General features: G+C 39.8%; 2 protein-coding genes across 2 annotated transcripts in view; both read left to right on the top strand.

The window, feature by feature from the left end:
* The first annotated feature begins 23,796 nt into the window (after positions 1-23,796).
* On the top strand, positions 23,797-49,148 carry SALL4 (spalt like transcription factor 4). The gene is made up of 4 exons (XM_015814369.1): positions 23,797-23,869; positions 42,761-45,250; positions 47,777-48,078; positions 48,714-49,148. Exons 1-4 carry the CDS (start codon positions 23,797-23,799, stop codon positions 49,146-49,148), a joined length of 3,300 nt encoding a protein of 1,099 aa, XP_015669855.1.
* A 9,917-nt stretch (positions 49,149-59,065) lies between these two features.
* Positions 59,066-72,089, top strand: part of ATP9A (ATPase phospholipid transporting 9A (putative)) — an 83,658-nt gene continuing 70,634 nt past the window's right edge. The window contains exon 1 of the mRNA XM_015814367.1: positions 59,066-59,157. Within this exon, the coding sequence (XP_015669853.1) occupies positions 59,090-59,157 (68 nt within the window). The 5' untranslated portion in view covers positions 59,066-59,089. The remainder of the gene's footprint in view (positions 59,158-72,089) is intronic.

Here is a 72,089-nt window from a genome sequence, read left to right as displayed (position 1 = left end):
TGTATTTTTTTTGTCAGCTCTTTGCAAAAACAAATCATAAAACTGAACAGTCACTTCTAGGGAAAGCTACACAATAGCACAATACCGCCATTCCTTCTGTTTCTATTATATTTCGTGAGCTGTGAGCTGTGAAGCTAAAAAGATAATATGTTGCCATTTTTCAAGCCAGATACTACTTTTCACAAAAGTTTTTAGCAAAGATGTTTGTTGCTACTGAAGTAAAAGTGAAGAAACATAGTCAGAATTGATCCGGGCAGTTTTGATGGGAAATCCTTACAGGTTTTTTCAGCAGATAGTATTCTAGTGAAACAAACAGTGATAAAATTGGTTCCTCTTCACTAGAAGAACCACTTGGCTGCAAAATATCAAGCAGAAAGTTCAATTTTATTTTTTTCTTTGCAAATGACTGCCTTGAAAGGGAAGTTTTCCAGACGCATGTTATAAATAGAAATTTGGTGTGTTAGAAAGTAATGTTGCCTTGAGTTCATCCACCTAGAGATGGGAAGAGACTAGTTTTCCCATCAGTGAGCAAACTGGAATATTAAACTGTTTCAATTTCAAATGCATCTCAACAGAGCCAAAACTGAAATGGTTAACACCAATCAGAATAGAGCTGGAAGGGACCTTGGAGGTCTTCTAGTCCAACCCCCTGCTCAAGCAGCAGATCCTGACCTATACCATTTCAGACTGTCCAGTCTCTCTTAAAAACCTCCAGTGATGAAGCACCCACAATGTCTGAAGGCAAGCTATTCCATTGGTTAATTCTTCTCATTGTTAGGAAGTTTCTCCTTAATTCTAGGTTGCCTCTCTCCTTGATTAGTTTCCATCCATTGTTTCTTGTCCTGCCTTCAGGTGCTTTGGAAAATAAATTTACCCCCTCCTCTTTGTGGCAACCTCTCAAATACTGGAATAGTTGTTAGGAATACTGAAATAATGGTTGGGACTTGTACATTATGAAAAGCCTAGAACCAAACTGCAGATCCAATTAAAATGCTTTAGTTGGTTTTTCATACAGATCAACTACATGAAGGCCACAGATTCTAAGAACAATTGGGGCCTAACCTAAAGCATTTTTCAGTGAGTGTGCAAAGCAGCAGAATTAGGCTAACTGCACTGACCACATTTAATAAGGCAGGGCTTTTCAACCTTTTCACCCATTGTACCACTTTTAGGATATGGCAACATCCGAGTACCACCAGTTGCTTAGCAAGGTGTCAAAAACTTGATGACCAAAAAAAAAAAAAAGGAAAAAAGTGATAAAGTACAGGTAGTCCTCGACTTACAACAGTTCGCTTAGTGACTGTTCAAATTTACAATGGCACTGAAAAAAGTGCCCCCCAAGCTACAGCTGAGCAAGACACCTGCCTGCTTGCCTGGCAGTGCTCTTCCTCCTGTCCGAGGTTTTCATTGTTGTGAGCATTTCTGTTGAGGATTGGCAGCAGGGGTGGGGTGGGGGTGTTTGGTTTTTATTCCCCCTGTCTGCTGGGTGGTTGCAGCAGGTTTTAGTCACTTCATATGACCCTGGGACACTGTGACCGTCATAAATATGAATCAGTTGCCAAGCATCTGAATGTAAATCACAAGACTCTGGAGATGCTGCAACATTCCAGCTGATCGGCGCTTCTTCTGGGCTCAGCAGAAGTGCCAGGATCAGTGCTGCTTTCCAGCTGATTGGTGCTTCTTCAGGACTCAGCAGAAGCACCAGGATCAGCGCCGAGCTCCAGCTGGAGCCTGGCGCTGATCCTGGCACTTCCACTGAGCCCTGACAGCTCTGCAGCTCCAGCCATCTCTTGCTCAGGCTTGTGCGGTGCTGCTACCGGTTCAGCTCATTCCCCTCCCCCGCTACCACTTTTCTAGGATGGTCGCGTACCACCTACCAGGTGCCAATGTACCACAGGTGGTACCCGTACCATTGGTTGAAAAGCCCTGTAATAAGGAACAACTGAGTCTTGGGTCACATGTTTACATGTTTAATCAGTTGGTCTGCAGAATCAAACCTTTTCATACAAAATAATGCACATACATCTGCCCATTTTTCTCAATTTCTTGAAAATAAGTGAGATCAGCTAAGTTTTCAGCATGTTTCAACCCTTCCCCTTGATCCATGCATACTTTGAATATACAGAAGGCATAACTTGAAGATTCATAAAATACTTACTTGTTTGTTCAGTAAGTCCCACCAGAGAAACTATGAAATGTTAAATATTTTTAAAAAAACATGAAAATGGTAAGACAGTAAAATTATTGCAAATGGAAATTCTAGTGGTCATAAATCAACCTGTATAAACAATGAATTCCCTATAGGGCTTGGCTCTTTAAATGAAGCACTTTATATTGTCTTTGCATAGTACTAAGTGCCCAGAATTACTAATAAATGAAGAGCAACACACAGGATTTAGTCAACCCGCTGATTGTTATAAGCAGCTCAACTGGTATTAAGAGTCACTGTTCACAAAAATTCCAATCCATCAAACTGAACTTTCAGCATTACTTCAGAAATAAAATACTCACTGGTGGAGCTAGTCTTGTGAAAGCATCATCCTGCCATTTGCATAGAGCAGGGGTATCAAACTCGCAACATCACGTGACGTGTCGTGACGTATCGTGACTTTTTTTCCATTGCCGGTAATGGGGTGAGTGTGGTTTCGCCATGACGCATCCGGCCCATGGGCTGGCAGTTTGACACTCCTGGCACAGAGCCTTCAGTTAAAGGGGCCACTTATATACCGAGTGTTGCACTTGTGAAGGCAACGTGGGGTGTTTGTTCCCCATGGACTCACAGATGGCTGAGTCATCCTTCCTACTTGCTAGCATTACTTCATAAGCAATTTACCAATAATATAATTCCTATGCTACTTTTTTAAAAATTGAAACACAGTGATAGCTGTGCTTATCTCAAAGGAAAATAACCTAGAAAAGTCTACACATGTTTAAATTCTGTATGACTTTTTATCAAGGAAGGAGAAGGAAGAAAAAGGGTAGGAAATCCCCAAATTAAACCCGGTGAGAATACATTAATCCAGAGATGGGATTCTGGGATGATTCTCATCTACCCCATCCTGAAGATAATTTGAGGAAAATTTCTCTTGGTTAATCCTCTCATTTGATAAGAATCCAAACAAATCCTTCCAGGTTGACCCATTTTACACCTCTACATGTTCTATTCTATACCTGTAGTTGAAGATTTGGATTCTCATTTACTTACTTGTATTTTATGCTATTTACTTGTATTTTATGCTATTATTGTATTTTCATTCCAGTACTCTTGTATTCTTTACTTCATTCTTATTCCTTGTTATGTATCTTATATTTATTACTTATAAATCAATATATGTATATTTATACTCAGTGTTTAGGTTTTATATTGCTGCTTTCTGGCCTTATGGCTGCAATAATTTCTTTTGGAAATTTGGGCCTGGGAATTGGATATTATTCTTATTATTTAAGATTTTATCTTCGGTTTGATTCACAGTCTGGACTGGGAAAAACTTAACAGTTCAAGTCCTAACCAAGGGCCTAAGACCTATTAAGGTAACATCTGAGTTTATAGGCAGTTCCAAGTAAGGTGGTTTTTTGCAAAGTCAGAATATTCAGGTCTGATAAGTTCAAAATTTCCATATATCTAGGCAACCCTTTGGGTATTGCTCCAAGGGCTCCTATTACTATTGTACAACCATTGATTTTTTTCCCCTCCACAATTGCTCAACTTCAATTAGCAGATCGCGGTATTGCATTATTGTGTTATTTTTTCTAGTTTTTTCTCTTCAATTTGTGCATCACCTGGTATTGCAATATCAATGAACCAGACTTTTTTCTTTTTCATAATAGTGATGACAGGTATGTGTTGTGGGCCAGATGACTGTCTGTTTGGATTTGAAAGTCCCACAGGATCTTGACTTGCTCATTTTCAAGAACTGTGTCAATTTGGTGTTTCAAACCCAAACTTCTGGCAAATCTTCCAATGTATGATTTTAGCAATGCAGTTCTGACATCGTAGATAATCAGTTTGTGAGATTTTGCTGCAGCCACTGATAAGGTGATCCACTGTTTCATCTTTCTCATTGCATTATTGTTGTTGTTGTTATTTTCATTGCACAGTCAGCCAAATGTTTATATTGGGTAAGTCCACCTGCAGAGAATTGGCCTGTGGTCAAACATATATGATGATCCTTTTGATTAAACTTCCTGTCTCTGTGGTCCCTGCATCATCTTATTTCATTCTTCTTTTCTTGTTTCACGCATTTGCATTTCTTCCATACACACACAAAAAATCATGGCATCAACGACTGTCTAAAAGAATGCAAATGATCAGTTGTCTGCAAGGAGTATAAATCCTTCCATTCCCCACCATCCAGTCAGAGCTGGTCAGCCAGAAGATTTTTGGATGAGAAGCAAAACATCTTGAAACAAAGAAAAAAAGTCCAGTTGCCTTGTGAAAAGGCATCTTGGGGATAAAAAAAAAATCTTTTCTCTTTCAAAATATAAATAATTTGTGGGTTTTTTTTCTGCAACAAGTAATTTAGTTCTTCTTTTGTGAATTCAGAAAAAACATCCCTACAAAAATCAATATATAATTTCCAAGCCATAAAATGAGGAAGAATTAAGAAAGCTTGGTAAATATAAGAAATTGCAATTTATCCCATTCTCTCATCAGTCTAAACCATATGAAAGTATTTACTAGTATTTTCCAGTTTTCTGGAGATGCCGAGCAACTTAGATATTGAACTTCTGGGTTACCAGACTATCTAAGAAACTTGCAGAAGGAGATACTGTGACCAAAGTTATGGTCAGCAGCTTAATTAGGTAATTCTAGAATAGGATGATACATCTACTGTTTCCATCCATTGCTTCTTGTCATGATTTGACAAGATATGACATGATAGCAGTGTTCCAATATCTTAGGGGTTGCCACAAAGAAGAGGGAATCAAGCTATTCTCCAAAGCACCTGAGGGCAGGACAAGAAGCAATGAATGGAAACTAACCAAGGAGAGAAACAACCTAGAACTAAGGAGAAATTTCCTAACAGAATAATTAATCAGTGGAACAACTTGCCTTCAGAAGTTTTGAATGCTCCAACACTGGAAATTTTTAAGAAGAGATTGGACAACCATTTGGTATAGGGTTTCCTGCCTGAGCAGGAAGTTGGACTAGAAGATCTATAAGATCTACAACGTCCCTTCCAACTCTGTTACTCTATTCTATTCTATTCTATTCTATTCTATTCTATTCTATTCTATTCTATTCTATTCTATTCTATTCTATTCCCTGATAATTCTGGAAAATAGTGTTCAAACATTTAGGACACTAGTTGAACAAACTGATTTACATTATAGACTTAATGGCCTTTTGAGAACCCCTTCTGAAAACTGAACTATCATTTGCATTATTTTTCTTCTTCTTTGATCTATTTTTTATTAAGAGTTTTGAAAATAAGTTTAAAAACCAGCAAGAATTAACATAAAGAGAAGAAAGGGGAAAAGATGACATGTACAAAAAGGAAGCAGAATTACCTTTGGAGGTGCTATACGTATCCAGGTGAATCCTTAGCCTAACCAGCACTTGCAGATTTTAAAAAACAACATAGGGAAAGCATACAAAGTGTGACTTCTGGAATTCCTTCTGACTCTTTTAACAATAGATCTGCTCTAAATCACATGAGCAGAAAGAGGGAGGAGCTTAGAATGGCAAAGTCAGCAATATTCTGAGCCACCGCTGAATAGGTTATAAACATCTTTGTTGGAATGCTAAAAGTGACATCACTTTAGAAGCCCCTCCCCTTTGGGATCAGACTTTGCAAATCATATAGAAATGGGGTTATGGCTGGCTTCATCCTGCAGTGATCTGCTTTCATCGGTCAAACCCCTGCAGATGCTGTGGCTTGGATTTTTTTCCCCCAGGTATTTTTCTCTACAGCTCCCAGCTGGATCGATCCATTTTCATACTCTGTCTTTTTTGGCCAGCTTCAACCTCTTTACACCAAACTTGTTTCTGGTTTTGTGAAGTAATTCTTCAAACCAAACCCCTTTATAAAACACATTTCCAACTTTCCTTTGGGTTGGAAGAAGAACCATGATCATCTTTTATAAATATCTTTTAGTCTCAAACTTTCCAAGGTATAAAAAAGATGTGCTAAAATAATGGCACAGTATTCTCCAAGACTATTGATGAGTTAGATTATATGTCTCATCAATCCCCATCCAGGATGTTGATATGCATATTTGTACCGGGGAGAGGATGATAAATGAAGCTCTTTTTAAGTAAGATTTCCTTCAAGTCAGCTCCTCCCCCCCTCCCCAACACCTTTTAGGAAGTTGTTTTTTGTTTTTTTAACTTTTCAATTCAGCCTTTTCAAGCAGCTATATTTTAAAAGGAGCATCTAAAGTGGAAATTGTTTTCTTTTCCCCTCTGCTTATTCCTGTGACACAAGGGGGGGGAAAAGCTTTCTTTGATTTCTCTCCACTGTCATCCCTGGACAGAGAGATTTGGCACAAATAAATAAATCAGGAAGTCAGTCCAAGTTTTGAGAGCTCAAGTTACCTTTAGATGCAGGTAACATTAAGCGCCAATGATAAACAAAGGGATGGGGGAGGGGTTAAAGGCATGCAGTTTCCCTGCTCATCTACCATTAATAAGAACTCCAGCAAGACCTAAATTTTGTGCATTGGTGAAAAGATATTATGCTGTAGAAGGGGACATGTTTTTCTTAAATATCTTTGCATTCGTGATTTATCAAATCCTAGTACCGTGATCAATGCACTTTAAATAGTTGCCTTATAATGGATAAATTCTCACTGAAAAAGGAGAATGAGAAAAGCAAATCTGTCCACCAATCTCTTTTCCTATCTTTGATAAAGCACCCTGGTATATGGAGAATGGAGGCAAGAATAATATTTTTTTCATTGTCCTGAATATTGGGCTGTTGTATCACACACATATACCATCCTATTTTCTGCATCCCAACTCCATTTGGGGCAAATGCCTTGAAGGATCTGGACAGAAACTTCTGGTATATTACCAAGTTTGATGAGAACTTCTGAAAACTGGACTGGAAGAACTAACCTGGAACAGAGACTAAAGAATAATAAGACTTTGTCTTAGTGTGAACTCAGTCAATTATAAGTTATTCCACCAACTATAGTTAGACCAGGGCTTGTTTCAATGTGTCAGTCTGGTTATATTAATGACATATAAATATATTAACTCAGTAAAACATAGATGAGAAACTGACAAACCTCAGGTCCACATGGGTAACTTAGGAGATTCCTATACCATCAGAAGCAAATGCCCATTATAGCATGTTATTATTGTTGAGGGATTGATTAAGCATGCAACCTTGCAATCTTGTGCTATTATTTGATTACCTTATTCTACACTATTGATACCTATATATGTTGCATTTCTGCAGATTCACTGGGGTTATTTCTTCTGGACGTTTCAATAAAACAAGTAGCAGAAGAAAACTATAAACTAATGTCGCTTTTTTATCAGCAGAAAATAAACATGTATTACCACCATTCCCATGTTACAGGTAATGGACAGTCAACTCAGTTATAGAAGACAATCTTGATTGAGAAGAGAGTGCAAAAACTTTGTTGCCTTAATTATAGGCAATCAGTAGATTCCTGACATGTGTTCACTTCTTGAGATTCCTTTAATAGATTGATGATCATAACATAAATAACCACCATACATGGTTATGATTTTAACAGCAGTCTGTAGCTGGCATCATCGCCTACTCAACCTTGGTTAAGGTTAAAAATGCTAAGCAGCTTGGAGTCTAGAAACTGCATGGATGTGGAACTATCAAAGAATCCTAAAACTAGTAGGAAAAAGCACAAGCAAATCATATTCATATCATTGTCAAGAAAACTACATGTGTCCATAAAATTAGCAGGAGCTGAACTTGAGATATTAGCACCTGCAGTGCTCACCAATGGACGCACAAGAAGATGTAACAGGAAGCATGTGATCAAAATGCCAGCCATTTCATAGATAATGGTACACAAATAATGGTTTGACATCTTGGAAAAGATTCCTATAGTAGTAACTGTCTTTGCCTCAGGGGGAACACGTAAAAGGAATCTAAAACTAAATTTAGGAAATGAAACTTACTAAGAAGTAGATTAAATTGGAAAAACCTTTTCTAAAATAGGTTGGATTTTGTTAAAATGTGCATTATTTGACATCTGATTGTACTTTGAATAGTGAACGGAATATTGATATATATATATACGTACTGTATGTATGTATGTATGTATGTATGTATTACTTTAAAATTATTTTGTTCTGCCTTTCAACCAAATACAGGCATTTTAAGCAGTTTTTAAATGGATTTTAGTATGCTTTTTACAACCACCAGATTGCTGGTGGTACTTTGATTTTCAATGAAAAAAAACAGACTCCAAAATGTTGGTTAATTTGGATATATAATGTGATTAATTATGAAAACCACAAATAGAATAGAATAGAATAGAATAATCTTTATTGTCATTGTGTAACTCACAATGAAAGTAAGTGCTGTCCACAGTACACACTACACACAAGTAAAAACTACAAATAAGAACATAGATTATATGTACACATTCTTCACATTCTATTCACCATTGCGCTGCCCCTAATATTGCACTTCAATGTTGCAGTAGTATTTAATATGGTTACAGCTCTGGGATAAAAATTATTTTTCAGCCTATTTGTCTTTGTTTTTATTATCCTGTATTGTCTGCCAGATGGTAATGAGGGTCTTCAAGTTGCACTTCCCTACATATTTTCTGGGAGCTTGGTTATTTGCTTGCAAACATTTCATTACCAAGCTGGTAACATCATCAATGCACTGATGATGTTATCTAGTTTAGCAATGAAACATCTGCAAGCAAATAGCCAAGCTCAGAGAGCATCAAGAACCCCACAATTCAACCCTGAGGTACAAATATTCTTTTCTATTGGTACTAGAGTTCTGAAGGAGCTGGCAGATGTTATCTCAGAACCATTGCACCATATCTTTCAAAAATCTTGGAGCACCAGGGAAATACCTAAGGATTGGAAAAGGGCTGATGTGGTTCCCATCTTCAAGAAAGGGAAAAAAACAGACCCAGGAAACTACAGACCAATCAATCTAACATCAATACCTGGGAAGATCCTAGAAAAGATAATCAAAAAACAGATCTGCGAACATCTAGAAAAAAAAGTTATAACTAGAAGCCAGCACGGGTTTGTTAAAAACATATCATGCCAAACCAATCTTATTTCATTCTTTGATCAGGTGACTAAATTGGTGGACCAGTAGAATGCTGTGGACATAATATAGTTAGATTTCAATAAGGCATTCAACGAAGTAGACCACAATCTACTGCTTGGTAAGCAATCTACTGCTTGGTAAGCTAGAAAAAGGTGGAATAGACAACATCACCACCAGATGGATTTGTAGCTGGCTGACAAACCATACTCAACAAGTAGTCCTCAATGGCACTACATCCACATGGAGAGAAGTAAGCAGTGGGCTCCGTCTTAGGCCCAGTACTGTTCAATATCTTCAGCAATGACTTAGATGAGGGAATAGAAGAGGAATTCATCAGATTTGCAGATGACACTAAACTGCCAGGAATAGCCAACAACCCAGAAGACAAGCTCAGGATTCAAAAAGATATTGACAAATTTGAACAATGGGCCCTATCCAACAAAATGAGTTTTAATGTGGAGAAAAGCAAAGTTTTACATTTAGGCAAGAAAAATCAAAGATATAAGTACAGATTAGGTGAGACCTGGCTCAAAAACAGTAACTGTGAGAGGGACCTTGGAGTCCTAGTGGACGATCACTTGACTATGAGCCAGCAATGTGCAGCAGCAACCAAAAAAGGTAATACAATCCTGGGTTGCATAAACAGAGCTATAGAATGAAGATCATGCGAAGTATTAGTACCGCTTTATAAAACCCTAGTGAGACTACACCTGGAATACTGCAATCAATTTTGGTCACCATACTACAAAAAAGATGTTGAGAGTTTGGAAAAAGTTCAGAGAAGAGCAACTAAGTTGATCAAAGCCTGGAGACTAAAACATATGAAGAAGAGCTGCAGGACTTGGGTTTGGCTAGTCTAAAGAAAAAAAGAAACAGGGGCAACATGATAGCAGTATTCCCGTATCTGAGGGGCTGCCACAAAGAAGAGGGCGTCAAACTATTCTCCAAAGCACCAGAGGGCAGGACAAGAAACAATGGTTAGAAACTGATCAAAGAGAGAAGCAACTGGGAATTAAGGAGAAACTTCCTAACAGTGAGGACAATTAACCAGTGGAACAGCTTGCCTTCAGAAATCGTGGATGCTCCATCACTGAAGGATTTTAAGAAGAGACTGGACAGTCACTTGTCTGAGATGTTATAGGTTCTCCTGCTTGACTGGGGGGGGGCAGGACTAGAAGACCTCCAAGGTCCCTTCCAGCTCTATTCAATTCTATATGTTTTCCTCTATTAAGCCTATTGACCACAATAGGGTTTATTTCTGATTAGCTATTCACAGGCCTCAGCAACAAGGATTATAACTTCCTGCCACTGATGAATGAAGTGAAAAAGAATTGAATCTGTCTTTCAACATCACCTGAATATATTAACTTATCAAAAAATACTGTAGCAATTTTTTTTAAGAAACACACATATATATTGTATGTAATATTTCCTCAATCATTTTGTCCTTCTAAAACATAAAAGAATATGATGTTAAATTTTTGCAACTTGGGAAAGTTTGCATGAAAATATCTCTCCCTCCCAAAGCATTATGTTTTAATTAAAATTATTCTGACCCCAAATAGTTGCTTAATTAAACCCCTTATGGAATTTGCCATAAAACAAAACATCAAAGATGATGAATCACAAAATAATTGCTAGCTTGTTGAGGAAAAGTATCCAGAATTTATTTCTTATTCTGTGCATCACTTTTGACTCAGTTTTAAAACATCTCTGAACAAGTCTCCTAAAGGTGCTTTGGTGGCTGTAATCAAATATGTTTATGTAGGAGCAAAGCTAGGTCTTAAAAACTCTAAAACACATTTAATCATACGCAATGAAGATTTAGCAAAGGCTTAGTTTGTATTCTGGTGATTTAGCATGCAAAGCCATTCTTTTTGGTTAGTTTATGGTTAAATACACTCTGTATACCCAAAGAATGGGATAATTCACAACCAGACTTTAAGTCTTCTGTGACACAGCTAATTTCATATGGTTCTGAGTTGACATGTTGTTCAGTTACCACCCATCTAGATGTTACTTTAGAATATTCTATTCATTCCTGATGAATATTTGATTACATGAGTAATGTTTCATAACTTGAACACTTAGTTCCCAATGATCTCAAAGATATAATTAACTTTAAGAGATTTTCAATAGTAAGAAATTAAAGACTGGTTTATTCACATTAAGCATGAAAGCCAGCTGGATAACCTTGGGCAAGTCATGCTCTCTCAGCCCAGCCCACCTCACAAGGTTGGAAGGGACATTGGAGATCTTCTAGTCCAACTTCCTCTCCACATAGGAGACCCTATACCATTCCAGACAAATAGTTGTCCAATCTCTTCTTAAAAATCTCCAGTGATGGAGCACCCACAACTTCTGTCTGGAAATTTCTCCTTAATTCTAGATTGGATCTCTCTTTGATAGGCTTCTATCCATAACTTCTTGTCCTGCCTTCAGGTGCTTTGGAGACTAGGTTGTCCTACTGTTCTTTGTTGACAGCCCCTCAAATATTGGAAGATTTATCTCATGTCCTTCTCTTTGGTAGACTAGACATACCTAGTTCCTGCAACCATTCATCATATGTTTTAAACTCCAGCCCTCTAATGATCTTTGTTGCTCTTCTCTACACTCTTTCCAGACCAACGATTATTTGTTTAAATAATCACGTTAATTAATTATAGATATATTATTGTATTTTTGTAGCCAGGAGTGAAATATTTTGTGAGGTACTGTGCTTTCAGTACTAAAATAATTTGACCTGCCTTCAGTGCTAAGTCTTTCCTCCAAAAATGGACTCATTCTTTTTTAGTTATTCATTTATTTATTTCAAGATTTATAAGGCCACTCAACTCAGACAGTGAGACTCTGGGTATTGTGCAAGGTAAACAACAATAAATCAAAAAGAAGTAAAAACAAAGAAAATAATCTAACATCCAGCAACAATATATAAATCCAAAATATAAAATGAAAATTGGAGACCAAGCATACAACAGAATGACCAAGAAATGGAAAAAAAAAGAGTATTTAACTAAGTTGGAAGTTTGCATCTGACGAATTGCTCATTCATTCACATGCTTTTGCATTACTTTATATTTATTCCAAATGCATTGTAAATATAGGTAGTCCTTGAGTTATGACCATAATTGAGTCCTTGATAACTTTCTGTGGTCAATTGTATCTTAGGTTGAGGGCTACCTCTATTTAAAAAAGGGGCTAGGGCTCGCTAGGCTAAAAGGCTACTCCAAAATAATAAATGGCTAATGATCTTTGGTTTTTGAAGCTAGGAAAAATGGGCCAGTTTGCCAGTCCAGTTCTATATGGCCTGAATGAGAAATATGAACTAAAATTCCAGTCTTTTCACCCTGGGAATCATATAATTCAAGTCTTGTGTATACATGAGTTTTACAAAGCAGAAATTTGCGAATCAGTCTGGTTGGATAATTCATGCCTGGAATCATCCCTGTCCAAACCTTAATGGTGGATGAAATTAATCCCGGCTTTCCACCAACCCCTCCTTCCCCCCAGCGCAGGGGCTGTTGTTTCATACTGTGAAAAATACATCTGATGCTGTTTACCTTGGATGAGATGAAAAGCTTAGGCATTTTAACAAACATCCCGGCATTTGTTTGTTTCTCTGCCTAGCCCACATACTTGTCATTCTTCCAGGCAGTGGAGCCAGTTCACGTCTCTTTCCAAATATTACAGTTCCTATAAACCTTTTCAGCTTTCTTTTATACCAGCAGAGGTTTGCTCAAAGTTACCTGTTCCAGATATCAGTTCATTTCTTATTATGACTGGACCGATTCCTCCTTGTGTAAGTTGAGCAATGTGCATTGCAAAACATAGAGAAATAGTTATTGGAGTCTGGTGAGCAGAAATCATGGTAATGAAAGTAAGGAAAGCAAACAAACACAAATGGGAATTTCCTGCACCCCCTCCCTCCAATTTTTCTCCTCACAAAGGCGCTCTTTATTTTTCCAGTGCCATATTGTGCATTTTTGTGAATCAAATGTCATGAAGCTAACTGAATAATCATGTTATTTCTCTCCCGGTTCATATTTTGTACGTAGCCAAAGCCTGCTTAAGCATCATTTAATCACCCACATTTGAGTTTACCCATCATATTAAAACACTAGTCATGATTTATAAACTACAGTTGTTGGGTTCATACAACATGCTAAACCACAAGTAAAACAAAAACTACCTTCAAGTCTAGACCTCAGGCTTCGTTAGTAATACACAGGCAGTCCTCAACTTATGACCACAATTGTGCCCGAAATTTCTGTTGCTAAGCAGGAAAGTTATTGAGTTTTGCCCCGTTTTGCGACCTTTCTTGCCACAGTTGTTAAGTGAATTACGACAGTTGTTAAATTGGTAACACAGTCGTTAAATGAATCTGTCTTCCTCATTGACTCTGCTTGTCAGAAGGTCACAAAGGGTGATCACGTGACCCCGGGACACTGCAACTGTCATATGTACATGCCAATTATGTCTGAATTTTGATGACATGCCCATGGGGATGCTGCAAGGTTGTAAGTGTGAAAAACACTCCTAAGTCACAGTGCTGTTGTAACTTTGAATGCTATAATAATAATATTAATAATAATAATAATAATAATAATAATAATAATAATAATAATAATAATAATAATAACGACGATGATGATGGAAGAGACCTTGGAGGTCATCTAGTCTAACCCCCTGCTCAGGCAGGAAACCCTATACCATTTCAGGCAAATGGTTGTCCAATCTCTTCTTAAAAACTTCCAGTGTTGGAGCATTCACAGCTTCTGGAGGAAGGTTGTTCTACTGATAAATTGTTCTAACTGACAGGAAATTTCTCCTTAATTCTAGGTTGCTTCTCTCTTTCGTTAGTTTCCATCCATTCCTTCTTGTCTTGCCTTCAGGTGCTTTGGAGAATAGCCTGACTCCCTCTTTTTTATGGCAGCCCCTGAGATATTGGAACACAGCTATCCTGTCACCCCTAATCCTTCTCTTCATTAAACTAGACATACCCAATTCCAGCAACTGTTCTTTATATGTTTTAGCCTCCAGTCCTCTTATCATCTTTGTTGCTCTTCTCTGTACTCTTTCTAAAGCCTCAACATCTTTTTTACATTGCGGTGACCAAAACTGGATGCAGTATTCCAAGTGTGGCCTTACCAAGGCATTGTAAAGTGGTATTAACACTCCACGTGATCTTTATTATATCCCTCTGTTAATGCAGCCTAGCACTGTATTGGCTTTTTTGGCAGCTGTAGCACATTGCTGACTCATATTTAAGTCATTGTCCACTAGGACTCCAAGATTCCTCTCACAGTTGCTACTATTGAGCAAGGTACCCCCTATACTATACCCTTGCATTTGGTTTTTCTTACCTAAATGTATCAAATAATAGGTTATGGTCTACTTTATCAAATGCCTTACTGAAGTCCAGGTAAATTATATTCACAGCATTCCTCTGATCCAGTAATTTTGTCGCCTGGTCAAAGAATGCAATAAGATATGTCTGGCATGATCTGTTTTTGACAAACCCATGTTGGTTGATGAATAGCTGTTAGTCGAGGACCACCTGTAGTTTGGTACCATGTTCTAGAAAAGTACTCTATGGGATTTACTACTTGCCTTTATTCTCATGTTAATGTCTCGGCAAGTCATCTAAAAGTGCTTGGATAGGAGCCCTCCATGAAATTGCAGGGCTGCAGGTTAAACTTGGAAGCTGAAGACATATCTTGGGGGAATGCAATGGAAAACCACTTTTGTATTGCTGGTGAGAAAATGGTATGCATGCGTTTATGAAGCCATCAGGACTTAAGATGGAAAACGTGATATTTTTTTTCCCCAGCTCTGTATCTGGAGACTGGAAGAATTGACCACTGAAAAACTGCCCTGTAGATTGAAATAATACTCAAAGGCTTAGGGCAGAGGTAGACAAGTTATTATCAGGGCCATTGGGGAGGGACAGTTGCCAAAAATTGGCAAGATCTCAAGTATAGCACTATCATGCAGGCTGCAATCCTGGTATACATGTCTGTGACATCAACACATCTACTGAAGAGGTGCGGTTTATATCCCAACAACCCACCATCTTTTAGAATTTGATGCACACATCTGTATATGCCACTGTCTGTACCATATCAAATGTTGCTGAACTGCATCTCGATCCCAAGGAAGTATGGCTGTAGTTCAGCAACTTCTGACATGCTAAAGGTTACCTAACCCAGTGGTTCTCAACCTTTTTAATGCCGCGACCCCCAACCGGTCGTAAGTCGAGGACTAAACCGGTCGTAAGTCGAGGACTAAACCGGTCGTAAGTCGAGGACTAAACCGGTCGTAAGTCAAGGACTACCCAACCAGTCGTAAGTCGAGGACTTTCCCTGCCCGGGAGCGCCACGCATGCATGGCTCCGCCCCCTGCGCCGGCTGAGGCGTAGCTGGCAAGCGGCAGAGACGGAGCAGGCCGACCACCAGCTGGCCCAGCCCAAGGGAGGTAAGGCACCCGCCGGAAAAGGGGGGGAAAAATGGCGGACAGCCTTGCTTGGCGACCCCCGTGAAATGGTCGATTGACCCCAAATGGGGTCGCGACCCATAGGTTGAGAACCGCTGACCTAACCCTATGTATCAATCGAAAAACAGCACTTAACATGAATTCCTAAAGTTCAGATGTATGGATATGAAACTGGTTCATCCTATTGGCTTATTTTAAAATTAAATATTTATTTATTTATAAATTAAAAAATAGAGTTTAAAAAACACCTGACTCCAACTAACTTTACATATAAAATGCCACATAAAAAAGAAATATACGTCCGGGGGAAGAGAAACATGCAAAATAGAAAAACAGCATAGACGACAAAATCTTACAGGGGTTCCCCAATCAGCCTGCCTCAAGGCTGGGGAAAACAAGCTACGTTTTCAGTGCCCTTCAAAACACCATCAGGATGAGGGCCATATGCCTTAGAACTCAATCACTCTTTTAATCAGATCATCCTTCTCTATCATGTTAGTTATAATGTGGTTACTTTAGTTTTGGCTGAGCGTAACCAGGCAGTCATTTATTGTTTTATTAATTTAACTTGATATGTGCATTCATTTGACTGTGGTTTTATTCAAAATCCTTTGCTTAAAATAAACTATGATTTAGCTTCAATGGTCTTTTAGACATCAAATTTCCAAATAAATAAATGATGGCCCAAATCACATGAGGTTGCCCAATCCAATGGGATGTCATGCCCCTAAAATTCTACAAGAGTTGCTGTTAGATCCCTGAAAACAATAAACTTCCACAATTTGTGTGATTTTGGGATATTCACATACAGTATATGGAATCCCACAAATGCCATTGGAGAGGGATGCATGTTGACTCTTCATGCATTGTCCACTATCATTTGTCTGAAATGGTACAGAGTTTCCTGCCTGAGCAGGGGCTGGACTAGAAGACCTCCAAGGTCCCTTCCAGCTCTGTTATTCTGTAACTTCAGCATCCTATTTATTTGTTTGTTTAAGGACAGTCAACACTATTTCATTTCTAATAAGGGCATTCAACACTTTCTTGGAGATGTTTTAATTACTGTGCTTTTTTCCCCCCAAATAGATTTTTTTCCCTGATGTTAATAATACAAGTCAGATTTTTCAAACACATTATCAGGAGTTTCAACAGTGAGATTATTAACAAGCGTTTGGGAGTTAGAAGCCTACAGTCAACAATACTAGAGCTCAGTTTTAGCACACAATTATTAGCAGCTGATGTAGGTAGCTCATTCACTTCAGAGTGGCAGGCGTAACAACACCTTACAAAAATGAATTCCATTGATTGATTTCTTGCTACAATGTGTCTTTTCTGTTTTCTGCCTAAAATGGCCTGCTATCTGTTTGACAGGGTTTTTTTTTTAGATTGTGTAAATGTTTCTCTAAAATCATACTGATCTGCCATGCAAATTCTACCTAGCTATAATCATAAAATTAAATTACTCGGGTGTGCAGGTAGAAACATGATTCTAATAAATAAAGAGGTAAACCAGTTTTAAAAAAAAACTGAGTCTTCTACTCAGTGTAAATTTTATGTAACCCATTTAAGCATCTGCTTGGAGATAGAAAGACCAAATCCATCTTCCCAAAATAACTGGTTGCATTTTCTTTTGGTTATCACCAGAAAGAGTGAGAATTATAATCATAATCTTCTTTTGAACTGTAGTTTTCTGTAACTTTAACCCATTATTAGATCTAGATTTCCATCAGTTAAGGAGCAGAGTAAGTCTTTGCCTTACTCTATGAAGTAGCCCTTCATATTTTGAAGGATGTTGTCTGGCCCTGTATAGGCTTGCTTTTTCTGAACTCTATGTGACCACTTTCTTTCCTAGTGGGGCGCCATCCAGGCCTCAGAATAACCAAAAACATAGTCTTTGACCATGCAGGCTGTATGAAGGCAAAACACTGAGCAAGGTGGATGTACATTATAGCAATAGTAATAGCGCTTAGACTTATATACCACTTCATAGTGCTTTACAGCCCTCTCTAAGTGGTTTATAGAGTCAGCATATTGCCCCCAACAATCTGGGCCCTCATTTTACCAACCTTGGAAGGATGGAAGGCTGAGTCAACCTTGAACCATTGAGAATCAAACTGCTGGCAGTCAGCTGAATTAGCCTGCAATACTGCATTCTAACCACTGTGCCACCAGGGCTTCTTATCCACAAGAGGAGGGAGGAATGCTCTTATATTAGACTTCAGCCTTCTCTTTTCTGCTTTTTTTTCTACTTACTAAGCATGTTCATAAGAAAAATGGATATCTGCCAGGATTTTTGTAATTTCCATGGAGGTTCTCAAGTAACTCCAATAAAGTACCAATAGTCCTCGACTTATGACCACAATTGAGCCCAACATTTCTGTTACTGAGACATTTCTTTAGTTTTGCCTCATTTTATGACCTTTCTTTCCACAGTTGTTAAGTGAACCACTGCAGTTGTTTAGTTAGTAATTATTAAGTGAATCTGGCTTCCCCATTGACTTTGCTTGTCGGAAGTCTGCAAAAGGTGGTCACATAACCCCAGGATACAACAAGAGTCGTAAATATGAGTCAGTTGCCAAGCATCTGAAGTTTGATCATGTGACCATGGGGATGCTGCAAAGGTCATAAATGTGAAAAACTGTAACAAATCACTTTTTTTAGTGCTGTTGTAACTTCGAATGGTCACTAAATGAACTGTTGTAAATTGAGGACTACTTGGAAAGATCCAGAAGCTGTGGCTGATGGGAAGCAGCCTCAAACGTGGTGGTTAAATCCCTGCTTTTAGTGTATGGAAAGGAGAAAATGCTAAATACGCAACTGAGGAGTAGAAAATGTAATGAAATCAAATTAGGGTTTGAACTGATGGTATGCGGGCCCCTGGCCCACCATGAAAAGTCAAGGGGGGCCTTGAGCACAAAATTGTTATTTATCCATGCTATAGGATACAATTTGCTTTTTAAATGATGCTCTAAGATTTTTCCTTAAACGTATCTGAAACTTCTTCAGATAGGCTCATCTTACAAAACTCCCCTCAGAGGATGGAAATGTTTGACATTGCTTCTTGTAATTTACTACTTGTATGACAAATTACTGTCTAAATTTGTAAGCCTTTTCACCACAAAGTATTACCTGAAGCTGGAAACTTAATTTGACTTACTCGAAATAAAATGAGAGCTGTTTTCTATATTTACTTTGAAGTAAATCCAATTATATTCAACTAAATTCAGCTATTCCCAGGTAAGTAGATTGTAGCTGAACCTTGGATTAATCTGTAATGCTAGTCCATACTAATAATCACATCCCAGTGCAAAATTCCTCAAGCCATTTACTTCAGAGTAATTCTATTCAACTTTTATCCCCTTAGTCTTACTCAATGCATCAGTGTTCTAGAATTTAAACACAAATATAAGCTATGTCATAGGGAATGATGCATGTTTGATTGATTTAACGCTTATGCATTATAAACAGGGATTTGGATCCAGGCCTTTCCAACTAGATTATTTCTGTGCTTATTGTGGAAGAACCAATTTTAAGCCCAGTTAACATTATTCAGAATTGTTATTTGTCCTTCAAGTATTTTGACATGCACATTTGGTATATTAGTATAAAAGTAAAGGAAATGTATGTGAACATGTTTCTGAATGTAAAACAATTCAACTGAATGTAAGTTTTGACTGCATCTCTAAGGAAAATAAACTTTCTGGGAGGTATGGAAAATAATTATTTTACATTGACATATTTTGCAACTACATAGGTAGTCCTCGATTTATGGTTGTAACTGAGGCCAAAATTATGATCATAAGTCATGCTGGTCATTAAGTGGGACATCACATGATCAATCCAATTTTATGTCTTTTTTGCCATAGTTATTAAGTAAACCCCATGGTCATAAAGCAAACACCACCATTGTTAAGCAAAATCATTTTAGCCCATGGGTAGAAAGTAGAAGTTAATGCCAGTTTCTGATAAAAAACAACAACATAAATTACAAATGGCTGCAAATATGAGTTGTTTGCTAGCCTCCAAAATGCAATCCCATGATTGTGGGAGGGGTGGACATGAGAATTTCAAAAGGTCATAAGTACCTTTTGGGGGGAGGGTCTGTTGTAACACCAAAAGGTCACCAAGTGGCTGGTCATTAAGCGAGGACTACCTGTATTACTTATCATTAAACTAGTAGCCTTGTAGTTTATGTTGCATTTTTGCCCATTCTAAGGAGTTCAGCCATTTTATGGACAATGTCATGCACACAACCAAAAAATGAGTTATTGGCACTGATAAACCCATACCTAAAGTTTTTTTTAAAAAAAGAATTATTAAGTACCCATTGGACAAAATTTGCCTTATATTCTAGCTCAAGCCAGTGGTAGAATTCAGCCAGTTCACACCACTTCAGCAGAACCAGTAGCTAATTTTTTGTTGCCCAGGCCCAGAATGGACTTCCGGAAGCGGCATCCACGCAGAGAAAAGGTTGTTTACATATTTGAATCCCACCATTGGCTCAAGCTCCACTTTTTCTGTTATGGTTTGCTGGATGAACTCCTTAGAATTGTAGAATGCTGGGAGCCACTTAAGCTGTTCACTCCAGTTCTTTCCTTAACGCACAGATTCAAATTAAAGCATTTTCAACAAACAATTCCCCAGAGTCCCTGTCAGACCAATTCCTGTTTCTCTTTGCACTGCAATAAGAAATTCAACAAGCCTTTTTTAAAAAAAAAAAACCTGATTGGAATTAGGTTGTGAGGGGCCATTTCACTCAGCGAGCCCAACCCCTGCTCATTGCAGGACAGACAGCTGCCCAGTTTCTCTTGAGCTCATTGACTGAGAAGGTTCATTATCTCCCTTGGAGATTGATTCCTTTGTTGAGTTGTGCTTATGGCTGGCTGGCTTTTTATAACATTCGATCAGAATCCGTCTTACTGTAACTTAAAACCATTACTCCATCTTCTGCCCTCTAGAATGATAGACATCAGATGTTAACCTTCTATGTCGCATCGTTTTAGCACAGGGGTCTTCAATCTTTTATGACTTGTGGACTTCAACTCCCAGAATTCCTCAGCCAGACGTGCTGGCTGAGGAATTCTGGGAGTTGAAGTCCACAAGTCATAAAAGGGCCAAGTTTGAAGACTCCTGCATTTAGCGTCTTTAAAGTGCTCTCTCCCTTCAGTCATCTTTTCCTCAAGATTTAAATATACTCAGTTCCTTGCAATAATCTTTTGTTTTCTTTGTACTCATTTCAATTATTCTGAACTTTTCTTAATATGTTAGGCAAAATCTACAACATACTTGAGATACAGAAATACTTAATTTTGTAAGCCACTTACAGTTAATTTCAATGTTTCAAATAGCACTGAAGGCAAGTTACATAAATGAAGCAGTGAATAAATGACTTTGCATTAGCAGCTACTCACACTTTTCTAATCAACCATAATTATCTTGAATTTTACTTATACTGTATATTTTAGACTATCAGCTATCTCAGCTGTATTTCATTTGCAACTTTTTAAACAAAATCTCTTAGCCCTTAATTGACTAAGAAAAAAAAACTTTGCTAGATAGGAATTTTAAAGATGAGTATTGAGTTTAGAAAAGGAGTAACAAACATATGATTAAAAGTGCTATGTGGACTTGCTAGATGGCCTTATATAGGTTATCAAATTCTCCTGTGTCTGCCAGTTTTGAGAATGATTAGGTTCACACATTGCAGCAAACCAGTTTTTTAACTGTCCCCTAATGAATGAGAACCAGTTAATATAGTAATTAAGGCATCAGGCTAGAAACCAGGAAACTAAGTCTTGACTTAGGCATAAAACCAGCTGGGTGACTTGAGCCAGTCACTCTCGCTCAGCCCTATGAAGCAGGCAATGTCAAACCACCTCCAAAATCTTGCTAAAAAAATTGCAGGGACTTGTCCAGGCAATGTCAGAACTCAGATCTGACTTGAAGGTGCACACACACTGAATATACCACAGCATCTTAAGCCAAACTCAAACAAACCACTTTAAGACTTAGTGGAAAGTGTGAACTAGGTTAGAGAAGGGCAGTAGCAACTAGTTAGCCAAAACCAGGGGCATGGATTCAATCTTTGTCTAACTAAAACACTGGTTTGGTCCAGATATCATCATAGTTAGTGCAGCTTGTTTGCTTGTGCTGGCATGTGTGAACTACTTAAACACAAAATAAATTAATGTTGTCTATTGTGACCACTGTCTGCAAAACATCTTGCCATTCAAGAGGAATATATATGTGCTTCCTATTAATTTTGTCCTCCATTGGAGCAAGCTGAACCCCAAACTTGTCAAACCTATTTGATACTAGGGTGTTGTGTGAACCCAGCTAGGAGGCTGGTTTAGAATTCCATGGCATAGTTTATACCCGACACTCAAAGCAATCACAAATTTCACATACTCACACCCAGTTAAGTTTTTTGTATTAGTTTATGATTTTTGTGATTTGCTGGGTTGAATGTACTATTTGATACCAAAAAGCAATTCACGAAAAAACTTTGATGAATCCAATTCAGGGGGTCGCACAAACTAAGAATAGTGGGTTAACTCAATAAAAGCACAGTTTGGTTAACTTTGGATAAAGCCCATTATGGAAATACAGCCTGTATAAAGGCTGTATGTTCTGTGTCATAGGGGAGAATTGTATTTGCGACCTTTTACAAGGTAATCCATTCACAGTTTGGGAATCTTAAGAAGCTTGTCCTTTATCCCCCAAGGACCATCTTATCTTGAACATTTGCTTGAAACCGGATTGTCGGATTCACGCAGGCTTCAAGCTCCTCTGTAACCCTTTTTCCTTCTTTCTCAAAGTGAAAATCCACCTCCCTTTCAAGGCAAATAAGCCAAAGAACCTGCAAGCCTAGAGCTAACCCAGGGGTAGGCAACCTCGGCTCTTTTATGACTCGTGGACTTCAACTCCCAGAATTCCTGAGTCAGCATAGCTGACTCAGGAATTCTGGGAGTTGAAGTCCACGAGTCATAAAAGAGCCGAGGTTGCCTACCCCTGAGCTAACCGCATCTGGGCAGCACACATCTGGACGACCACCAGGTGGCAGCCAAGCCAGATTTCACCATCCTCCCTTCTGCCATCAAGTGGCACTCCGGATTTTTGGCAGTCCAGAAATGAGCTCCCCTCTCCCTCACACGTAGAAAATCCAATTTAAAAAAAGCAATTTTCACTGTTTTTTTTTTTTTTTAAAAAAAACGCATTAGCTCAATGCCCAGTAGTGATTTCACCCTTTCCCCCTTTTCCGTTTCTTTTTTCTCTCCAACTCGAGGGCTCTGATTGCCAAGTAAATCTTTGAAGCCAGCCTTTTTTTCAACCTCCTCCTTTTTTTTTTTTTTTTGAGTAAAGAACCAAGGGATAAGTTTGCACGAAAGCTTTCCCTGAGAGAGGACTGGGGGAAAAAAACGTGGTTTTCCTTAGTGTAACGGGGGAGGGTGGGGATGCTTTTCAGGATCCTTTCCACGCGCGCCCGGACCAAACCTCCCCAACTTCTCCACGGAGGCAAAAGACAATGTGCGGGGAGATAAGGGAGGCGGCGGGGGGGGGGGTGTTTGTCCAGCCTGCCTAAGAAAACCAGTTCTGTCCCGGCTGTTTGTTTACTTTCAAAGATGGACTCGAGAGCTGCTCTTCGGCTTTTTTCCCCTCTCTCTCCTCTTCAGGGCAATACCACCCAATCGGGCCACCGGCCTCTTGCGCGAAACCCCTCGCCTGCCCGGCGGTGGTGGCGGCAGCGGCGTCCGGCGTCCACCCTTCAATCAGCCGGGCGAGCCGGGCGAGCCGGGCGGACAGGAGCGGGCGAGGGAGACTACAGTGCCCAGCGTCCCCTTCTGCTCCCTGATCAATGGACCTTATTTGAATAATCTGTGAGCTCTTGGACTCAGGCCAATCAGCTGTCAGGGACCCATGATAAATCGCAATGCATTATTGATAATCATAATTACTCTGACATGCGCATTCCGCTCTTTGGGAGTAATTTCCCAACTCCAGGAATTTGTTGTGAAGAAGAAGAAGAAGAAAATAATTGCTACTATTTTGCTCCCGATGCGTGTGCACCATGTCGAGGCGCAAGCAAGCGAAGCCCCAGCACATCCATTCGGACGAGCGGCAGTTCCCGGATGTAGCGAATGGTAAGGGAAAGGAGCGAGGGAGCGCCGGTCAATTACCAACTTTAATTGATGGGAAAAAAGAAATCAAGCAGGAGATCGGGTTTGGGGCGGGGGTGGGGGGGGGTCGCTTGCTTTTGTGCGCGTGTGAGTGGCTCTTTCTCCCACCTACCCCGTGGCGCATCGGGGTTCCTTGGCCGGAATCCTGAGCCAAACGGACCCTCTCGATCATCTGGACCACTTCTGTTTCATCCTGATTTCCCACGACTGCGGGAGCCGATCGGAAAGTGTATATATATATTATATATATATCTTATAGATATCTTCTGATATATATATATACATAACTTCTAAATGTTTCCTCCCCCCCTTCTTTCCCTGTCCCTTCATCAATCCGTGCTGAATCTAGGTTCGAGTAAATTTTAATTTATGGGGGGAACTGAACTCTGAACTCACGACTATTTTTCTTTCTGGGAAAAAAAAAAAAATTCCAGGTTTTCTTAGTGGGTCATTCTCCTTTTCCCCAAAGCCCCTCTTTTCCGGTTGGGAAAAGTTTTTCACCCCGTAAATGTAGGTTGTCTTTAGCATCTCCCCCCCCCCCCCACTTTTCCAGGATTGATTTGGAGCCATCGTAGCCGAAAGCCGCGGCCAGAAGGTAACTCCCTAAATATTTTTGGAAGGGAGGGGTACGCCGTGAGGAACACTGCGAAATACCTTTTGTGATTACCAACTCCCCCCCCCCGTTTGTGCCTCTATTGGGATGTAACTGCTGCTTCTCCCTTTTAGTAACTAAAAACTGGCCGAGAGATTACAATCACTCGGGACCTTTTGTAGCCTGACCTCCAGCCATCTTTGATTTCCGACTTCCTAAAATAACTCCCGTGAGCTAATATGGTGGGGGGGGGGGAGAGGGAGGGAGGACAGAGAGCTTTTAAAATCTTCCCGAAGTAGCTGCATGGAACCACCACCACCCCTCTCTCTCTCTCTCTTCCCCCCCTCCCTCCTTCCTTCCCTCCCTCCCTCCCACAATTGATAGCATGGCTTGATCTTTTCGCAGATTTAATTGATTTTGATATGGGGAGGGGGAGCCGGCACTGGAAGAGAAGCAGTTGGTGGTAAAAGCGCAGGACTGGACGAAACGTAAAGGGGACGGGGTAAATATCGGGATGGTGCGCTGAATTTGAGACGGCGATATTGGAAATATCCAAGGTTTTGGAAAACAGGATTTCAGATCTATGATCCATCCTTTTTTGGTGTGTGTGTGTGTGTGTGCGCGTGCATGGGAGACGAATGAACCCACCAGGAAGGGAAGACACTTAATCAATGTAGCATACAGTCCTGAGCTTTGTAGTTTCGGACGCGGGGGGAGGGGGAGGGGGGGGAAAAGAGAAATTTAGTACTTTAAAATAGATATTGGAAACTTGGGTCTAAGGTATTTCCCTAATCGATTCGCCTCTCCCAAGATTTCTTTTGATCTCTCTCTCTCTTCCCCCCCCCCGCTCCAGAGGCATAAATGCAAACTTTGGGGTGCAATTTTAGGTCAACTTTTAATTTTAAGCAAGCCAGAGGGGGAGAAGGTGAAGATTTCGATCAATTATCCGCCATCCCAATGGATAGGAATGCATATTTTGGAAAGGGTGGGTGAGAGCTGCAGAAGATTTGAGGGTTTTTTTTTCCCCCTCCCGTTCAGCCTCCCTCTTTCTTTTGAGTCCAAATGTGCAGTTGTTGAGCCCGGTTAATGGTGATTTAAGAAAACGGGCGAGCTAGCGAGAAGGCTATAAATCCCATGTTTAATGCATGACTGTTTTTCCTTTGTGCATCTGGTTAGGATGGAGCTGGCGCGGGGCTGGGGGGGCGACGCGCGTTGGAGGTGATGTTTCCACATGTAAATCTCGCTGCTGGCAGCTGGAAACCCACCCCGGAGACGGTCTTGAAACAAAAGGGTTAATAACTCCTTTGGAGTTGCATGATGGAGGGGGGAGCGAGAGTAATCGGAAGATTAGTTAGATGTTCTTGCTTAAGTGTGTTTGTGCTCCCGCTGCAGGGCACCCGAGCTTCCAAATAATACTTTTTGTATCAATTTATCTCATACACACAAAGTAATTTGCAAAAAAAGGCTTCAACCTGATTGGGTTGTCGCTTTACTGTTGCGGAACCCTTTAATATGAGAAGAAATGGGGATTGGGGGGGGGGAGAGGAGAAGAGAGAAAAAAAGCGACGCCTTGATAAATCTTTGAGTATGTTATCAATCTGGGAAAAGCATCCCCGCTTCTTAAATCGCGCTGAAATGTTTGTTTATCGTGCGGATCCGGGATGTTTCGATTGCTCTGTTGCGCCACCTCGGGGATGCGGCCTGTGTTGCATGGCCCGTCAGATTAAAAATGTGGATTTAGTTTCTTCCCTGCCTTGGGGTTTTTAATGCTTAGGGTCTGAAGGATCAGATGAAATGGACAGCGACACCCAGACGCCTATCTTCACAGAATGCTGCTGAAGGTTCACTGAATGAATGTTCTGAACAGAAAATAAGCCAACGATGCTGCAGAAACATTAAAAAAAAAAGATTGCATTTGATGCCCTTCAAATAAATTGGGCCAGTTCCCAGGTAACAGAAAATTGCAGAAGATGGAGTTCAGCCTACCCAACCTATTAAATCATTGCACTGAGCAAGGTACTTGATCTCTCAAGTTTCGTTAATCTCTCTGGCTGAATTCGTATGCAACAAAACACTGTCTGAACCCCACTGTGGTTCTCTGTCCATTCCAGTTCTGAAAGGAATGTGCTCGAGAAGAAAGAAAAAAATGTCCAGATATTTTGGACATTAGCTTTAACCAATATGACCAGTAGTCCAAGATTATGGGAACCCTTCTGCCAAAAAATTAGCTAATACTCAGATACGTAATCAATCATCTTGTGTAGTTAAAAGTTTGCAGCACTTAATATGGCAGAATTATTGAAGGGTGGTAACAGTTGTGGAATAGCTGCTCTACTTTGACAGTACAGTATCAGAAAATACTTTGGCTGGGTTTACACAGCATGCTGCCAAGCCTTAATGTGGTTAGTTTGCATGTGCCTTTGCAAACTGAACTTCCTCAATATTCTGGCTAGTAAATGGTTGAGGGTTCTATGTGCTGTATGAAAGCAGTCTTTGTTTCTTCTTCAATTCGTAATCTCAGAATAACCCTGAGAGGTAGACATAACCAAGTACTGTAAGAAATTGAACTCACGTGGTTGATAATAGAGTCAATCTGGTGTGTAGTGGTTAAGGTGCTGGCTAGACACCAAGAGACTATGAATTCTAGTCCTGCCTGAGGGATGAAAGCAAGCAGGGTCACTTTGGACTAATCATTCTCTCTTGGTCCATTCTACCTCTCAGAGTTGTAGGAAAAATAGGAGGGAGGACCACTAGGTATGGACACTACTTTGAGTTAATAAAAACAAATACAAGATAAAAATCTAACAACAAATACTTCCCAAAGAACGGAAATTGTGTTGCATTAATGTACTGTTGATCTCTTTCCCTATATTTTTGTACTGGGGGATATAAAATGGTAGGGAGAATCTTTTTAAAGGTGAGAAACTGATAGAGGATATCTGACTGTTAACAGTTTGTGCATGGAACAAATCTTAAAAACTCAGCTATATCCAGTTGAGGCATCTTAAGGTATGATAATAATAAAAAAAATAACCTAAGAATTCCCAAAGATTTGTTGGGAAAATTTTCCTACATCTTGGGTGGGGTTTATAATGAAATCAAGCTCGTTATCTTTTGGCTTGAAATGAAATCTAGATACTATAGAAATTTGCAAAAGAGAATTTAGTAGTTTTTAGGAAGGGCCAGAGTGGGGAACAGTGATCAGTTTGACAATTTAATGGGTCAAAATAATAACAAGGGATTGTCTTAAAAGCCACCATTTCATACTGATAATTAGCACTTCCCACTGTCCAAAAGATTTAATTGCTCATTGCAGCTGCTAACAGTCCTTGAGGCAAATTTCTTTTTCTTAATATGTCAGGTATATCTGACAAGATTCTTCCATATGAATAGCTACAGTGTCTTCCGGTATTTTTAAGGATTAAATTCAAAAGGTAAAAACAAATGTAAAGCAGCATGGTGAGAGCTCTTCCTGATTGCGTCAATTACTTTCTGACACAACTCTGGTGTGAAAAAGATCTCCACATATTCCACTTGAAACATGCATGAGGTCATTTTATTTCAGAAAGAAAAAAGAGAGGTTAAGCAATACAAACCTTCCTTAGGACAAGAAAGTTTCTTTTAACAAACAGGACTTTCAATGCTTACAAGAGAAGGTAAGGTGGTGGTGGTGCCTTTGTGATGATTTGCTTTCTGCCCCCACTTGTTTTTTTTTAAAATGCAAGTGAAACACTATATTGGCTGCAGTGATTGGGCCTTTTCTCCGAAGCCTCACACAGCTTATGACGCTTTTTGACAAGCTTCTGCTCTACCTTTTGCCTCCTCCTGCCTTCTGTGGGTGGTAAGTTGATGTCAAGCTTACAATTAGGACTCTCCAGCAATTGACCTTGGCAGCAGGGTTTGGGGCTGTTTTTGGCTGGTCTTAAAACACTGCCCTAGTGTTAAGTGTGGTCTGTGGAAGTGGCCTTGTTTATAATTGGAGGGACTTGGTGGTACTAGAAGCTTACTAGTCAGTGCAGAGGAGGAAATGATTCTTGGATAAGGTAGAACAATTTGTTCCTCTCTTTCTCTCTGTCTGTCTCTCTCTTTTTCCCCCATGGTACAGTGCAAAATTGAATGAGGTACTATCTATTATTACTTAAATACATGAGCTTCTGGCTGGTAATACCTTGTTTGAAGTCTTATATTTCCCCCAACTCTGATCTTTAAATTCAAACCCAGTCCAGATCACTAGTTAAGAATTCTTTTATGGATCCTGCAGCATTTTACATAGATAGATAATGTTATGTTTATCAATGCTTTTTTGATATGTTTATCATAATGCTTTTTAATGCTTATCGAATGCTCCTGACAGGAATGCAGTATTAGCCAATAAGGGTGAAGTCATGACTCTTTTGTGCATAGATAAGCCATCAGTTGTGATTCTGTTTTTCTGAAATGCCATCAGGTCGAATTTTATTTTAAATCTCTTTTGTTTCCTGTATCTATTTGCTTGTTTGCCTTTTTTAGAAGGCTACTTGCTGTGATATAAATACAGGGATTATTTAATTTGGCTCCATCCAAATGTCTCTTGAGAATTCAAACATTTCCCTCTCTTAAGTGTTTAAAATCATGTTTAGTAGATAGGTAGACTTCTTCACTTAAAGCAAAATTATTTTAAGATGTGTTACTTGGGGGAGGGGGGGGAAGGTATGACATTCCTCCAAACGGTTAATGTAATATGCTGTTCCAAGCTAGCATATTGAAGTCTGTTTCAAGTGGGTGAATTCCTTTCACTTCTGTGTGACTTATTTTCAACTACAGTAAACACATTTTAGCCATCTCCAATCTCTTAACAAATGTGTTGGGTGTTTTGCATTTTTCCTAATTTGGTGCAAGACTTTTAAGCCCAGGAGAGTTTTATCATCTGCTTGACATGTGGTGTGATATTCACAAACTGCTGTGACACTATAATTTGTGTTTTAACTGAAATGGCTGAAAGCAAAATCAAAAACCTCATGCATTTTAATTTTTTTTCTGTTACAGTGGGATACAAAAGCTTCTTACTGACCCACATGTGTAACTAATTAGTATTGATTTAACGCTTAGGATATCTAATGGTGTTATCTTCATGCTTGGAATATTGGAAATGTTTAACCAAATAAAGCGACACCCTCCCTGTCCTACCCCACCCCCTCCACCCCCTTACAAAGCCCTGCTATGTGCATAAAATACTTGGCCTAATATCTACCCAAGAAACAATTTGAAAATAGTTGCTGTTGGTATTGGCCCCGTGGTTAATGACTCTTTTGCAGAACAAGTAAAAAGCTTGTTTTGTGGGACAGAGATGTTGACTTTTAACATGATCTGTTCATAATGTCCACAATGCTATAATATTAATAGGAGCAAAACCATCCCTATTCTGCCAAAAAAAAAAAAAAAAGAGATCTCAAAGTACTTCATCTTGACTGAATTATGCCCTATTTGGGAATTACAATCTATGCTTTGGTGGACAACTTTTGAACACAAATTTTTAAAAACTAATCCTCATAATGGAGTGGGATGAATATAATAATTCTCTGAAGCATGAGAATTCTTTTGGAACAAATTGGATCATATCAGCAGTTGTAAGCACTTGAGTAAATTAAATCAGATTATCAAAGGGCACCAGGGAAAACTTCATAGACTTGTGTTAAAAATACTGATGCCCAATCTTGCATGATCTCATCTACACTTTAAGATCTGCTTCCTGTTTGTTGTGAATCTAGATTTCTTGGCTGAGTTTGGTGCATTTGAGTTATTCAATATGTTTACAAGATCTTAAGAGATAAAATGCCTACGCATTTTTTGAAGAGGCACGGAACGTGATATTCACACAATAGTTTAGACTACCCTTTCCCAATGTATTTTTTCTACATGCATTGGTATCCTAACTCCCATCATCCCCAGAGAATATGCCCAGTTTAAATTTGAATTTTAGCCTACACCTAGACCTGTATTCTACAGTATTTTCTCACATTTAAGACAATGGAAGGAGGACGTGCTATTCTTTCTGGTTTCTTATTTAAGTAATACATAGATTTACATTCTGATAAATAATAAAACGGTTCTTCTCAATATTCCTCGGGCACGTTGAACATTGAGTTCCTTAATTCTCAACCAACATGGGATTATGGAATTTGAAATTCATTGTACCTGCAGGAAACCAGATTATATTTGTTCAAAAGAGTAGACAGTGGTCCATTTGTTTGTTTATTTTATTTATTTATTTGAAAGTGGAGGGCTAGTCCCAGAACCAGCTGAATCACTTTGGGCCAGTCACTCACTCGCAGCCCACCCACCTCACAGGGTTGTTGTTGTGGGGAAAATAGGAGGAGAAAGGTGTGTTGGATGTGTTCGCCACCTTGAGTTGTTTACAAAAATAAGGCAGGATATAAAAGAACAAAAGAACAAGTAAAAATAGGTACACTAAGTTCTATTAAACTTGATTTTTAATGGTGAGGGCTGCTCACATGCACTTCAGTGACAAAAAAAAAACCATAATTAGCTAGCATTACATCATGCTAAGCCTTTTACCATAATTGATTTGGTCATAACTAGATTCACACAGCATTCTAAGCAAAGTAAAGCAGGCTATGGCTTAGCAGCCTAATGCATGAATTTTCTGCGTATTTCAACTATGAATCAGAGTTATTGCCTTCAAACCCTGCTTGAGGTTTCTGGGGATCCCTAGCTGACCATGGTGAGAAAAGAAGCTGCTGGGCCAAATAGGCTTTGGTTGTGATTCAGATGTTTTGTTTCTTTTTGGATTGTGAAAGGCACTCTGAATGCATGGGTGTTTTGATTACTTCTGTTCAGGTCTAAGTCTTGTTAGTGAAATGTGCCCAAATTGCTACTAGGATCACAGGGATTTGAGAAGAGTTGCGTGTTGCCATCCAATTACAAAGGTGCTTTTTCAAAAGATAGCTGGACTTTGTTTTTTCCTTGAAGACATTTCTCTTCTCACCCAAGAACTTTCTTCAGAGAACTCTCAGAGAGAGAAAAAAACACCTTTGGGACAGCCATGACTTGGATGACTGAGAATCGCCTTAGACGTTACCATCCAATCTCTTCTCATACAGGCTTTCTACTTAGCAGGAAGCAGTCCACTTCACAACTACTGTTAGATTTAAAATCAGGTCTGTATGATCTGTGGCTTATCAAGCTCAGACCCACCTTCCCTGTGAATTATTTCTCTATATACCCATCTCCTGAAGCAAAATAGTAGATGCCTCATATCTTCTGGAGGGCTGCAAGTTAATGGGTGTAGGAACAATGTGACACAATTTGGTGAGTCACTGTTGTGCTGGTCTAATTTTACTTTTGTTAGCTCATTTGTTTCCTTACTACCTGAATTTAGTCTTATCTGGTTGAATCATGTCTGACAGGTAGCCCTTACTCGATAACATAATCTAATATTAGGTACACTGGATGGAAAATTATAAAATGGTGGTTGAAGAATTGAAGATCTATTCCTCTCGTTTCCTCCTCAAAATTGCTAGGTCTTTATCTCTTCTCAGAGTCTTATCTCAGATAACCACGCTAAAAGTCTGTCTGAATTTTCTTTGATTCTCTTTGCCCAACATTCGTACTTTGCTGCCCTAGTATTAGGAGGCTCTCCGATTGCTTCTTTTGAACTTAGATTTATCATCCTTGGTATGGAGCAGATAGCAGGCGACTGACCTGCTCCTATGTGAAAAAGTACTGTTGCTTCCCTAGACCTTAGGATCACTTACTAGATCTTGGTTCTTCGTAGTTGGGGAATTGGTAATTGATTTCTTTCGTTAAGCTTGACCTTCATCAGTATGAATCGTCTGGAATTAATACAAACCGAAAGTGTTCTTCTACATGTACCTAAAACTCAGTGACATTACTTTTTTTGCATTCTTCACTTTATTTTATTTTTCACATTTCTGAACCATCCATTTCTCTCGCAAATATGATATACGTTGTATTTGGTCTTTGAGCTTTAGCATCACAGCTAACCCTGTGCAGGTATTCAGTGAATGCATAGAGAGCTCAAACAAGGTAAAAAACGGGGCAGACAAGATGCCCTACTCCTTTCTTTCACTGTTCACCAAGTAATCAACATGAATGTCTGTATATATGTTTGCTTGAATGCAAGAATAACTTTATTTGCATGGTTTGGAAGCCGGATCAAGATTTTGGATCATGTAGAGAACTGCATGCATGTTCAAACCAACATGAAAAGACATTTCTTTCAGACCCCTATTTATTGCTGGAGGTTGTGAAATGGAGGGGGAAGGGCTTTATTTATTTATTTCTCTCTGAGGGCTATTTTGCAACTCCATTCTCTGTACCTTTTCATGTCTTTCAACGGAAGAGGGCTAATCTCGCCAGTATTTCTGAGTTTTGTCAGCATCTACTTACCCGATAGTCCAAAAAAATAAGCTATGCTTCTCATATCAGAGCTAGAATTCACGTTGGGGGGCGGGAAGTTTAGTTCTTTCAAGCTTTTAATGAAAATGGCTAATTCCTGGCTTCAGATAAACTACATTTTTCAGAACGCTTGTAATCTCTGTAGGTTTACTTGCAAAGCTCTTGTGCCGGCATTTTCTTTCTTTCATTACTGAGGGCTGCTGATGCATCCATTCCAGCTGCTGGTTTCTGATCATGGTTCCATCTCCACATGAAGGAACATATGAGTGTCATAAGAATGTATGACATAAATATGATAGCAAATTAAAACTTGAATTGCACTGTTCCAGCCATTGACCTAGTTTGACTTTTATTAGTACCCCTAAACTGCATCCGAGGTGGTGGAAAAGAAGGTGATGGGATGTGTAGGATAGTTGGAAAGGAGGAAAGAGGAGAGGTCGTGGTTAAGAGGGGGGGAGGAAGGAAGAGGGAAGTAGCTAGGAAGGTTGAGGGAGTGTGGATGCGGGGGGGGGGACCGCTGGTTATTTCTGAATACTTACTGAGTAGGCTTTTTTATGTGTTTGTTTTTCTAATGAAATGCACCATATTTGTATTATTTGTCCATATGTTTATTTGAAAAATTAATAAAATTTGTAAAATCGAAACCAGTTGGGTTGAACCCCTTTGATGTTATGATTCTTCAGAGTAAACTTAGACTAGGGGAGGTTAGATACACATCGTGCAAATTGATGGTATCTACCTAATGTCTATAGTTTAAATGTGGGGTGTTACTTCCAAATGGATCCATCTGGAAGTTGAGTCATGGTAATTGGATTTTTTTTCCTTTTTGGTTTGCAACGTCTCGCTGCTCATAGAAGTAGCTTCTTCGAGATGACTGAGAATCTTCATTGACATCCCAAATGGATCCTTTGCATTGCACACTGTTCTCTACCTCTGCTAAAACAGCAACCTGGAGACACCTCCTTATATAAACTGTGACATTATGTCAGTTTTTGAATAAGATATTGTTTTCACCATCTTTCTATTTTGAAAAATACTGAACACTTTGCTAGAATAGATGAGCTGCTGTGGGACATGGAAGATCAATAGAACATTTGTTTCACTAGTCAAATCATTTAATTTAAAAGCAAAGGGAGTTTGGCTCTTCTTCAGAAGGATCAGGGAAAGAGTTGATAAGTTGAGAATCTGCCTTGTCATTCAGCTTTAAAGAGTCAAGTTGGCAGCCACGACTGCACAATCAAATGGAATATCTATTAAATGGAAGGCATAGCTTGGGCCTGCCCCATTGCCTTTTTTTTTGTACCACCCCCCCCCATGAATACCGTTGCTAGCATTTGTGAGTAGGTTATAATTAAGTCTTATTTCTAAACCCAGCCCATTGTATATTCAACAAATCATAGTTAAAATAAACCTAGACGTCCGTGAATGTATTGATTAGTGTTATTTTCTTGGTTGATATTGTGATAAAAGATCTATGTTTTTGTTTTTAATTGAAAAATCAATAAAAATTAAAAAAAAAATAAACCTGGAGGGGAGAAATAATTGACATTTCCATATTGAAATCTGCAACATTTGCCCAAGCAATGTAATCGATTTTGCTACACCTCCACAAGCCTAAAAGATAGGTCAGTGTGGCAGAATTTGTATCTTGTGCCTAACTGAATTTACAGGTTTCAACCATAACTGAGTCTGGCAATTATGGTCATAAGCCATGACAGTTGTAAACTGAATGTATGACCTTGTATCAGAGCAGTCTTTAAATAAATGCCACAGTCATTAAGCAAACACTGTAGTTGTTAAGTGAACCCGTTGTTTTCTACGGGACAATTTTTGACAGAAAAACTACTGTAAACCGTGGTCTTAGGACTTTGTGACCTACAGTAGGACTGTGACCATAGGACTTTGCAAATGGCCGTAAATGTGTGCCAGTCTCTGTTGCCCAAAAGCAGTCACTTGACTTGAGGGGGAAATGATACCAGAACTTCAAAACAGTGTCAGAAGTAGCTTTTGGGGGGTATCTGTCATAATTTTCAACGTTCACAGATTGAGGACTACCTATATTTACTAAATTTAGATTCCTCTTTTCCTGTGAAAACTCAGAACAGATTTCCTGAGGTTCTTCCTTAATTTTATTCACATCAAAACTGCCTTAAGAATAAATTAGGCTGAGAGACTGGTCCCAGGGCATACCATGAGTTCATTTGTCAGGTGCTGCATTGGAATGGGGAGAAACTGTCCCTGATGACTGTTCACTAATTTGCTAATAAGTAAGAAGGCTATTAAATAATTGCCTCCTTCAACCCTCCAATCTGGTTAAATTTATATGGATCGTTGGAGGAAAAGGCAAGGTTACAGTTATATAATTGCTAGCAGGTGTCTGGAATATCTGAATTGGGATAATTTTTTAAAAATGCCCTACCTTATTCTATATTAAATCCACCTTCTGGTTTAACCATCTTATTTTGTTCAGCTTAAAATCTTTTATTTTCCAATAAATTGTGTGGCCTGGAAAAATGTGCTTGATTAAATAGCAGATTATTCTTTCTGGTTTGTTGATTTGCTAGCAATTGCACATTCGTATTGCCAGAAAATACTGTCTGCTTTCCAGATGATGCATGAAATATTAACAAACATCAAGCTGATGATTGTTTAGACACTTTGTATGCGGCACATATACAGCTTAATGAGGGGCTGTTAAATCCCCACATCTGCATTATGGAACTGAAATCAAGTTAGTCTCAGTTTTGATTTAATTTTGAAAAACAAGACTGTTAAAACAGAACTGGAAATATGTGGTATAGGTAGTCCTTGACTTACAACAATTCATTTAGTGACTGTTCAAAGTTACACAACACTGAAAAAAGGGACCTATGGCCGTTGTTCACATGACGGTTGCAGGATCCCCATAGTCATGTGATCACAATTCAGATGCTTAGCAACTGGTTCATATTTATGACGGTCGCAGTGTCCCGGGGTCATGTGATCCCCTTTTGTAACCTTCTGACAAGCAAAGTCAACAGGGAAGCCAGAGTCACTTAACAACCAGGTTATTAATTTAACAACTGCAATGATTCACTTAACAACTGTGGCAAGAAAAGTCATAAAATGGGACAAAACTCAACAAAACTTAGCAACATAAATTTTGGGCACAATTATAATTGTAAGTTGAGGACTACCTGTATTTAGTAGACTGTTCATCTTTAATGGATATGAGGAGAAATACTTTTCATCATTTCTTCAGCTTCTTCCTCCTTAGAAATATTCCAGGAGATAGTGGGTACTTCCAGAAGAGAGTTCATACGATAGCAGAAGACCAGAAGCCTTCATGGTTTAGCATAAAGTAAGACCAAGGCAATTTGACTTGTGTTAGTTTTTCTGTCTTCTTTGACAAAGACATTTATTATTCCACCCACTGCAACTAGCTGGTGGAAATGGGTTGGCAAAATGTTTCTTCTCTCTGAATTTTAAAGGAGGCACCCTTTTGGTTACAATTCTTCTGTCCAAGCTTCGTAGATAAAACCAGCTGATCAAATGTGGTTGGCAGTTTAGCATCCGTATACCTGCAACTGTGGTTATTGTCACTCATAAGCTCTTGGCCCATCTGTCATTTCAAGATTTTTCTCAGTAAAATGAAATTGACATTGGAATTGTCAAGTGTCAGGAAAATCAGGAGGTCCAGACTGTTCAAATGGGTATAAAGATTTATCGTAAGCTTGAGCTCTCTACAAGAATCTGAACTATTAGTGGCCAAGAGAAACTAGCGGGAGATAAGAGTAGAAGGAATTCAAGGTGGGTTGGAGTTAGATCTAGTGAAGAGAGTCATGACTAAGACACCTTTGACCTCTCCCTCAGGTTCAGCCTGATATCTCCTACGTGAATACTATAGAGCAGCGGTTCTCAACCTATGGGTCACGACCCCATTTGGGGTCAATCGACCATTTCACGGGGGTCGCCAAGCAAGGCTGTCCGCCATTTTTTTCCCCTTTTCTGCGGGTGCCTTACCTCCCTTGAGCTGGGCCAGCTGGTGGTCAGCCTGCTCCGTCTCTGCCGCTTGCCAGCTACGCCTCGGCCGGCGCAGGGGGCGGAACCACGCATGCGCAGTGCTCCCGGGCAGGGAAAGTCCTCAACTTACGACCGGCTGGGTAGTCCCTGACTTACGACTGGTTTAGTCCTCGACTTATGACGGTTTAGTCCTTGACTTACGACCGGTTGGGGGTCGCGGCATTAAAAAGGTTGAGAACCACTGCTATAGAGCTCAGCATCACATTTCGCTCTCCAAAGTTTAGCTAAGCCCAATAGGTCCTGTAGACATTCTCTGAAATTAAAATAGTGGGTGGCTGCAGTTCTGGGTTTTGTTGGCAAATATGCTCATGAAATAGTTACACTGGAATGATGAAACTTTTTGGAGGACGCTAGAGAGAATCTCATGACTTGGCCTTCTAAGAAATGGATAGTTTGTCATTTGTCTATATCCATCGTGGAATCCACAGTATCATAAGAGAAGCTCTTTTGTAGCTATTTTATGAGAGCATCAATGACACACTCTCAAAAACTGAAATATGAGCATTGGCTCCCAAAGCTTTGCATGCCTCTGGTCTTCCCCTTCTCTAGACCTGCACAAACATAAGACCTTGCTAGGTTGAAGATGACTCTATTTGTACTTTTCTTTCTTTTTTTTCTTTCCTTCTCTCCCCACTGACATTTCCAGTCAGCCCTGGATCCAGGAGAAGGAGGGAGCTGGATTGGATGTTAGACCCACAAGAAATGGACTCCACAATAAACACTGTAAGGCTTATGTAGCAGCAATCTTCTACTTGGATCCTAGCATTCATTTTGAACTCTAGTTAAGAAAGAAATTCAAGAGACTTTGCAAATCACACTAAGACCTGAGGTCATATTCCTGTGGAGTTTTTAGGTGCGTAAGTTCAAAGAAATGTTTCAAAACCACTTTTTCCATTACTGAGTGTGATAAGCCATTTTTGTGTGTCTTAGCATTAAAATATGCAAACAGCTTTCTTTTGGGGTGGGGGGAATATGAATCTTTTGTTCTGGCTGAACTTGACATTTTCTTCTGCATCTTCCATAAAACTTTTATTGGTATAAATGATTCAGTGTGTGTCTGCTCAACTGTGGGTGGAGGAACACTGTAGCTACCTGTACAACATGTTTGTAATTGTTAACAGTGAAGTTGATATTTACTCTTACAATAAGTGAATCATTAAAAAAAATCAACTGCCTTGCTTTTCTCTGTAAAGTTGCCATTTACTTTTATAAAGTTTTTGTTTAAAAACCTGATGAGTGATCTTCACAACAATCTTACGTAGGCTCATTAGTAGATTAACTGCTAGCTACAAATATGTCAAAATACTGCTTTTCAAAGACTGCTCCTTCATATAGTTCACGTTTTGAATTTTTGCTGAGGTAGTATTTCCTGCGGTCATGGACCACTGAATAAACTATTCAGAAAATAGGTGAATTACCCAATTAAGCACTCTACCCCCTCAGTTTTTGTCTTTAACAGCATAGGCGTTCACACTTTTTTTTTATTTGAGCAAAGAAGACAATGATTGTGGTTAAGTTCATGTATTTCTTTCCCACCAGCTTCATCTTTTGGTTTTTAAAATTAAATGATGAATCAAAATATATTGCAAAATTAAGAATGCTACTGTGTACTATTTGGATCATTTTATGCACCCTGTGCAATAACAACAAAGAGTCTTCTCACAAACAGGGCTGGTCAAAAATGTTCCTCGGTGGAACATAGCAGATTTGAGGCAAGTAGGTCTTCAACTCTAATCTCTTTCCAATGAACCAGTGTTTAACTACTGATCCATTATCATGATTGAGCTGACTGTCAACGCACTTGGGCATCGGCACGGATTGAGTGCTGTGGCCCATTAATATCAGGAGGCTATGGTAGACCATCTAATGGACTTCCATGAGCCACACTTTGACAATTACTACATTAAGGTAAAAGTAAAGTCTCCTTTCATTGAATTCAGTTCCTGATCACTGCATGGATATGTCCATATAGTTTTCTTGACAGCATTTTCTTGACAGGTGATTTGACATTGTCACCTTCTGGGACATTTTTTAGATTTCTCTGTTCAAGTTTAGTTTCTTAGGATTTGTTAGTGGTCTCTTTTCCAAGTACTAATCAGGTCCAGCTTTTCCAAGATCAGCCAGAGTGGCTTGATGCTGCCATCAGGTGTGGCTTATTTTTCACTGGAACTTACGAACATAACAGTGAGAACACTGATGATTCAAAAACGGATAAAAGCTGGGAAAGGTAAGAGCATTGGAAAAACCTGGTGATCATTTGTCTGCAGAAGCAAGCAAACATTCAGTGTTAGGACTGCATTCTGAGTTTTAAATGTTTTCTCTTTGAGGATTACACAAGTCATGGTTACAATGTAGTGACATTAAAATTTCAATCCATTTGGGTAGAAGTATTACTGTTTTGGAGAATAATTGCTGGTTTTAAAATACTTTTTTGTTCCTTGTTTTGCATCAGTAATGCAATAAAAATAAAAATAAAAATCAGGCATTATGGTATTGGACATGCTATGGCATAGAGCACGGGTGTCAAATTCGCCATATCACGTGACGTGTCGTGATGTGTCGCAACTCTTTTTGCATTGTCGGCAGTGGGTGGGCGCGGCTTCGGTATGATGAAACTGGCCCGCGGGCTGGCAGTTTGACACCCCTGGCACAGAGTTTCTCAACCTTGGCACATTGGAGATATGTGGGCTTCAATATCCAGAATTCCCCGGCCAGCCTAACTGGCCGGGGAATTCTGGGAGTTGAAGTCCTGACATCTTCAAGTTGCCAAGGTTGAGAAACACTGTTATAGCAGCCAGGGAGCTACCTGTGAATCATGGGTTGTCAGTGCTTCGCCTGGTAGAATAGGAGACAGTGGAATCTCAGTTTGCTTCAGTATAAGCAAGGATATAAGCAATACTTCCAGGGCTGAAGGCAACACACTCAGTTGCCAAAATAATAGTGCTGTGTTTTGCAAGCTGAATGAGACTAAACAACAAATTCACATAGTCTACATCTCAACTGACCTACTTTGCTTTCTCCCAGTTTCACCTTTCTCACAAAAAGAATACAACTGAGAATGAGAAAAGGAACCTGCGTCTAGATAAGATCTTATGAGAAAGACCCGGATAAACACAAAATTATAATTATCTTTGGGAGGGTCTGTTGTGTTTAGCGTTACATAGCACACATTCTTGTATTATGTGTTTGCTACTACTAGTTATTACAGTTCTGGTATCAGTAAGAAAATACTGCTGCACAAAGTATTGCATTTAAGGTGAAAAACATCTTATTTGCCTTTCCTAGGTCTTAAGGTGCCCTCCGTGAGTTTTTTCCCCACTAAAAATATTTTATTCCTCTAATAGCTTACAAACCAGGGAAAGATGCCTATCCAGTCATTATTGCAACTTCATTGATTGTGAATGTTAATGTAAAGAAGAGATTTTATTACCACAGCATTTCTGCTAAGAATGGCACATGTTCATTGTACATTCAGGCAGTCCTCAACTTATCACAACAGTTGGGACCAGAATTTCCATTGCCCAATGAGACAATTGTTGAGTGAGTTGCACCCAGTTTTATGACCGTTTTTTGCCATGGTTGTTAAGCAAACCACTGCAGTTGACCCTGGAATGCTGCAGCCATAATAAATGCATGTCGGTTGACAAGCATCTGAATTTTGATCACATGACCGTGGGGATGCTGCAACCGTTGTAAGTGTGAGGACTGGTTGTAAGTCACTTTTTTCAGTGCAGTTTTAACTTCGAACAGTCACTAAACTAATGGTTGTAAGTTGAGTACCATCTGTATAATGCTCTTTCAGCTCTTACAATGTCATCAAGCTGAAGATGTTAGCCTATTTACAGTTTCACACATCAATCCTTTCCTACGAGCATTTCCCCCTGCGGTAACCACTGATATTTGTTTCTCTCAGTTTGAGGAGATTCTTCAGCCTTGTCCTGATAATGAAAATATTAATTTTGCCACACGGGGGAGCCTTCAAAGAAAAACTAACTTGGTGAAATTATGGCAGAGTCTTATTATGAGTTTCTTATCATATATATTGTGTTTTCCCCAAAATAAGACCCAACTGGAAAATAAGTCCCAGCATGACTTTTCAGAACACTCATAATATAAGCCCCACCCCAAAAATAAGCCCCAGTTAAGATCGTCAGCCAGATGGATGCATTTAGTACCATATTACCTCGAAAATAAGTCCTAACCAAAAAATAAGCCTTAATGTATCTTTTGGAGCAAAAATTAATACAAGACCCGGGCTTATTTTCAGGGAAACATGGGTGACATAACAAAGCATTATGGTTTCCAGGATCTGTGATGTGGTTACATGTCTCTCTCTCCTTGCAGAGATAGAAAGTACACTATCTCTCTCCCTTCGGAAGTGCTTCGCACAGTATTGTTACATATGTATACCAAATAATCGAAATAAATAATAGATTCTCTCCATTCCTAACTATCTTCCTAAGTTCAGTGGTCAGGGGAAGCTTGAGTGAGTTTGGATTTTTTTCCACTTAGTATCTGGATTTAAGTCCATTCAAGGTTAGAAAATGGTGATGTCATCTATACAAGGATTTTCCCATTTATTTCGGCAGACTGAAATAACCACAATGATTGTTCATGTACTCATGTATTGCAAAATTAAGAATGCTACTATGTACTATTTGGATTGTTTTATGCACCTATGCAATAACAACAAAGATATGGTTTCCTAAAACTGATAATATTTAGCAGTTGTTGCTGCTACTTCCGCAACCTGATCTTAACAGAAGCAATCGATGGCATGCTCCAGAATTCCCAGCTGGAGGGGACTATCCAGGCTAATGGGAAATTCTACAATCCCAGTAAATCTGGAAATGGTCAAATTGGTAAAGACTATCATAGTTGTTCTCCTGAGCACGTAGCTACTTGAAAAGCAATACTACAGTTAGTTCTCAGCTTACAACCACAATTGAGCCAAAACTTTCTGTTGCTTTCTGTTAAGTGAGTTATTCCTCATTTTATGACCTTTTGCCACAGCTGTTAAGCAGATCACTACAGTTGTTAAGTGAATCATGTGGTTGTTAAGGGAATCTGGCTTCACCCATTGACTTTGCTTGTCAGAAACTGACAGAGAAGATTACAAATGGTGATCACAGGACCCCAGGACATATGCCAGTTGCAGCGCATCCAAATTTTGATCATGTGACCATGAGGATGCAGCAATGCTCATAAGTGTGAAAACCATCATAGTCACTTTTTTCAGTGTTGTTGTAACTTCACTGAACAAATGGGTGCAAGTCAAGGGCTACCTGTAGATCCAAACACTGGGAAATCAAAATGGTGGGTCGATTCCAGTAAAACAGCCTTGTCCTTATATAGGAGGCTTGCCAGGAGAAATGCTGACCTGGAAAGCAATTCACCCATCTTTGATTCACCAACCTTGTCTTTGTCCTAGGACAAGGGTCTCCAAAGGTGGCAATTTTAAGACCTGTGGACTTCAACTCCCAGAATTCCTCAGCCAGCCATGGAGAGTTAGAGTCCACAAGTCTTAAAAGTTGCCAAATTTGGAGATCCCTGTCCTAAGATAATTCACACATTGCTTTAAACTATACAGGCTTAGAGATTGGATAAAGATGTGTATTTCTACCCTCCAAGCCAGGGGTCTCCAACTTTTAAGATTTGTGGACTTCAACTCCCAGAATTCCCCAGCCAGCCTTGCTGCAAGCTCATCCCATGAAGGCCTCTTGCTTTTCTTGCCAGTGGTGTCATTCCATTCAGATTTTTCTCTCTTTCTGATTTCTTTGCAGGAACCCCACAAGATATCCCAGGTGACATAGGTGAAATGAATGCCAAACGATGTCGGACCGAAGAAACCCATGTCTGTGAGAAATGCTGTGCTGAGTTCTTTGACCTCATTGAACTCCTCGAGCATAAGAAAAATTGCACTAAAACACCACCTGTCCTCATCATGAATGACAGTGAAGGGGCAGTGCCCTTGGAAGCCTTCCCTGACAGCTCTATGGAGACTTTTCCAACCAGCCAAATGGATGGTAGGCTGGCTGAGGAGAGTCACGTAAAGAGCTGCCCAGCTTCAGCAGAAAAGAGAGAAGAGAAAGCTGGATCCGAACCTTCAGGAATGACATATCTAAAAACAGAGCCCTCTGTTGCCTCCACAACTCAAGGGCTAAGCTTTGTCCCCAAACCCAAAGTACCAAACACTAATGTGACTTTGCAAACTATACATGGCACTAAAGTGGCTGTCAACCAGTGTACCTCAGAGTCTCTGTCTCCCTCCGTGGCTGGCCTCAGTGCCATCCCAATGATCCTGGAGCAGTTGATGTGCCTACAGCAGCAGCAACTCCAGCAACTCCAGCTGACGGAGCAGATCCGCATCCAAATTGCCATGATGGCCCCCCATATCCTACATCCCTCAGTTGCTGCTGCAGAACCCCTCAAAGCTTTGGGGGCTCATATGTCCCAGCAGCTGTCAGCTGCTGTTGCTTTAATTGGACAGAAAGCTGGGAATCCAAGCCTATCCTTGGAATCCTTGAAGCAAGGCAAACTACCTCATCCTAATATTGGTATTCCGACAACCGTCTCGGTGGCCGGTGGGCTTGCTCCTGCCCTCTCTTTGAAGCCCGATGTAAGTCGAAGCTTGCCAGGTTCTATGTCTCGCTTCCTGAGCCCTTTGCTACCTCAATCTTCCAGCTCGGCCATCTTCCAGAATCCCCTTACCATTGTCTCCCCAGCCATCGACCCCTCAAAGAAGGGGAAAGGGAAAGTAGCAAATGTGAGTGTCTCTGAAAGTAAACCAAGCCAGGAGGAGTCCTTCTTCAAACACAAGTGCAAGTTTTGCGGCAAAATCTTTGGCAACGACAGCGCTCTGCAAATTCACCTCCGTTCTCACACTGGGGAGAGGCCCTACAAGTGCAACATTTGTGGCAATCGTTTCACCACCAAAGGCAACCTGAAAGTGCATTTCCAGCGGCATAAAGAGAAGTACCCTCACATCAAAATGAATCCGTACCCTGTGCCTGAACACCTAGATAATGTGCCCACCAGCACTGGCATACCTTACGGGATGTCTGTCCCACTAGATGAATCTAATCTTATTGTGGATTCCAAGCCTATTCTGACCACCCTGCCTGGCTCCGTAGGCTCTGCCTTGCCACCAAACACTTCCAACCCCACAAGTAGCAAGGATCCTTTTACCAGCACACTTCTAAGTGATGTCCAGCCAGAAAGTGAAGGAGATTCTTCATCAGGTTCGGCCAGTCATGAATCAGGAGCTGAGCTGAACCAGAGCTCTCCGCAGGCTGGCTGCAGTGGGAGTGCTTTCCACGGATGCCGGGTTGGTGAGCAAGGCTCTGAAACAACAAAGCTCCAGCAGTTGGTGGAGAACATTGACAAAGCCACCACTGACCCCAATGAGTGCTTGATCTGCCATAGAGTTCTCAGTTGCCAGAGCTCCCTCAAAATGCATTACCGCACTCACACGGGCGAGAGGCCCTTCAAGTGCAAGTTTTGTGGCCGTGCTTTTTCCACCAAAGGCAACCTCAAAACACACTATGGTGTGCACCGAGCAAATACTCCCCTGAAGATGCAGCACTCCTGTCCTATCTGCCAAAAGAAATTTACAAATGCAGTGGTGCTGCAGCAACACATTCGTATGCATATGGGAGGGCAGATCCCCAATACCCCAGTGGTAGAAACCCTCCATGATAATAACGACATGGAGGCTACTTCAGCTGAGAACAATGGAGATCCCTGTTGCTTAGAGAGCAATGAAAGCATGGAAATGGATGGAGACTTGGAATCACCAAACGGCCCAAACCATTCTTCTAAATCTTGCAATGCTCAAGCTGATCCATCAACATCTGTTCGTTCCAGTATTTCAGCTCTAGAAAACCAGATGAAAATGGTGAATTCGGCTTTGACTTTGCAGCGGCAAAGTAGTTTGAAATCGAGTGATAATGGTTCTGCAGAGAGTGACGGCATGACCAATGATTCTTCCTCAGTGGCAGGTGATCTGGACTATCAGAATGGTAGCCGTAGCCCCATCACCTCTGAATCAGCTTCCTTCCTGGCTATGTCTCCAACGAACAGTCAAGCAGAGAGCACCAGATCAAAATCACCATGTTTTGGTATCCAAGAAGACGGAATAGTGGGAAGCAAGGTTGAAGGTTCTGAGGTCACGCCTACAGAAAGAGAACGGGCTTTGGATCTAACATATGGCAACATTGGTCGAAAAGTGATTAAAGAGGAACCTGGGTTATACTTCACAAATGGAGAATATGGTGAGTCACTTTAATGGAAAGCAAAAAACCTAGCGGTTATTGTGAAATTGATTCACTTTTTAATACATGGATAGTGTTAAATGTTTGTAGTCTATGTTAGGACAGCCAACCTCCCAGATTAGAAAGTTTTAGTTCTAGCTATCACTATAGAGCTGGAAGGGACCTTGGAGGTCTTCCAGTCCAGCCCTCTGCTCAAGCAGGAGACCCTATACCATTTCAGACAAGTGACTGTCCAGTCTCTTCTTAAAAACCTCTAGTGATGAAGCAATCACGATTTCTGGAGGCAAGTTGTTCCACTGGTTAATTGTCCTCACTGTTAAGAAGTTTCTCCTTAATTCCAGGTTGCTTCCATTCTTGTTCATAAATCTGAGTTCTGTTCACCACCCCATCTGCCATATTTTTTTCTCTAGTATCTAGTACTTGAGGAATATTGACTGTGAAAAATGGCACCTACCTATCTGATCAAAATCAATTGTTCTTGAAACCTAAGAAAAACTCCATAGCTCTCATCAAAGAGGTGAGATCGTAATCAGTAGCTATCTTGTTTGCATGGCTGTATTGTTCCCTTCCTTCTCATGTTCTCTGCCATGATTTTCAAGGGCAGCAATATTAAATCTGAAGTCAGTCTAGCTAGACAAAGTATAATACAGAATTCACTTTATGAAAGGCAAGTAAATGTGAATTAATTTCCTAGACAAGAAAACTATTTCCAGTTTTCTTTTACATCTTATTACTTAAAATCACTTAAAATTAAACCCATGGCTTTGGAACAAGTGGGAAAGTACTGCTGCTCAACTTGATACGTCGCTGTTTTGAATTATTAACTCCAATTTTTCCTGATGGGATGGGAGCTGTGATCACATTATCCAAACAACATCCTGTTGAAGGCTGAGGTCGTACTAAATGATACAGAGTTATAAATCAAAGTAGGAATCTTGTCTTTTTTCTGAAGGAGAATCTTTTATGCATCACCAAAAGAGGAAATGCATCCACCCCAAAAGAGCAAAAGCAGACTCTGAAATGTATGGGCTGTAATTTATTCACCATGTTCTAATGTTTAATACCAAGTTGAGGGAGATGTTGATCTGTTCACCAGTTGCATCTGGCATTTGGCTGCTAAATACTTATGGCTAATTGCTGTTCTCTCTTTAACTAGACTTACCTGGCAGGCAGCCCTTCAAATAAAGAATAACAGCCTTGCTAACAGAAAATTGTTCTCTGTAAAATAGGATATATAGCTATTCTTCTTTCCTCTAACCTATACAGTTTGTTTGGTAGCTAATACTCATACCTGGAAAATCTATGTTCTTCAGTGTAAACAGTGACTGGGTTCATATAGCATATTAAGCCATGATGAGGTTTGTTTGATTTTGATTTAGACCAATGTGTGAACTTAACAATTATGGATTGTTGATAAGTCAATAGTATCTATTCAACTAACTATAATCAAGCAAACTATGATTTAGCATGATGTGTGAACTAGATTGTGTTAAGATTTGATTCAAAGTTTGAATTTCCATTAGAACCGATTTTTCTGAGTAAGTTCATTGATTCATATCAAATGGTCAGATTCAATTAGGTGCTTCTAACTAAGTTCAATTAGTTTTAAAACCTGTTCAGAAAATGAATTTGTAGTGAAGTTTTGAATCCATTTGATTTTTTAATTTGAACTGAATCTTGGTGCACCCAACCGGACCCTCTAGTGTGAACCCAGTAATTGCCTGTTGAAAATAAGAGGTGAATGGACTTTTGAGTGGGTCCACTTATTTAAAAAAAATGACACATAAATACAAATTATTAGCTCATTTACTTTCTCCTACCCCACCCCCTTCCCATCTTTCTCCAGCTTTTCTCGAACAGCTGGAATGGTTCATGAGAATTCCAGCCAGGGAAAAAATATCTGGCCAAAATTATAGTTGTAAAATTGAGCAGATTTTGTTTGCCATCTATTATGCTGAGGTGATGGAACTTCATGGCTGGCTGGCACAGCCTCCCTAATCCTACCCATAACTGAGTTAAGACCCTGAAAGAAAGTGACTTATGACTTATTCCTTGCACTTTTGATGGTTGCAGCATCTGATCAAATTCTGAGCATTTGGCAAAACTGGCATATATTTACCACAGTGGCAGCATCCCTGGATCTCGTGATTGCCCTTTGCAACTTTCCCAGTCGGGCTTCCGACAAGCAAAGTCAATGGGGGAAGCTAGATTCACTTAACCATGTGACTTTCTTACCAACTGCAGCAAAATTGGGCATGACTCGATTAACGGCCACATTGCTTAGCGATGGAAATTCTGGTTCCAATTATGGTTGTACATCAAGGATTATCTAGATACACCCCAAGTCTTCACCCCACAAATTCCTAATTATTTTCATCTCCATCAGCTCTTTTCTATTCTCAATATGACTTGTTCATATTCACTCCATTGTTTGTTTTCAATAATAAAATTGGGCGTGGAGGATTTTTATGACACTCGTAGTGTAAGCAACGCATCGACACACCCTTATCTTTTTTTGTTCTTCAGGCCGGAGCAGCATCCACCCATCATTTATCAGAGCACCACCGGCCCTCATAAAAATGGAGATGTCCAGCGATCGCCCCATTAGCACCAGCCATTTTATTACCCCTCCTGCATTGTCACCCAGCGTGCCTCCTCTTCTGGTGCCACCCCATCGCCGTACTGCTAAGCAGCATATCTGCATTACCTGTGGCAAGAACTTCTCTTCAGCAAGTGCTCTTCAGATCCACGAGCGGACTCACACAGGGGAAAAGCCATTTGCATGCACCATCTGTGGAAGAGCTTTTACCACAAAGGGGAATCTCAAGGTGAGCAATTTGAAGGCAATGATATGTATGTCCAGCTCCTTGTTCACTAGGGGCCTTAGCATTTAGAGCAAGAAGGCTTGGTTGTTGTAGATATTACAGGATGATATCCCATATTCATGAGATGTTCTCATCTCTTGTGATGGACTCATGCCAGTGCCTCCTTTCTCTTTAATTGCATACCCGCAATTAAAGGACATATGGGAGAGTTACAGGTTAGGGACAGGCAACATTTTTTCTGCGGAGGTTACGTGTTACATGTCCTTGGATAATGGATAAGACGTATGTGATAGTAGGGCTACAAGCTACCAAGACAGAGGCAGAAGTGGGTGGGGATACTCCTTTTCTCTCTCTTTCAATTGGGTAAGAGATATTTAGCTATCTCCAGAGATCTGAATTGCAGAGGGACCTTCAAACCAGCCTCGGGGCCATTAGTTGCTTACCAGATACACTTCTCTCCAGAACAAAACTCTGGAATGGTAGAAATTGAGAGAGGGAGTTTTTCTCAAGATGTCGTGGTAGCCATTGTTCCTGAGCAGGGATTTGAATCTTGCATTTCCATTCAAACTTCTAGTTCTTCCAGTTTTTGCCCAGATTCATACCCACAGAAGTATAATTTTGACAATCTTTTCCCTAAGGTCCATGTTGGAACCCACATGTGGAACAATTCTGCCAGACGCGGAAGAAGACTGTCCATTGATAACCCCATGGCTTTGCTTGGCAATGATTCAAAGAAGGTATCAGAAATGTTCCCTAAAGATGCAGTGACGCCTTCAGTGAGCCTTGATCCATCAGCATGGAACCAGTATGCTGCAGTGCTCAGTAATGGCTTAGCCATGAAAACCAATGAGATTTCTGTGATCCAAAGTGGAGGCATTCGTTCTCTTCCAACCACCATTGGGGGAAGTCCAGCGATCAATGTAGCAATGAATTCTGCCACCGTTTCCAAGATGGATAGTTCCCAGGCTGTGATTGGTTCAGAGATGGAGAAAACGAGCAGCATGGCTGAAGACAATGTGCCAAAGCATCAATTCCCTCACTTCATAGAGGAGAACAAAATTGCTGTTAATTGAAAACCAGAAAGCTTGAAAGGTGGCAGGATGGATTTTTAAAAATCACTATCGGAGTATATATATCTATATATTTTTAAGAGATGACACCGCAAGTATCCTTATTTTCTTATTGACGTGCAAAGATTCTAAGGCTGTCTTTGGAAGAGTTGCCCAGAGTACAATCATGACCATGTTTTGCTCAAAACAAAAGTGAAGCCAGTTTAGGATCCTTCTTTTTCTATGCGGGTCTTACAAGATACTTCTTACATGGGAAACATAAACCTGCAAAACCTTCGATGTTTTACAATGTGAAATTCCAAAGGTTGTAACATTTACCTCTTCTTTTTGTTTGCTTATTTGTATTTTGTTGAGATGGCTTACGTAGAAACCATTTGGGGGATTTGAGCAGAATAGAAGCAAATCCCTTGATATTTGGAACGACAAGGGGAAATGGCACTCATGGAATTCGTGACTGATAACGTGGAAAGTAATTATGCGGGTAAATATCCTAGAATGCCATCCTTTGGAGGGGTTCCCTTTTTCGTTTGTTTGTTTGTGAGTTTTTCCATTTGATCCGGTTTTGAATGTAGTAGTGTTATGATGCCTGTTGGATGTGAGAATCTGACATACACAGAAGAACGTTGTTTAAAAACCAGAACTGAATGTTTAAACAGGCACATTCTGTTGTCCATTGTACACCTTAAATGCTCTGTATTGATTACTGCTGCTTATTTAAAGACTACATCATTGTACATGCACCACCTACAGTGCCAAAAAGCTGACTCTTCGTGGCTGTGTGTTGCTTTCCTCCTACCCATCCCAACATGCAGACAGAGGCATACTGTTGAAGGGAAATCAAATCCTAGCAAGGCTGAGTTTTTGCTATTTCTGCAGTTTCTCTTCAGAATCTCAGGTGATGACATTTGGAAGCGGATCCCTTAGTGAATGGAATCCTTCCCCACGTTTGTTCTGTCTCAGCCACTGTTCCTCACCTCCCCTTTATGGAAGGGAGTCTGCCTAAATCTGTATTTAAAATGAAGTAGGTGTTTCATCTGTCTTTGTGTATGCGAGACGACATTTCCACTTTAGCAATTCAGGGCTGCAATCCAGCAAGACGTATGTATACCTGTGTGAGTTTTGACTTCTCATACAGCAAGACTGAATCATTTCTATCTTTCCAGAGAAGGGGACTTTGGGACAACCCTACATTTCCTTTGGACTTTTATCTATTTGTAGTTCTTAGGGGAGAAAGCCTGGAATAAAATCACAATGTGGCATTTGTACTGTATGAAGGTTACTGGAATGGTCTTCTGGATTCTAAGTTATCTACCTCATTATTATTTGTATTATTAATTTGTTTATGGTAGTGTTAAGTTCTATTTTTCTAGACAATAACCACTGTGTCGAACTTGAGATCCAAACAAACTACTGTGCACTATTTCAAGCCAAAATAAGATATGCTTGTAGGGATATTTGAAGATGTTTAGAAGTGTGTGTGTCATGGAGTGGAGGGAAGTTGTGTTTAGTTCACCCACCTCCATTCTCTTTTCATCAGCAGGATCTGCCTGTGTGTTAGCTGCATTGGAAAACTGAACAAAGATTTGGTATTAACAGGACTTGAATGAAAATGTGTCTTTTTCCAACTTCAAAGTCCAGCTTCGCTCATGCAGAAGGTCTATGAAACAATTTGGATGTAGTAATAATAGTTTTTTAAAACAAAAGCAAAAGCAAAAACCAATGTGGTTGCACCTGAACTATTGTATCTGTGTATGTCTCCAGTTATATTTTTTTTTATTATTATAATTTGTTTAGGATCAGTTTTTGCCAAGTTGTGCCTTTCCATCTGGACTTTGTAAAGTAAGAACACAAACTGTTTACACTGTAAAATGGATCTTGTTACGTGGAACATGCCAAAGGTGCATCCTGAGAATAATCTCTCTTTCTGCATTGTGAATGTTTGGACAATTTAAGCAATTCTGCATAGGATTATATTTTGTTTGTTTATTTGGACTATCTACTGATGCATTTTTGTTGATATGAGAATAAATCTGTGATAATTTTTTCACATGATGCATCCAAACCTTCATTTTTGGTACATGACCATATCCAGTTCACTAGAGAAACTTCTATTGCTGGGCTATATGCATTTAAAAAAAAAAAATAATAATCTTAAAATCTACATGCTGCCGTTCTCATTTTTTTTGCTTTATGTGGTTTACAAATATTTATACCCAATATAAATATAATCAAAACTCAAAACATGTAAAAGGCATTACAAATGTTCTAAGCCTCCTAAAGTGTATCAAGGATAGGGCAGGCTCAAATCCACAACCTGGGTCCCAGCATGAAAAGACACAATTAGCTGTTGATGTTAAATGAATCTCTGACAGGAACTGCAAAAATAATTCAATAATGTCTGTAACATGGGAGGGACTTTCCAGGCATAGAGAGTCTTGGAAAAGAGTTTGATCCCAAGCTATTAAAGCTTGATCCATCATAATGAGGGCCTTGAGTTTTGTTCAAAAGTTTCAGCAGAGGAATGATGACAAACATGCATGACTATATTGTTATGCAAATGCTACAATTTATATACTTGGGACACAAGTATGGGAAGGTGATATTTGGGTGATGATGTGATTGTGCACACATCATCAAGCTTTGTGATATGATGCTGCTGCAAAGCATTTCAAAGGGTGATGTGGGACCCTATTTACCACTACAGCCTGCCCGTTCTAGTTCAGGTTGTCAACAAGACCACCCTATAAAGAAGGGTTGAGATAACCAGCTTGTGTCACACTGATGCCAATCAGCCAACCTTGATAAAAGCCACTATTAACACACCACTGTCATCAGGTTGTCCAGCATCAGTGCTGGATTTAAGAGTTTGGCTCCCAAACTACAGATCAGATATTTCTACAAAACCATGAACCCAAGCCCTGGAACCAGCTATAGTTCTCTCTTAAAGAAATTCAACTTCAGATTGTTCTCTCACCTTCAGTTTTTCTAATCCAAAAATACAAATTTCCATTTTAAATGAACGAAGGAATTCCTTTTCCCCAGACTTATTCTTGTCTGCCAAAACCAAGCTTTAAAAAGCCTCCCAGTCCCATTTGTAGGATGTTTTTGGAAAAAGTCAGTGAAAATTACCTTGGAGAAACTTGGCATAGTCTTTAATAAAATGTAAATAAACTTCTGTGCCTTTGATGAATAGAGGACAAGCTATTACCAAGTGATTGGATATAATTGACAGTATGTGGAACAAATAGAATAAACTCTAGCACTGACCAGAAATGAATATCCTAAAGAACTCCTTTTTCCTGTGGCAGCTGGAAGCAGAAACTTTCAACCTTGCTTTTTAGGGGATATTTGGCTTGAATGCTTACTATACCAAAACAAAGTGTTACTATGCTTTACCCAAGTCTAGAGGAGAACTTTCTGTCCCCAACCATCTCCCACAACATCTGTTGGGGTGAATGTGTCCTTCCAAACTCCTGCTAGTCTTGGGGGTATTTTCCCGAGTCCATATAACACACTAATGTATCATTATCAAGATGCCCTACAGCCTTTTCACAAAAGCCCCAGTGACCATGTAAGCTGCGTTGTAGTTTGTTTGCAAATGTTGAGAGTTTTATGAAGGGTTTTATTAAATGGTATGTTTAAAGGATATCTACGACCACCTTGTACTGGAAAGGGGAGAGATGAGGAAAAATAACAAAGCCATCCCAGCATATCAGAGCACAGGTGCTTACAGCTTATTACAGTCTACAAGTGATTAATTAAGCAATTATTTGCAGTACACTTGCCTGCGTTTGGATACAGAGATAAGATAACGGTGCCATGTGTCGATTTTAAGCATGCGTGACACTGTTGTACTGCTAATAATTCCAGTTTGGATACCCAAAATTGTACTTGTATTTCAGTTTAATGCACATTCTGTCCAACAGTTGAATACTTTTCTTTTCATAAAAGTGGGCAAACAGCTGGCTCTTACATTTCTTCGTAGCTGCTCTATTTTAGGAGATGGGCAAAATAGGACTCGGTTTGTGGATGAAGGACATGTACTTTGTTTCTCAGAAATGACAGAATTGCAAGCAGTTTGTGAATTAGTCTGCTCTGGAGTGGAGGATTGACTGAGTTTTTAGTAGTAAGGAAGAGGAGGGCCAACCAAATCCTTTGGAATGTACAAGAGTGCACGTAAAATATCACTTGTCAGCTCATTAGGATAGCCATGCCTTTTTTTCCATGGCTTTCAGGCTTAGAATGCAATTTTGGGAGTTACAGAAAGTCCTCAACTTACAACCATTTGTTTAGTGACCAAAGTTACAAAGTGACTTATGACCATTTTTCACACTTATAACCATTGCAGCATTCCCAAAGTCACATGATCAAAACTTGGGACACTTGGCAACTGGCATGTATTTATGACGGTTGCAGTGTCCCAGGGTTATGTGATCCCCTTTTGCGACCTTCTGACAAGGAGAGTCAATGGGGAAGCCAGATTCACTTAACAACTGTGTTACTAACTTAGCCACTGCAGGGATTCCTTTTGTAACTGTGGCAAGAAAGATCGTAAAATGGGGCAAAACTCACTTAACAACTATCTTGCTTAGCAACAGAATTTTTGAGCTCAGTTGTGGTTGTAAGTCGAGAAGTACCGGTACTCCTATTTGTCTCTTGGGGAAAAAGAAAAAAGTACAGGCATACCAAAATGACTAGACTAGAGCACTGAAGGAGAACGTCAGCCTGGAAAAGGTGTCGCTGCTTTAACAATCCAAAAAGAAGTACTTCCACATGCTCCAAGGGATCCCTTTTGAATAATTACCTAATGAATACTAGATAACCCGTGCCTCATTGAATCATTGTTTCAGAGTTATTTCCTTACCTAAAAAGAGAAACAGAATGACCAAGGGCAGGAACAAAAAGCAGTAGGAGCAAGAGCGATTTCTAACTTCCTGCCAACTTTCGCACGGAGTTTCCTTGTGGGAATCTGGCAGGCAGCATCAGAAATCTTCCATTCCCTGTGTGCTGTCATCCACACAGCAGAAGGTAAATGGCTACTGCTGTGTGGGTGAAGAGGGCATGACGGATTTTGAGGCTGAATGTTGTAAATGAAGATCACATGACCACAGCAGCAATGCAGCAGCCAGTAGCACTGGAGCAGCCACAACGTTGCCAAATTTCATTCTCTTGGGAGCCGTGGGTCCTGGATTTTGGACACATTGGTTCAAAAATTGTTGCCCTATGATGGCCCATTTTGTCCAGTTAAAGGTCATGACAATGAGATGTTCATGTACAAGCAGTAAATGGTGCATGTAACCAGTGATGGGATTCAGCCAGTTCACACCACTTCGGCAGAACTGGTAGCTAATTATTTGTTGCCCAGGCCCAGAATGGACTTCTGGAAGTGGCATCCACACAGAGAACCGGTTGTTCACATATTTGAATCCCACCACTGCATGTAATTAATAAAATGGCCATATGAAGCTTGAGTTTCCTTTATATGTACTCCTTATACTGTCCCAAATCAGGCTAGGCCTGCCTGCTCCCTTTATATGGGATCATTTCAAGAACTAAGCCAGCAATTTACTGGCTCTACATTAATAAAACTATTGAATATCAGCTTTAAACTGGTTTCTGGGAGGTTGCAGAGTGGAAACAGACTCAAAACCTCATTGTGTAAGAAACTCTTTCTGTAATACAATGAAATGCAAGCAGTTCCAGAGAGGGCTTTTATTTTAAATCCTGTTTCATAATTAGCCAAAAGTTATGGAGCATCAAGACACAACTCTCTCCCATCTGGAAACCTTCCATATTTTCCCTCACCTTATTTGTTGCCAGCATAAAATGCATAATGGAGGAAAAGATGGAATAGTCACAGGATGTCTTTACATTGGTAATAATGAAAGCTTTCCATTTGAAATCACCTGCAGGGCTGCAAAGGAGAAATCCCATTGAAATGGTCCCTTGCACAAAAAATAAAATCTGTGTAAGACAGAAGTTAGCTGTCAGCCATGCCAGACTTTTTCTCAAGGAGGTGTTTTTTTTCCCCTTTGCATTTCTAACATACAAGCAGAGTTACAATAACTGTATTAACTTTCTGGAATTAAAAGTGGGTTTGTCAGTTCTGCTGTTGCAACATTCTGTGTCTTAATTTCATGCATGCATCAACCGACTTTTACCAACAAGTTATATCCTCACTTATATTGGGACAGCAACTTCCCAAATTTGAAACTGCTATGGCCAAAACACAAGCACATCCTGTATAGCTACATTTTATGCTGATTCTTGGACCGAAGACTTCTCAAAACCATTTCCCTAAGATTATGCAACCAAGGCAGAGAAATTGGGGGGGGGGGAAATAATAGGTATTGTCAAATTGGTGCTTTCTGGATGTTTTAGACTTCACGTTAGTCCTACGTAGCACAGACAATGAGAAAATATTATGGCAGTTGCAGCACGGAAGTCTCTGGAGGATCCAAGGTCTCTGTAGAGGCAGACTTTCTGCCACACTTTTGAAATATTATTGTATTTATTGGCCATGAAGAAAAACATTGGATCATGTTTCTTGAAGGGCAGGAGTTGAATTTGTTTTCTGCATGTTACAGTTTGATTCTCATAAACCCCAACCAGCATGATCAAAGGGGAGGGATGGCATAATTTTGTTGTGCAGTATAGTACACTTTGTACTGTAAATGTATAGAAGGAACATTCTTCTGAGAGAAACTTACACTTATGCTTGGGAATGGGAAGATCAGAAAGAAATGTAGTGTAGGACGTATGGAGAACAGAAAGCCAAAAATATTCTAAATAATAGAGAAAACCAAAGAACACCAAAAATGAATCCATATGTTGATTATAAAAGGGCCTTTGAAGAACAAATCAAGCTTTTGAATGTCTTAAGAAGAATGGGAATCCCAGAACATCTTATTGTCTTGATACAAAACATATATACGGGATAGGAAGTCACAACTCAGACCAAACATGGCAAAAGAGACTGGCTCCAAATTTCCAGTGAGATAAGGCTGTATATTCTTGCTTTATTTATTTGACCTATATGCAGAATATATATTGAGACAGGCTAGATTGGAAGAAAATGTTTTTAAAATTGCAAGAAGAAAATCACTGGAAAATTGATGACAATACTCTGACTGCTGAAAATGTAGATGATCTATAAGTTCCAGTAAGGAAAGTCAAAAGGCACAGTGAAAAAAAAGATTCAAGAAAACCAAACGAATGACAGATTCAGCAACCAATCTAGAACTGACAATGAGGATACTGAAATGGTGGATATTGTCTGTCTTTTAGTGTTGATGATTCACCTTTGAGAATCTTGAAGGAACCAGTTAGAAGCAGATCATCTAACACAGGGGTCCCCAACCCCCGGCACCAGGCCGCGACATACCAGCAACCAGGCTATGCAAACAAGTGAAGCCCCATCCGTTGGATGCAGGCAGCACACAAAACCATGCCCTTCTGGTCCACAGAAAAATCTTTCTCCACGGAACCGGTCCCTGGTGCACCAAAGGTTGGGGGCCTCTGATCTAACAGAAGGCCTAGCTACACGAACTTAATGGCAAATAATTAAAAATCTTGCTGCATAGAATTGTATTTGCCCAACATTGGAAAAATGAAAATTTACCAACTGAAGAAGTATTAAGAAAATTTTAGAATGTGCAGAAATGGACAGATTGACTTTAAAGATAAAAGAGAAAGAAGAGTCAGTGTATTTTAGAACATGGGATAATTTCTATCAATGGCTAGAAACATGAGTTAGAGAGAAAGGAATGTGATATGTAACTTTGAATATATATTAGTAAGAAGAAGACTATTGAGTGATTAATTAACATATTGTTTATGATAATTAACTATTATCTATTATTTTTTGTTAAAAACATGAACCCAGACATTATGCTGTTTGCTAAATATTGAGAATGTTATTTGGAAAAACCCTAACCCCAACCCCAACCCTAATCCTAACCCAAATCCCAACCCCAATCCCGATCCCACCTCATTCCTAACCCTATAAAAACTAATAAGATTTATACAAAAAGAAAATCTTGCTGCATGACCACTTTTGCTTCAGCACATGGGCGCTTATATTCTGCTTCTTCAAGATTGGTAAGTTGTCCAGGTCACATGTAGGCAAGTGTTCTTAAATCATGATACTTCTACCTCCATGTTTGATATTTGGAAGGAGGTTCTTATTATGAATAACGTTTTGGTAAACATATCTGGAAGCTCATTCAAGTGCTTAATGGCACATTTGAGTTAAGCATCAATAGTTTTAGTGAACCATTATTTCCATCTTACTACTTTTTGATGAATTTTAACCCTAGTACTTCCAATAGTGAAACTATGGCAAGACTCAGATGTTCTGAGATTCTCCATAAGGAACATCATTGCCTTTTTCCTGGATGCTTTTTTAAACAATTTCCTAGTTTATCTCCCCAAATTTGGAGCCTTTCTGCAAAGCTTTGATGACTAAACAATGCAGAGCATTAATTATGAAGTTGTTGTTCCTGGTAAGTGAGGGGAGATTGCTGAATTACAAATGGTGGGTTACTGGATATTTACTGAAGTATTGATTTGGCAATTATATTGTTCATTCTGTTAGGTTTACTGGATTGGAATTAAGCCCCTCAGAACCATTATAACTGAAACAGTATACAAAGCTTAGTAATAAATAAATACATCTACATGCTGTGACTTTCTGGTGGTTTCCCATCTAAATATAACCAATCCCAACTCTGATTAGATTATTCATTATCAGCAAGGTTATCTCAGTGCTATCCCCCATGATCTAGCCCTCAATATGTATGGTTTGGGATTGCAAACCAAAAATCAGTGCGTGGGGAATGGAATCGTTAAAACAAATATCTTGGGCTGTATATTAATGATCTGAATATAAAGCCAAGTCGATGGCCAGTAAGAGCTCACTGAGAGGGTAGGTTAGTGAACAGAAGCAACATCTCCTCTGAAAGCACCAGGAAGCCACAGAAAGGAAGGTGAGAGATGGATTTAGCAAGGAGGAATGATGACCCCAGAGTGAAAAGAAGGGCTAGAGGGGAACATGATAGCAGTATTCCAGTATTTGAGAAGCTGCCACAAAGAGGAAGGGGTCAGTTTATTTTCCAAAGCACCTGAAGGCAGGACAAGAAACAATGGATGGAAATTAATCAAGGAGAGAAGCAACCTGGAATTAAGGAGAAACTTCCTAACAGTGAGGATAATTAACCAGTGGAACAGCTTGCCTTCAGACGTTGTGGGTGCTTCATCATTGGAGGTTTTCTAAGAAGAGACTGGACAATCACTTGTCTGAAATGGTATAGGGCAGGGGTAGGCAACCTTGGCTCTTTTATGGCTCGTGGACTTCAACTCCCAGAATTCCTGAGCCAGCATAGCTGGCTCAGGAATTCTGGGAGTTGAAGTCCACGAGCCATAAAAGAGCCAAGGTTGCCTACCCCTGGTATAGGGTCTCCTGCTTGAGCAGGGGTCTGGATTAGAAGACCTCCTTTCCAGATTTATTCTGGATTCTGAATATTTCAGTCTTGAAAGGCCACTGTAAATTCCTCGACAAGAACTGCACAGCCTTAAGAGCAGAGTGGCGGGAAGGATGAGAGAGGGAGGGAGAAATTACAGGCAAGAAACGCAGCTGGGGAGGGGTCACTCTCCGCAAGCAACGAGGAAAGGCACCGTGGCTTGGAGATGACCAGCAAACGGCCCTCGCCCACTTCACACACCCGGCTCGGTGGGCTCCGGGGGGAGGGGACGCCGCCAGCGGCGTGAGAGTCCACGTTACCTGCGCGGCGCCGCCCAGCCCCCAGCCCGCCCGGTTTCGGCAGGCAGCGGCAGGCGCTCTCCTAGCAGCGGGGAGAGGCTGGGCCGGGCCAGGCGAAGCTGGCGAGAAGCCGAACCCGCTTTGCGCTCCTCCCCTGCCCGCGTTCAGCACGGCTGCCGCGGTCATGACCGATAACATCCCCTTGCAGCCGGTCAGGCAGAAGAAGCGGATGGACAACAAGCACCACGGCGGGTAAGTCGGCGCCCTTCCTCCCTCCCTCCGACGTTCTCCCCAGGGCGGGGGCCGGGCCTCCCCTTCCCCATTCAAGCTTCGCCTTTTCCGCGCCAAGGCAGACCCGCTCCCGGAGCAAGCTTCAGCCTTGGCTGCGGGCGCGCCGCCCCGGTTTGATTCCCATTCCCTAATAGAGGCTCTTTCGCTCGCCCACTCCACCCGGAGGTTGCTACTTCTGGGACTGCTTTAGGGGGGGGGGGGGAAACGCCGCTGTTCTGTGCCGGGCCTGCCGATTCGGCTGCAGCAACGGCGACTCCCGAGTTTCCGAACCGGCCAAATTCCAACAACGGAGGGATCTTTTTTCCGTGGCCGATTCCTAAATTGCTCTACAGAAAAAAGCGTCTTCCTTTTCCTGGCAGCCTCGCCCGAGCCTGGACCGTTTCCCCCACCTTTCTTCCTCCCCTGCCTGTTGTAAACACCCGTTTCGGCACCGCCTCGGTGGCCAGAAACGTTCCCCTCGCCTTGGGAAGAGCCCAGTTGGCTTAGAAAGAGCAATAGACCGGGGAAAAGTCTTGTGCGGGTCCCGGAGCCGGAATGGGCAGCAGGAACTGACAGGTTGATTCTGACGCCATTTGTAGGTGGCACGCCCAGGCAGAGGCTGCCATTCCAGTCTCAGCAACCTGGACGAGGAAGGGAAGGAGGGAGAGGAGGAGACGGCTCTAGCCGGCAGTGGCCTTCTCTGGAGCCAAGCTCGGAAGGGAAAAAAAAAGGAAGGAGGCATCTCTTTGTAGATAGTCTCCCTACAACCAGGAGAAAGCAATAGGGAATTGCACCAAATATTGAATTTAGGGTGGGTGGCTCCGCCCCTTTTCGTTATTAGGCAGCTCAGCATGTAAACTTTGGGCTGGTTCTCTTTAATCGTTGGTATAAGTCTAGTCAGCAGGGGTAGGCAACCTTGGCTCTTTTATGACTCGTGGACTTCAACTCCCAGAATTCCTGAGCCAGCACAGCTGGCTCAGGAATTCTGGGAGTTGAAGTCCACGAGTCATAAAAGAGCCAAGGTTGCCTACCCCTGGTCTAGTGTATCTTCTGGAATAATCCTTCCAGAGGTATTCTGCATTAGGCTGAACTTGTTCCATCCAAAATGCTTTCTTTTCCCTCCCAGAAATGTCTTCCTTAGTGGCGGATTTCTAGAAGGTTTACTGTATAAAATTATAATTGTCCATCAGGAACACCTGACCTACAATTTTCTTTTGACCCAGCTACTGGATATTTCGTGCCTTTGAAATTCCTTTTGAAGCTGCAAATGAAAGAGCATGTTTCTTTCCTAGTCAGTTTCTCTGATTTCTTTGTGTAGCAAGCCTGAATTTCAAGTCATTATAACTCTGAGCTTCAAGAATAATGTATACTTCCTGGGAGACGCCTCTTTTGTTTCTAAGTCAGTGTGAACCATTTGTTGTCAAGCACATTTTATGAGCCCATTATTTGCATCATGAGGAAAAGAGAGACCTAGAGAGTGAAATGTAAAACAGAAGAATGTTGAATGCTTCCTACAATCTATAAATGGTAGAACACCAGGTTTCATATGCATAAAAATGTCTATTTCGTTCATTAATGATTCTGCTCCTTATGGAGAAAAAAAGTATTTAAAGCCACGTAACCACTTCTTGCATGGAATTAAAAGATATAAATCATTCACAGTAAACAGGTGTGTTATGTATGTTCAAATATATAGGACTGTATTAAATGCACAATTTATGAGTTGAAAGTTCTAAGCTGTTCAGGTTTTGCACATAAAAAGTATCAACAAGATTCAGTCCAAAAAGCAAAGGGCAAATCTGTGCAAAAGGTAAGGTTTCTTTCAAATCAAGCACAACTCCTGATAGTGGATATTTTATCATCCCTGTATGTTTTTCTTGGCTGGCTTACAAAAGTAGTTTGGCATTGCCTATTGCTGGAATGTATAAATGAGGTAGAAATGTAAAAAGATGTGGCTGCTTCATTTGTGCTTCATTGTCCTCCTGAACATCTTTTTGAAATAAAGTTCAAAGCAATGTACAATTAGAAATTAATACATTCCTGTTTTATTCATTTTTGGACAGGCACGGACAAACTTTATATATTCTTAAAACCTTCCCCTGCCCCACTTCAAATAACCATTGCTGAATGAGGAGTGAGAAATGAAGGGTGGCCCCTACAAGAAATATGTAAATTAGTTTAAGAAATCATTGTGGGAGAAATGATTACCCTCTCCATTCAGAAATACAAGAGTCATTTCTTATATATTGTACATACTGTATATATGCACACATATATAAATACTATAGCTACTTTGATCTAAAAGAGATAAACACCGCTATATCTGGTAGTGATTGGACTCCAATTCTTCTTGCTTCAGTTCTCATAGCCAATGATGAGGAGTGATTTGAGCTGGATTAGCAATGTCTGGAGGATCAGGTTAGCAGATCAGATCACAGATATCACTGATCATCAAGTTAAGTAAGGTAACATTTCAAATAGCAAGTACTATGAAGGAACAATAGCTACATCCTCTTGGCTAATACTCCTAAGCTGCCCTGAGCTTTTATGCTTTATTACAGTGTTTCTCACTCTTTGCAACTACCTTTCTGTGGTTTTTCAATTCCAAGAATTCTTAGCATTGGCCCTATCAACTGGGGAATTCTGGGAATTGAAGTTTACACATCAGAAAGTTACAAGGGTGGGAAATACCGCTCTATTGGATATGTATTAATTGTATGCCATCAGGTCAATTTTGACTTTTTGCAACTAGATATACAGGTAGTCCTCGACTTACAACCACAATGGAGCCCAAAATTTCTGTTGTTAAGTGAGACATTTGTTAAGTGAGTTTTGCCGCATTTTATGACTTTTCTTGCCATAGTTGTTAAGTGAATCACTGCAGTTGGTAAGTTAGAAACCAGTTTGTTAAGTGAATCTGGCTTCCTCATTGACTTTGCTTGTCAGAAGTTCACAGAAAGTGGTCACATGATCTTGGGACACAGCAACGGTCATAATAAATATGCACCAGTTGCCAAGCATCTGAATTTTGATCACATGATTATGGAGATGCTACAAAGGTAACTGGGAAAAACAGTCATAAGTCACTTTTTTCAGTGCTGTTGTAATTTGAAATGGTCACTAAATGAACTGTTGTAAGTCGAGGACTATCTGTATTTTCTCTATCATAGTCTGTCCCTAACCTTGTCCTTCCAACAATGTATCCATCACCACTGTAACCGAATCCATCCCCTTCGTTTGCTGGTAATCCTCTTCTCTTTCTTTCTATCTTCCCAGCATCAGAGCCTTCTTCAGAGAGCTAGATCTTGCATAATAGTCTAGAGTAGCATAATTTGGACCTAGTCATCATGACTTGACTAAGAACTCTGATTTGATTGATGATCCATTTGTTTGTTTGTTGTTTTCTTGTCTGACCATAAGCTCTACTGGAAAACAAAGTTCTATATATGCTATGTAGCCTGTCCTGTGTCCTTGTCTCCCACCCCTACTTGTAGAAGCATCTCTTTCTCACAGATGCTTTGTGTGGCCAGTAGTGAAATGAGTTCAGTTGAAAGACCATCTGGCTACCTTAGAAGATGAATGGGAGTCAATGCCATCTTGTTGTCCTTTGCTCCAGGATGCAAAGTTTCTTGGGGATTTCCCTTCAAAGGCTGACTCATAAACCATTGCAGCAGCAGGCACTGCAGTTTCCTGAATACCTAAAAGACTAAAGAGCACATTGAAGTGTAGCAAACATATTACAGCTAATAGCTGATCACAAGGATGGATATTTTATTAGGGATATGATAATATCAAGCATTAGAAAATAACATAACTGAGTGAAGTGGATCCATCTGGTGGGTCTGTTGACATGAAAAGCAGACCTCGTGGTTGTGAAATGTGTAGGTCAATTAGCACTCGGTTGCTGCAGTTCTTCTCTTTCTGAAGATTATACAATTTCCACTGGAGTTTTCACAACCTCAGTTGTGTATCTTGCCTTGTTAGCAGTGCATGCAGTGTAATTATATCGATGTAACCTTAGCTCCAATGCTCTGTTAGTTACAGGCTGCAGAGTCTGGTTGTTCCAGCTGGGCTACGGAAGTGATCTTTCCTGTAACCATCAAGAGCTGTTGACAGCACAGAACTGGGTTGCTACATTAATGTAGAATTATTTTTTTTCTCAACTGTCTACCTTCCTTGCCTCTAGGGATTTTTTTGTATTAGCTACCGTAGTTGGATTTCAGAAGACCAGCTTAACTTTTCATTATTCCATTTTATTTCCAGTAAAGATGAAAACATCTGACTGGTAAGCAGCATTAGTTTGATAACACTTTGGTGAACTGAAAAAGCATCAAAGTAGACAACTAAGCTAGTTGTTATTTCTAATACTTAGTAAAAAAAATTTAATTTAAATTTAAAAAAAAATTTAATTTTAAATTTGAGTAATTACAAAGGGCACATACACCATTAGAGGAGGCACCTCCATCTATGTTTGAAGGATAGGAAAGGCTTCTTATAAGACAATACTTATAGTATCTTTGACCCATAAATGTATAATTCCCAGTTATGACTTGATCATTCCTCCTCCTTGTTCCATCAAGCAATCTCAAAAATATTGATCCAGTCTAAAATGTTGGCCTGAATCCAGCCCTCCTAATGTGTTTTCTAATATATTCATCTATTATAAATTGCTAAAACCTTGTCATTTGTGGAACGGAGAAAGTGTATGCTTTTCATTTGAAAAAAAAATATCAGCGGTTACACTAGCATTACTTATCAAGTTTGATAGTATCAGTTCAGATATGCTAATTCTCCTATTTGTCTACCGTATGGTAACCTTAATTTTACTGGTATGTGGTTTGTCACACAGTCAGCTGATGTTTAGACTGGATTTGGCAATTTTAATAATAATAATAATAATAAAGTTGGAAGGGACATTGGAGGTCATTGAGTCCAACCCCCTGCTCAGGCAGGAACCCTACACCATTTCAGACAAATGGCTGTCCAGTCTCTTCTTAAAAACTTCCAGTGTTGGAGCATTTACCGCTTCTGGAGGCAGATTGTTCCACTGGTTAATTGTTCTCACTGTCAGGAAGTTTCTCCTTAGTTCTAAGTTGCTTCTCTCCTTGATTAGTTTCCACCTGTTGCTTCTTGTCCTGCCTTCAGGCACTTTGGAGAATAGCTTGACTCCCTCTTCTTTGTGGCAGCCCCTGAGATATTGGAACACTGCTATCATGTCTCCCCTCGTCCTTCTCTTCGTTAAACTAGACATACCCAATTCCAGCAACCGTTCCTTATGCATATAAATGTATAGGATTGCACTCTTAATTGGTTAATCAACATATTCATTGACTAACTGCCACATGTGATTGATTAAAGATGCAATCTGTACCTACTCCTTGGTTATACTGGAAATAATCTTAATCTCAGTGAGACTCAGTAGAACAGACCTATGCTGCAATTGTCCTCAATTTCAAGTTAATTTCAGATTAAAAGAAAGTTTTCCTTAAATCAAGTCCAACTCTTGGTTGCAACATGGACAGGTCCATGTAATACTCACAGTAGTATTGAAATGGTTCACTCTTGCTTTCTGGAATATTTTTTTCAATTTCGTAGTTTGATTTACATCATGAGATAATTTTGCATGCTAATGAGCTTGTATTTGAAATAATCCTAATCACTGGAACAACAAGAACTGAAAAAAATAATAGAACAATGTGCTACTGTTCCCAAAAAACATCTATTTCTTATTAAAATAAAACACAAAGCAAAGGGGGGACATTTTTAGGAACAGTAATCTTTGAAAGAAAAACAACCATCTTCATCAAGATATTCCTATAATAATATTTGTTCAATGTAGAATTTTCAAGAATGCTTAGGGAAACCTGTGGAATAACAATTCCTTATCTGTCTTCAGTCTCTGATTTATTTACATAATGAAATGAACAGGACTCTTAAAAGGGATTTGCAGAGAACCTAAAAAAGCTCAGTACAATTTGGCTGAAAGCTTTATATTCTTTTGCTTCATAGAATAAAAGAGACAGGAGTAGGGAGTCTCCTGTCTATTGGATATGCATGTAAATATTACTAAGCCAAACAGGTGTGCCTGTTGAATAAAATTAGGATTATGTGAGAATAAGTAATTGCATTAACTTGTACATTTTTAGGATGATTGTACATAATTTCCTTTTCTTTGTAGTCTGATGAAGACCTTTGCTGTGTGCTTTGCTTCCAGCTATGATACATGAGGTCTTGTGCAGAATTTGTATTAAAAATTAAAGATTTTCCATGAAGCTCAGAGAAAGGTTTGGACATCTTGGATGAAATCCATTTAGCACGCTTCATCTTTGAAGTTTATTATGAAGTAAATTTAATTTAATTTAATTTCGAAGAAAATATGGCTTTGGGCTGGTGCTACTAAGTCCTATTTTTTTTCTAGCCCCTAAGAATTCAGTTCATGTTTAGTTCCTTATTGAAAATTTACTTTAGCCAAAGGAAGTGTTACACAAATAGTGCCTCTGCAAGGAGCTCCCTTTTGGTTTCTACTAGCCAAGAAAGATATGTTGATGGAGATAATAATAATGATGATAAAGTTGGAAGGGACCTTGGAGATCATCTAGTCCAACCCCCTGCTCAGGCAGGAAACCCTATACCATTTCGGACAAATAGCTGTCCAGTTTTTTCTTAAAAACTTCCAGTGTTGGCGCATTCACCACTTCTGAAGGCAGGTTGTTCCACTGGTTAATTGTTCTAACTGTCAGGAAGTTTCTCCTTAGTTCTTGGTTGCTACTCTCTTTGCTTAGTTTCCACCCGTTGCTCCTTGTCCTGCCTTCAGGTGCTTTGGAAAGTAGCTTGACTCCCTCTTCTTTGTGGCAGCCCCTGAGATATTGGAATACTGCTATCATGGTCCCCCCTCGTCCTTCTCTTCATTAAACTAGACGTACCCAATTCCAGCAACCGTTCCTCATATGTTTTAGCCTCCAGTCCCCTAATCATCTTTGTTGCTCTTCTCTGTACTCTTTCTAGAATCTCAGCATCTTTTTTACATCATGGTGACCAAAACTGGATGCAGTATTCCAAGTGTGGCCTTACCAAGGCATTGTAAAGTAGTATTAATACTTCACGTGATCTTGATTCTATCCCTCTGTTAATGCAGCCTAGCACTGTGTTGGCTTTTTTGGCAGCTGCAGCACACTGCTGGCTCATATTTAAATGATTGTCCACTAGGACTCCAAGATCCCTCTCACATTTACTACTATTGTAGTCCAAATCAGGAAATAGACAGTGCATGGGTTCCAGGAATGGTACTTTATTGTTGTAGGGTATAATAACAAAATTTTGAAAGCCTACTGGAAATTCTTCCTGCCCTCTTTTATATCAAAGAGACTCAGGCAGGGTTGTTTTACCTTCTCCTATCACAGCACTGAGATGTCTCTTAATTTGTCTTAACTGTTCCTGCCTATATATTTCATGTCTTCTCATTCCTATATACAAGGTAGGATTATTTATCATTCTCCACCAAAATAATTGAGAGTTGTGGCAAATTAACTTGAGTGGGTTATGGTCTGGTGATGGCACTATCTACCAAGATGGAAGATCTCTTGAGACAGCATAGTAGGGCTAATACATTCCTGCTCATGTTCCTTCAGTAGATCTCTCTCAACAGCTTTTGATGCTATCAACCATGGCACCTGTTAGTTATCTCTTGGCAGACTAGACTGGAACAAATTAAACAGGCACAGAATCCAGCAGGAAAGGTGGGGAAAAGAAAAGAATAAAGCTGGAAGGGACCTTGGATGTCTTCTAGTCCAGCCCCCTGCTCAAGCAGGAGAACCCATATCATTTCAGACAAGTGACTGTCTAGTCTTTTCTTAAAAACTTCCAGTGATGGAGCATCTACAATTTCTGAAGGCAAGCTGTTCCACTGGTTAATTGTCCTCACTGTTAAGAAATTTCTCCTTAATTCAAGGTTGCTTCTCTCTTTGATCAGTTTCCAACCATTGTTTCTTGTCCTGCCCTCTGGTGCTTTGGAGAATAGTTTGATGCCCTTTTCTTTGTGGCAACCCCTCAAATACTGGAACACTGCTATCATGCCACCCCTGTTTCTTCTTTTCTTTAGACTAGACTAGGTGGATAAGGTCATTTTATTATAGAAAGGTAAGAGGTCCTTATGAAAAAAAATCCGGTGACTGCTCCTTATTAAATTCAAGCTCTATTTGTGAATCACAGTTTAAATTTCTTATGTCACTCTCTTCCACCTACATAAGTTTAAATGTGATCCATTTTTGGGCAGGGATACAGTTTCCATCTATTCTTTATTTTTGTAAGGTTGTTACAAATGGTTGTTTACTGGACAATATGAAAAGTATCTTTTACAGTGCCCTCCTAGATCAACTTAGGGGATAGGGGCTGCAGAAATGGTTCTGATCCTAAAACATATGAAGAACAGTTGCCTAGTGAAAAAAAATAGGGGTGACCTGATAGCACTGTTCCAATATTTGAGGGGCTGCCACAGAGAAGAGCGGGGTCAACCTATTTTCCAAAGCACCAGAAAACAAGAAGCAATGGATAGAAACTGAACAAAGAGAAAAACAGCCTAGAGCTTAGGAGAAATTTCCTAACAATGAGAACAATCCACCAGTGGAACAACTTGCCTTCAGAAGTTGTGGGTGTTCCAACACTGGAGGTTTTTAAGAAGAGACTGGACAGCCACTTGTCTGGAATGGTATAGGAACTGTTGCTTGAGCAGGGAGTTGGACTAGAAGACCTCCAAGGCCCCCCGCCCAACTCTATTATTCTATTACTCTGTTTCAAAGGGAAGCAGTGGGGAATAATGCTCCATTCTACAACCACTATTCTGCAGGGGTGATTATCCTCCATGCTTGAGAGAATATTAGGCACTGCAGGGATGAATGTTATCATAATGTGGACGGTACTCCGGTTTTCTGTCTTTTTGGGAACCTCTGACCTAGTTACTGTTATATAAAATTATTGATCTCCTACTTAGATTGTTGTAATGCTTGTAATCATTATAGATTGCATGACACTAAAACCTTTCTGTGCATTTTGATTGGCACTTTGCTAAGGCTTTTCATGTGGTTAATAAAATAATATGGATTGTTCTATGCACAGTATGTGAGATGCTGCAGCTCAAGAAATGTTTATCCTAACTGAGGTGAAACTCACTTTGACTAATATCCATTTCACTTTGGAGCTGATAATGCTTTACTTTCTTTTGTTTTTATCCTGAATGCACCTTTAATTGCACAAATCATTTCAGCATCCTGTGTGCAAAATTGAATCTTTTCTATTGAGAGATGGAATGTGTATGAAAAGTAAGGAAAAAAACCCACACAACTCTGTAAAGGAAACTAGTAACTTTACTAGAAGTAAAGCAAACAATCCAATCTGTGTGAAACAGGCCGGTTGAATGAAAAAGACTGGGGGGGGGGGAGAGATTGGGGAGATTTTCTATGCAGCCCAACAGGGACCATGTTCCATAATAAGCTCCCTTATGCCAGAGCCGGATCTAGCCAGTCATATTTCATCAGTGCAATGATCAGCTCACTGGGGGACACATGATACGTGCCCTACCCCGACCCCTGTATTCCCTCAAAAAAGACATTATATTCCCTGATGATTGAGGGTTAAGAAAAGCTTCCTAACAGAAAGGTTCTTGCCTAGAAAAGTGATGAGCTTGCCTTTTTAAAACTGAGGATGGACAGAAAGCGTGGTAGATGCTTTAACTTAATTTCAGCTTTGACTGAGCAAAGGGTTGAATTTCCTCTAGTTCAGTAGCCTAATCATCTGCTTTCCCCTCTAGAGTTCTGTTTTCAAAATTGAGTAATTTGGCAGTCATGCTGCTGAATACAATCCATTTCAAACCTTTGTAGGTCTACTATACACCCATCACACTGTTCCCTTTCAGAATATCCAAAGTTGTATTGAGCGTAAAAGAGGAATAACTGTAATAATAAACCAAAATACTAAAGTATGGAATAAGGAAGGTGTGGGATAAGGAAAAGAGAAGAAAATACAGCCAATGCCATTCGGTATAGCTCTCCATTTCTTGTAACCCATCCTTGTTTCATCCATGTCCATATACTAATTCTATATATCAGCTTTTTTCATAAACTTTCTTACTTCTTTTTGAGAATGTCATCTTCTTACTGCCACAACTTTCTTGATCTTCTCCTTTCTCTCTACCAATTCACTGTTTTTTCATATAGATCTCTTTATTTTATCAATCCATCTTGATATACTTCTTTTATGATATTCACTCACTTATGTATTCACATTCATTTAACATCCTTTTTTTCTTGCTAAATCCCATCTCTTATTTAATAATGTGTTAATTCTCACTTTCATTCAACTCTTATGTTTTTTTCTGACATACCCAACCCTCACTTCCATATAACAAAGTGGGCTGAAGCATACTTTTATACACAGCCATTTTCACTTCTTTCAACAAGTGTAATTACCCTGACATATCATCTCTCTTTTTGTCAGCAGATGCACATCTTAAAATTTCTTTATCCATTTTCTATCTTAGTAAAGATTCCATCAAGATATGGACTTGACTTGCTTTTTTAAAAAACATTTTGGTATAATTTGTCTGATTTATACAAAACTACATGGAACAGGTTGTTTAAACGTATTAATACTTGCAAACAGAATATTGCAATTTCTTGAGCTTGGAGACCATTGTTAGATTTTCTACAAGATGAAGAAAAAAAATGAAGTTTTGATCTGGGGATTTGAGGATTAGATCTGATTTGACTAGAGAAAGATTGTGGAATGTCAAATATATGGTTATAATTTATAGTTATAGGTTTTAATATGTTAGATTACAATAATTGAGAGTATTTGAATATTGTGTTTTCAAATACTAGTTATTAATATTTTGAACATTTTTAGATACTGATATTATCAAACTTAGAGCTTGCTGTATTTTTAAATCTTCTCTGCACTGGAAAAAGTCAGAGGTCACCTTTTGTATATGTTTTATGTTTTTGTATTTGGGTGTGTTACTTTTTAACTTTTCTCTTTTATCCCCTCCCTCTTTTCCCCTTTATGTTACTTTGTATTTTACTAAACAAATACCATGTACTGCACTGCTATTTTCTATTAAAAGATCTTTTAAAATGAAAAATAACAGGAAAAACCTGTTATCTCTTTAATTTCTTTGTGTTAGAGATCGTATAACAGACATAGCAGGCTAGTTAAACATGATTTGTTGGTAGTAGGTGACAATGGCAAGTAGTTTCTTAGAAGGCTGTTGTTTACTGACATTTCCTAAAATCTTCAAGGCAGACAACAGTAATAGCAAACAGCCTTAGATGTATTGTTTGTATCCAGATGAGACATCTTTTTGGCCTAAGGGGCAGTATTTTTGTGTGTATTTTCAGCAGTTGCAAGCTGCATTATGAGTTTTGAAGCCTGACATGTAAATATTTAAAGCATATTATTAATGTACTGCTGTTTTTTTAAGAATGCTAAGCACATTTGAAAGCTAAAAGAGTACCTCATTTTTTTTTTTAATGTTCAATTTGTCCAACAGCAAATGTTTCTGGGAGGGAGGGAGGGAGAGAGAGAGAGAGAGAGAGAGAGAGAGAGAGAGAGAGAGAGAGAAGGAAAGGTAAAATGTAAAAACATAAACTCAACTATGTGACAATCTTTTAAGTATTTGAAGAGAGCTTTCATGTAGCTTTTTATCCTCTTGAGGTTAAACATTCAATGCCTTCAATCCATCCTTGTTTCTTCTATGATGCTGAGTTAATATCTTGCAGTCCAGATATTGCAAGTTCTACTAATGCAGAACTGACAATCTTGGGCAAGAAGTGATGGAGACTTTCTTATATATAAGGCACTGTGATGGCAGGTTTCTTGTACCCCCCCCCCTCAAAAAAAGTAATTGCTGCAGGAGAAGAGTTGAAGACATAAGCGTTTGGTACATGCCATGATGGTATTTTAAAATCATGATATCATCATGCAAATACTTGATTATCGTCAAGGGTTGCAAAGAGTTACTTTTAAATCTCCAGATAATGATAAGTAAGCAAGCCTGGGAATAAAGGCTGAACAATTGGTAGAAGAAAGTTGACAGTTTGTCAATCCTAACCCTCACATACAAGAATGTATGATGTGGCTTAGGTTTTTTCCCTCCACAAATCAGGGTAGTATAGAGGTCCATGATGTGGCTTGGGGTTAACTGTAGGTAATACACTTGTATATGAATGCACCATCAGAAGACATAGCTAATTATGGACAGCAGCAATTTGTTCTCCATATTAGTTTTTATTCCAGTCATCCATGTGGTGGCTCACTTGGCAACATTTATTATCTTCTGTTGAGATGAGGAGATAAAAATTGTTTAGTAAGTGTGATTTTTAAAAGATTGTGGTGGCTTATTGATTATTGGAGCCACTGCGCATGGTGGAAAGGTTCAGCTTCCTTCTCTCAGTAAGTACATATTTTATCCCATTACCCTGGTTATGCCATTGTGGTTATGCCATATCCCATAATACCACCAAATGCCCTAATCCCAGCAGTGTGCTGCAGCTGCCAAAAAAGCCAACACAGTGCTAGGCTGCATTAACAGAGGGATAGAATCAAGATCACGTGAAGTATTAATACTACTTTACAATGCCTTGGTAAGGCCACACTTGGAATACTGCATCCAGTTTTGGTCACCATGATGTAAAAAAGATGCTGAGATTCTAGAAAGAGTACAGAGAAGAGCAACAAAGATGATTAGGGGACTGGAGGCTAAAACATATAAGGAATGGTTGCTGGAATTGGGTATGTCTAGTTTAATGAAGAGAAGGACGAGGGGGGACCATGATAGCAGTATTCCAATATCTCAGGGGCTGCCACAAAGAAGAGGGAGTCAAGCTATTTTCCAAAGTGCCTGAAGGCAGGACAAGGAGCAACGG

Source organism: Protobothrops mucrosquamatus, unplaced genomic scaffold (assembly GCF_001527695.2).
Source record: "Protobothrops mucrosquamatus isolate PMUCROS unplaced genomic scaffold, P.Mucros_1.0 scaffold244, whole genome shotgun sequence".
NCBI classification, from domain to species: Eukaryota; Metazoa; Chordata; class Lepidosauria; order Squamata; family Viperidae; genus Protobothrops; species Protobothrops mucrosquamatus.
The sequence above is the reverse complement of the archived record's forward strand: the minus strand, read 5'-3'. Positions and strand labels throughout refer to the sequence as shown.

What these genes read in the sequence shown, in the direction of transcription:
- SALL4 (XM_015814369.1), top strand. Translation starts at nt 23,797, where the DNA reads ATGTCGAGGCGCAAGCAAGCGAAGCCCCAGCACATCCATTCGGACGAG. An exon ending in GTTCCCGGATGTAGCGAATG is followed by an intron (nt 23,870 to 42,760) that starts GTAAGGGAAAGG and finishes ATTTCTTTGCAG; the next exon opens with GAACCCCACAAGATATCCCA. An exon ending in CTTCACAAATGGAGAATATG is followed by an intron (nt 45,251 to 47,776) that starts GTGAGTCACTTT and finishes TTTGTTCTTCAG; the next exon opens with GCCGGAGCAGCATCCACCCA.